This window comes from Hakea prostrata, chromosome 7 (genome assembly GCF_041222555.1).
Source record: "Hakea prostrata isolate BN-2017 chromosome 7, UWA_Hpros_2, whole genome shotgun sequence".
In the NCBI taxonomy this organism is placed as follows: domain Eukaryota; kingdom Viridiplantae; phylum Streptophyta; class Magnoliopsida; order Proteales; family Proteaceae; genus Hakea; species Hakea prostrata.
In genome coordinates, this window is record NC_142606.1 from 41109668 (window position 1) to 41181756 (window position 72089).

At 38.6% G+C, this 72089-nt stretch overlaps 2 protein-coding genes across 2 annotated transcripts; both read left to right on the forward strand.

Moving 5' to 3' along the window:
* The first annotated feature begins 3256 nt into the window (after nucleotides 1-3256).
* On the forward strand, nucleotides 3257-6518 carry LOC149011167 (F-box protein CPR1-like). Its single transcript, XM_089164155.1, has 2 exons — nucleotides 3257-4599; nucleotides 5986-6518. Exons 1-2 carry the CDS (start codon nucleotides 3392-3394, stop codon nucleotides 6272-6274), a joined length of 1497 nt encoding a protein of 498 aa, XP_089020281.1. The 5' UTR covers nucleotides 3257-3391; the 3' UTR covers nucleotides 6275-6518.
* Nucleotides 6519-9775: 3257 nt separating this feature from the next.
* LOC149011168 (F-box protein CPR1-like) lies at nucleotides 9776-25516 on the forward strand. Its single transcript, XM_089162575.1, has 3 exons — nucleotides 9776-9898; nucleotides 23471-24151; nucleotides 24183-25516. The coding sequence occupies exons 1-3, from the start codon at nucleotides 9776-9778 to the stop codon at nucleotides 24624-24626; spliced, it is 1248 nt and encodes a 415-aa protein (XP_089018701.1). The 3' UTR covers nucleotides 24627-25516.
* Nucleotides 25517-72089: the final 46573 nt, after the last annotated feature.

Consider the following 72089-nt stretch of genomic DNA (forward strand, 5'->3'; position numbering starts at 1 on the left):
TTGAATTTAATTTGTAGCTCTACTAGAGATGGAGGACTGAACCTAAAAAAAACACCACTTTTAACCTGGCTCTTTTGGCTCGGAAGGCATGGGAACTCCTCAATCCAAGGGACTCCTTATGGGGTCAATTCATGAAACATAAGTATTTCAAGCATTGTACATTTTTAGAAGCTCTGGCTTCCCCAGTGACCTCGTGGTGATGGAAGTCTTTGATTAAAGCAAGGGATCTCTTACATCAGCGCCTCTTCCTTCAAATAGGGGATGGACATCTAGCGAGCCCTTGGAACCTTAGTTGGGTTCCTAACCACCCCTAAGACTTGGGATGTTATCCGGCAATTAACTTACTTGCCTCTCAAAGTTTCTGATTTCATTAATTCTAAGATAGCATCATGGGTGCGGGAAAATGTGTTTGATTGGTGGCCTCCTGAAGTGGCGACAAAGATCCTCAGTATTCCCCTTCCACTGACTCAAACAACGGATCATCAAAGTAATTTTAAAGATACGATCATTCAAGTAAAATATAGATGTTGGATATTTTCAAGAATTCTCATATCTAAAGATATATGATCCTTCAATTTAACTAATTCATATCAGTATTTTTTTTATATTTTTTATTCTTTTTTCTGGGTTATGCTTCAAAACATGTAAAGCTGAAACGAGAAAAAACTGTCTAGTTGATTTCTTCCCTGGAATTAACCACCTCTATGCTAAATGAAAAGAAAATTTTTGCACAGTTTTTTTATCCAGATTTTTGTTTTTTGAGAACACATTTATTGTTTTTACAGCAATGGGAGTAAAAAAAAAAAAAAAAAAGTAAATATATATTAAAAAAGAGAGACAAGAGACATGAATTTTTTTTTTTTTTTTAAACTGAGTTATTTGTATACATTGTGCATTATAATTCCTTTAATGACCTTGCATAAGTAAACATTTTCTTCTTCTTCTTTCTTTTTCCCCGAATTTGATTGTGGGAAATAGAAGTCTGAAGAAGCTCAAGTAACCTATTTAATCAAAATTTGTAGTTCTTTTCATTTTGAAAAAAAAATATTGTTTCATCTACTACGTGGCCTTCACCCACCATCTAAATGTTCATTTTATGGCCTTCACATCTTGTGTGTTTCACTTCTTTTAATTATTTATATTTAAATGAATTGATAAGTCAAACATGTAGGTGATTTCTATGGATCATGTCAATCAATGAGCCATTTAAAATAAAATCATATACATATATATATTGTTAGGCCATTAACAAGAACGTGCATACACACCCATAAATGAAGAATATATATATATAGCTATATTTAGTGTATTAAATGAAGTATATATATATATATATATATATATATATATATATATATATATATATATATATATATATATATATATATATATATATATACTTCATTTAATACACTAAATATAGCAAATACAGGTTGAGGCTCTTGTTACACCGGCCCATTTTGTTTATCGCATTATTTCATTTTGGTTGAAGAGCGAGTGTTCTTGTCCATGCTAGAATTGTATAGTCGTGGAATTCTGTTATTGTTGCTTGCCATTTATCTTCAAGAATTTGGACCAAGAATATTAGTGTATATTCTAAAAACTAGGGGTGTTTCTGGGTGACAAGATCATTTGTGGGATTTGGGGGTTGGTATACTAAATTCTGTACTAGGCCTACGATGGGGCTACACTGATGAGGTTAGTGCTTGCGCCAGTAGTTTATAGGATTAATGCTTGTATAGATCGAACTCGAAAGTCTAGTACTACTTGGGATCACTATTGGCTTCTGTAGATTATATTAAGCTTCGGTGGGGCTACATTGACTAGCACTGATAATTCATAGGATTAACAACTAATGTTTGCATAGGTCGAACTCGAAAGTCTAGTACTACTTGGGATCACTATTGGCTTCTGTAGATTATATTAAGCTTCGGTGGGGCTACATTGACTAGCACTGATAATTCATAGGATTAACAACTAATGTTTGCTTAGGTCGAACTCGAAAGTCTAGTACTACTTGGGATCACTATTGGCTTTTGTAGATTATATTAAGCTTTGGTGGAGCTACATTGACTAGCACTGATAATTCATAGGATTAACAACTAATGTTTGCATAGGTCGAACTCGAAAGTCTAGTACTACATTGGGATCACTATTGGCTTCTGTAGATTATATTAAGCTTCGGTGGGGCTACATTGACTAGCACTGATAATTCATAGGATTAACAACTAATGTTTGCATAGGTCAAACTCGAAAGTCTAGTACTACTTGGGATCACTATTGGCTTTTGTAGATTATATTAAGCTTCGGTGGAGCTACATTGACTAGCACTGATAATTCATAGGATTAACAACTAATGTTTGCATAGGTCGAACTCGAAAGTCTAGTACTACTTGGGATCACTATTGGCTTTTGTAGATTATATTAAGCTTCGGTGGAGCTACATTGACTAGCACTGATAATTCATAGGATTAACAACTAATGTTTGCATAGGTCGAACTCGAAAGTCCAAGACTACTTGGGATCACTATTGGCTTCTGTAGATTATATTAAGCTTCGGTGGGGCTACATTGACTAGCACTGATAATTCATAGGATTAACAACTAATGTTTGCATAGGTCGAACTCGAAAGTCTAGTACTACTTGGGATCACTATTGGCTTGTGTAGATTATATTAAGCTTCGGTGGAGCTACATTGACTAGCACTGATAATTCATAGGATTAACAACTAATGTTTGCATAGGTCGAACTCGAAAGTCTAGTACTACTTGGGATCACTATTGGCTTCTGTAGATTATATTAAGCTTCGGTGGGGCTACATTGACTAGCACTGATAATTCATAGGATTAACAACTAATGTTTGCATAGGTCGAACTCGAAAGTCTAGTACTACTTGGGATCACTATTGGCTTCTGTAGATTATATTAAGCTTCGGTGGGGCTACAACTCGAAAGTACTCTTCATGAGATTGATACCAGTTTTTGTAAACTATTTTAGATCTCCAGTGGGGCTGGGGTCAGTACTTGTGCTAGTAGTTTATTAGACTAATACTTGCATAGGTCAAACTCAAAAGTCCTAACATTGCGTTGCGGTGGTGCGTGATCACCACTAATCATCCTCTTTTCAACAAAAAAAAATTAATAAATAAATAAATAAAATAAAAATAAAAATAAGAAAAAAAGCTGATGTAATTGGTTAGCCCAAAAGAAAAAATGCTGTAATTATCAAAGAAAAGGTTCTAGGCATTGATGGATGCAATGTCAGAGAGTCATGGAGAAGCGGGAGACTTGTCTAATAAGCAATTGTTAGAAGGTCATTGTTGCTTGTGTTTTGATTCGTTTCATTTCATTTCTTACTCTCTGAACTCTGAAGGAAGAAAAGAATACCAGCAATGACGGAGCTCGGTAAGAAGAACAGAGGAGAAGATGCAACGGTAACCATCAATCTCACAGAGGACATCATCGTGGACATCCTTTCAAGGCTTCCGGTGAAGTCTCTTCTGAGGTTTAGGTGCGTATGCGAATCTTGGTGTGATCTAATAGACCATCCGGATTTTATTAAGATGCACCTCAACCGATCCATTGCAACAAGTAACAGCCTAAGCTTTGTTTCTATAGACCAACATCATGAACACGATGCCCTGCAAGTCACTTTAGTAGACCTAGATGATTGTGAACAAGGAGGAGAAGCGGCGGTTGGAGTAGAATTTGGTTTTCAGCTACCTCAAGTAGTCTATGATGTGGCTTCTTGTAATGGCTTAATATATATGCTTCTGGACGACGATGGATATCAGAGCCAGAGACCCGCATTCGTTTTTAATCCATCTACAAGAACACACAAAGAGTTGCTCCCTGTGGGTATTGATACTGATTATTGCTGGGAGTGTGTCCACGTTGGATACGGATTTGGTTATGACCCTACCACCGACGATTACAAGGTGATAAGGGTCATTTTGGCCCATGTTAGAAGTGAAACTCATAATTTACCTACTGATGACTACAACCCCTTCCACGTGATGGTGTATTCTCTTAGTAGCGACTCAGAAAGAAGAATCGATGACATTCCCGTATTTGACACTCAAGACATTGTTGGGGTTTTTACAAATTCTGCTTTTCATTGGGTGTCACGGGATAATGTGATTGTTGCTATTGACATTAAAGATGACAAGCTTGGGGAGGTGCCTCTGCCTGATCTTGGAAAAGATGAATTTTACATGACCATCGGGGCTCTAGGAGAAACACTTCAACTCTGTATGCTCTGTAACTTCTCCAAGGTCCGCATTGACTTTTGGGTGATGAAGGATTATGGGGTGAGGGACTCCTGGGAGAAACGCTTCTCGATCCAAGAACCATCCGTGTTAGGGTATCATAAAGTCATACCTGTATGCTATTCAAAGAAGGGTGAAGCTTTAGTGATGACAACTTTTTGTGAGGTGGACTTTCCGAAAGCTCTGGTGCTTTATGATCCCAATAAAGGAAGGGCAAGTCATCTTTGGGATGATAGCGTGTCTAGTTACCTAGTCAAAGTGACAGTTTGCATTGAGAATCTTATATCACTTGATGCGGAAGATTATGAGAAAAAAGAAAGGAAGAAAAAGAGGTAATCCGGCTGAGCAGATTTTAATTTACCTTACCTTACCTGTTAATTGTAATCACTTGTTGAGATCCAGATCTATCACATTTAAGTTAGTCGGACAAGAATAATAGGAATTTAAGTTATTTACGTGAATGCATTTGTTTGATGTGAAATTGTCTTATTATTTATTTGTCAGTACGAAGTACTTGAGATCGTTCCTTTAATCAGACTGCTAGAAGGGCTTTTGGAAATTGTATTGTTTTCCTTGGTTTTCAAATACTCTTTAGCCTTAGCTGAATTCTGTAATTTGTTTCCCCTCATTATTTATTTGATCATCCTTAACCGTTAATAAATGTTGCTACTTGCAATTGTAGCGTTATGAGAGATTTTGGGATTTGGGAATGGAGTAATAGATGGACCTTTTCCTCTGGTGTTAACTAGTGAGGATGTTTAGTTAGATCATCATTACAAGCACCGCTGGAGAATTTATTTGTGATTGGTTCATATATACTGAAAACAATTTGTTCAAGATGTCTATATCCCACTAGTGTGAAAAGAAATTAGGATATTTGGATTAGCATTCTTGGTGAGTAGATTTGGACCTATCTTCTGGAAGTTCATGTTTGATGATTTTGTTTTGACATGGTTATATTGCACTTCTTTGTTGTGATGATATAGGTTAAACATGCTGTTGATATGAAATCTCTGTTTTCTAAGAATTCTTGTGGTATCTATTTTGGAGTACATTTATATTTTGACGAACATGTGCATGTAATAGAATATCAAAGAATTGCAAAGGGTAAAAAAATGACTTAGGAAATGGTGAGTGAGGAGATATAACTTGTAATTCTTTTTTCTTTTTTTAATCTTTTTTGGATTCATAACCAAACTCTGAAGATGAAGAAAAGGAATGTGAACCAATGTGATTGACCCTTTCAAGTAGGGCTTTTGATATTGGATGAGTATACACTCAATACCTTACTAGAAGTCCAGAAAATGAGTTTCTTTGAAGCCTGGGAAATACTAGGACTAGTGATGCATTCCAAAGTCTCGCTCAAAGTTCATGAGGTAGCTCTCCTATTCTTGGGGTCCCACATTCTAGATCATGCCTATCTATACAAGAGTGTGTTTATGCCTTGCTCTTTTGCATGCTACAATTAAAGACCTTGACCTAATAGAATCTAAATTACTCATGATTTCTCTCTTTAATAACCATTGATTGATCTGCTTTATTTTATCGCACTGCAACTTTTTTTTCATATCATAAAGATTTACCATGCTTGTTATATTTTCCTTGCTCCTCTTTTTTTTTTTTTTTTTTTTTTGAGGGGATGGTTTGGGAGGAGGTGTTAAAGTTCTAAATGGCGAGGCTCTTGTAAGCTCACCTCTTCGATGTAATGTCTCTTTCAGATTAGAGAGACACGAGAAGGAGGGTGGGAAGGCTGACTTGTTTGACCTAAGTAGGAAGACACTAATCGCAGACCCGGATCTTGAAACTTCAAAGTACGCCACTTGTTGCGACCCGACTATCTTGGGAATGGGGGTACCAAGATGGTTTCCTCCAAAGGCTATCCTTGAGTTGGAGGTTGCTAGAAAGGAAGAAGATGAAGTGGATGAGGTCAGCAAAGGATTCCAGGATGTGGCCAAAAATGGAGTCCAAGACGAGGCAACCCAAGAGAATAAGGAGACTATTACCTGATCAGAGGAGGTTATTGAGGGAAGGGAGATGCCGCTCACTCGAGACATTCCATATTGTGGGCAGTCTTTTGGAGCACTAGTGGATTGAAGTCTTGTTTCACTTGATACTGAAGTTGGAGCCGAAAAGGAAAAAAAAAGAACAAAGGACAGAGTTAAGTTTACAAAGCAGAATTTTACTTCAAGCTATTGTATTATGTTTTTAATTTTGTTGTCATTTGTATTTGTGTTGCACTTTTGCACTTGTCAATTATAGTTTCATGTAGAAAATTTTGTTTGATAAGTAAAAATAATCATCGCAAACCAACCGGGTTGAACCAAGGTCGGTTCGGTTTATCCCCATTGGGATCAAAACTAGAGGTCAACCAGGAAGTGCCCTAAGCACGAAGGGACTTGATAGTTTTGGAATTAAACGTGTTCCTGTCAAATTCGAGACAGGTAATCGTGCCTAAAAAGGAAATAGCAACTAACTCAAATTGGAGTGTTGGTGCTAATTTTGCCGATAGCCTTGAACCGCCACCTTCGCACCGAATTCCTCAGATCTAGATTGATCTGGCCAGTTTGTTTCCTCTTGCAATCTCTCGTTTACTGGAAAAATGAAACACCGGTTAGAAACGGAGCCGATCATCTTGATCGGTGTCGCGTCTCCGACGATCTAGTTAGGTTTATGAAGATAGTTCTTCAGAGCTCGAAGGAACTTCTGAGGTGTTTCAATGGAGTAAAACTAGGAAAAGAATCCAGTGTTCATGATCTGAGAGACTTACCCTTCTCGAATTCTCCTTCCTCTTTTATATGGATTTTCCTGCTAGTAATACTTTCAATTATGACCGTCAGATCATCGCTTCTTCTTAAATGGTGTTGATCATCTTTTCTTTATAATCTCAAGTTAACCCATAAGTTCTTTCATCTCATTAATTGAATCCGGTTAAGCCTGATTAGACCGGTATAAACCGGAAGTGGATATTTTAGCCACAACACAGGAATCAAAACCCTACAATCGTGCGGCTATGAAGGAGATCTATGTATCTATCCAATGGTCGAAAATAGGAGGTAAAATATATATATATATAAGTAAAAGAATACAGAAAAGAGAAGGTAACTAAATCATTTACCTCCATTGAGTCTTTGAATTAAGCTCTGCTACTGGTCATGGCTCTTTTGTGGTATAATAATTGACTTAACCATCGGAGGTGGCTACCTGACTGCTAAATTGGCCACGTCTAACGTTTGTTTTGTAGGCATCCGATGGTTGGACAATTTTCAGTTGCATCATTTGCGCCACCTATGGGAAAATATTAAGAAAAGCCATTGGGAAATGCTATGTCAGCATTGCCACATTATCCTCCATTATTTTTGATGATAACAAACATAAATTACTAATGTCTACATTAAGTTGTGATTGTCTAGCTCCTTATTAAGATAAGTGGACCAAATCCGACTCATTGGACCAAACTCACCATATGCTCAAGCTCAAGTAATCTTGGACAAGGAACCAAGGTCAAGATCAAAGCACAAGAAGATGGGAAATCAAGTCAAGTTCAAGACTTAGATGAATTAGGGACTTATGACACATTCATATGTAATTACACTTAATTATATGCATATCATGTCATTAGACTGACCTAGGACATATTATGAAAGTGTATGAGGCTTAGAGTTGGCTAGAAATACCAAAAATTCAACCAAGTCCCTATCCAAACATCATTGTGCACTCTATGCTGCAGACAGATGACCGTCTGACCAGACAAACGTCCGTCTGGTCCCAAATTTGCCCAACGGCTACAAAAATTGAGACGGATCTCCATCTGATCAGACGGACATTTGTCTAGACTAAAATTTCACTGAAATTTTCCATCCGTTGGGACGTTGAGCCAAGCAATTGAATGCCTTCTTTATAAGTCCAACCATGCCCATTTAAGAGAACCCACCTTGCCTATTTAGCATTTACTACCTCACAACTCTCAAAGCTCTCAAATTGGTGAACTAGCATTGATCACTTGCCTTCCAACTCCATTCAAATTTGAAGGACATTCCAAAGTTGTTAAGCAAGCTCATTGAAGTCAAGTTTGGAGTTGTTGAAGGCCATTAGAACTTCACTAGTGATACATATCATTTATTGAGCATTCTTCCTCATTGCATCACATTCACACAAGGGGTAAAATGTCACACCCCTTGTTAGGTAATATATTCAAACTATTCAATTGTATTGATTGTTCAATTCTAATCTAGGTTGATTAGAATTGGTAAAGGATGCTCTTGCCCCACTTAAAACAAAAATTGTAAAGGGTGTTCTTGCCCTATTAAACATAGATTATAAAGGATTTGATCTCTACACATTGTATTAAAAGATAATCACTAGTGAATACTCTCTTGAGGCCAAGAGAGGAGTGGACGTAGACTTGCAAAGTTGAATCACTATAAAATATTTGTCTTGTGGATTGATTGCATTTTTTAATTATCATTAGAATCTACAATTTACTTTGTATTTGCAGCTAAACCAAAAAATTGGGCAAGTCCACTAATTGCAACATATCCACCCCCTCTAGGTTGCCTTAACAATTGGTATCAGAACAGGATCTCAAATTGAGATTGAAATCAATCTTTAAAATAATAAAAGATCATGGCATCATCATCCAACCAATACTCTTCAAGATCCAAAGCACTAAACACCTCTAGACCCCCCCCCCCCATATTTTGATAGAGAAGAAAACAGACCTACGGCAGCGTTTCGGAAACACCACAGGCTTTACTAGTCAGCTTATGTAATTCCTCATGCATATGATCCAGGTCATTTTGCAAGGCCTGCTTCTCATAGCCCAATTTTAAGCATGAGGTTGTTTGAGTATTCTTTTCTTGTTGAAGTGTGGCCAGGGAGCTCTCCAACTCTTTCACAGATGTATAGCCTAAATTTTCAGCATCTACTTCCAATTTTTCTTAAAGAAGCTCCTCTCTAGCCTTTCTTGCTGCCTCTCTTTCTCTCACAAACTCATCTCTACGATCCTTATAGCAGGTGCAGTTCTTGCTGAGCTTTTCATCTCTCTCCTCCAGAGAATTCACTTTCTTCTTAAGCCTATCCACCTCTGCAATGGCCCTGCCACGCTCTGCCACTAGAACTTCATCTTGATCTTGGCGTTCCCTCAGCCTCCTAGTAAGATTGGAAACTTCGAAGGCCAGTCATCTACTCCTTCTAATTAGTCCTTCAGTTAGGCTAATAGAGTGATACATGTTCCCGAGGGACAAAAGTAATTAGCCTCTAATGGATAAAGGAAGAAAAATACTCAAACTACATAAAAAGAAGGATCTAGGGTACTTACTGAGCAACTTGAGAAGTCAAGGTGAATTTGTCACAGATTTGATTATCATCTAAGGGCACGCAGTGTTCCATCCATTCTTTAGTCTTTGAGGATTCCCCAAAAAGACTGGCCCCCTCACAGAGTTTCCATTGGGGGATCCAGTAAGATGGAGGGGCACTGTTGGATTGACAAGAGCACTATCTCCTGCTGGAATGACAGGAGCACACTCTCCTCCAGATATGGTAGCTGAAGGAGACACTGTAGACTTTGGTGCCCTTGGTACTTTTGCCAGTGGCGCTGGTGGTGTTTTTGCTATTGTTGTTGTTGTTGTTGCTGTTGTTGGTGCTATTGTTGCTGCTGCTGGTGGTGTTTTTGCTATTGTTGTTGTTGTTGTTGTTTTTGCTGTTGTTGGAGAAGAAACTTCAATAGGTGAAACTTTCACAGAGGTCTTTGAAACCTTGGAAACGGGGGTCCTGGTTGCTGAGCCTGCCCTATGAGTTCTAGTGGTAGAATCCTTCGTGGTCCTTTCCCCAATGGTGATCCCAGGAAGAGACTGCCCTGGAATCATTAGAGGGGAATAACCTTTGGACTCTTCCCTGACTTACTGGCCTTAATCATCTTTTCCTTTCCTCTGATAAGGGGGGGGATGCAGGACATTTACAATTGTCCTCTGCGACCACATCATTACTTGAAGGAATCTCTTGAGGGCGGGTTTCACAAGAAGGATCGACTGGGGTCCTGTCCTCTTCAACTGTGGACCTATCTGCTTCTGCACTCACTTCGTGGGCAATCTCTTCAAGAGTCTTTAACTCGGAGTCTAGGGGGATCTTGGCGACAGTGGGGGAGTCCAATAGGTGGAGTAGATGGTCCGGCGTCGGTGTCCTTGGTTTTCTCACATAACATCCTAGCCGTGGTTTGTGCCTCCCTGTCGCGTTGAAGAAGAGCTTCTTTGTTCAACATGTTGGGAACTACAAAGGGCGGAAAAGCTTTCAATTCAAGGAAAGACAAAATGCACTGATTTCCTAATAAAGTTCAAGGAAGGGAAGAGGGTCAAGGGGCTCACCAGTCATGACTTCCCAGAACAACAAGGAAGCTTCAAAGTCAATCTCTCGGCCATGAACTGGGTCCCCCTTCCCTTAGCAAAAAGTTCATAACAACGCGTTTCTCCCTCATTCAACGAAGGCTTGACATTCAACTTCCTAATGGAGCTTCGGAGATGTAAGGCCAAGCCAGAGAGGGCACATTCTTGAGGAACTTTACAGGCAATATACCTGTCCCTCCACCTCTTGTAACTATTGGGGAGGGTTTCATCCTCCAAGATCATGAACTTGAGAGTGGAGGTACCCCACTTGTTGAAGTTGTACCATCCCACTCTCTTAAGAGCTCTAAGGGAAGAGACATACCTAAAGACGTTCAGGTTGTATTCTATGCCTAATTGCTTGCAGAACCCCATAAAGCCCACTAGATTCCTCCATCCATTTGGAGCAAACATCCCTGGGTTCAGGCCATAATATTCAAGGGCTTGCATAACAAAAGCACAAAGAGGAAATCTCAGGCCCCCCCAACATGGAGTCAAAGTAGAGAGGGGTTCGCTCTCTCTCTCAACAGATTTGCCCTCTCATTGGGATCAGAAAGTCTTACAAGAAGCTCCTCAAGGATCCTGAAAGTTGTCTTCATCAATTGGACATGATGAGGGCGAAGAAGACTGAGATAATAAAGAGGCCCTGACTTGGAACCAAAGGTATAGTGTTTGATGGTTGAAGCACTTTGGGATAGTACCTCATAGGCCATTTCCTCTTCGGCAAAGCTACCCGATGCAGTGTCTTCACGCTACGACACTTCTGGCTCACAAGCAGAACCAGTGGCCATACCAAGCGAAGGAGAGGGGGAAAGGAGCCTACCTTCACCACCAAGGGGATCTCCTCTGACCTTTACCTCCTTCCTGGGGTTTGAAGAATTTTTGGTGCTAGGCTTCATAAATGTAGTGGTCTTCCTTGCAATTTGATCCCTCCATGGAAGCTCCCAGGTTCTTTGTATTCCTGAAAGTTCACCTTTGGGCTCTTGCTGCCTTAAGTTTCAATCAGGAGGTTGTCATAAATTTTGCCCCTCAGTCGGGTTCCCTTCTCATCATGGAGAACATCCTCTTATTGGAGAACACCTCCTTTCCACTCTTCAGGTCTACCATCTTGTTTCTTCTCGATCATAAGGGTTCGGGTTCCTTGGAGCCGCCAAATGCCTACCCATCATTCTAAGTAGAGTCTGTATCTCGACAAATTGAACATGCATCTGCTATTGACTTTGATTCATTTGTTCTTGAATGACTGGGATCATCTGGATCTCTCCATTCTAATCGGTTAAGCGTCCTCCCCCGTTCACTTCTTCTTCTTCATGTGTACAATCTCTCGGGACACATCCCCACCTATCAAAATAGGATTTCCACCTAAACGAGGTGGGCAAATGTGATTCTAATCCTCTGAAGTGTCGATTTAGTATCTGTCATGGCTTTATGAACCATTTCCCATAGACGGCACCAAATGATGGGTCCTAAAATTGATTTACCCTTGGATTCCTACAAAATAATATCAGACGTGGGTCAACTCGGCGGTCAGGAAGCCACCTCCGAAGGCTAAGTTAGTAAGAGCACCACCACGGAGCTCTAGCGAGCTGTAGAGCTTAATTGAAAGATGAGAATGGAGGGAAATGACTCAATTACATTCTCTTTGTGTTATGCTTCGATTTATGTAGGGTTTACCTCTCCATTCCAATCATTGGATCAACTCACAAGTCTTGTTTATAGTTGTTCGATCATAGGGTTCCCCCCCCCCTCAATTTGGGTTAGTTGCGGTTTTCATATGGGGCACTATTGCATATCCCAAGCTTGGCGGGATTACGTTTCTTTCTATAACAGTCGAGTTCCTTCATGCTCAAGGCACCAATGGGTTAACCTCTGGAACCGGTTCCGGTTGGTTATTATTTACTTATCAAAAGCATTTTTCGTTGAGCTTCACGCTATAAAAAGCCAAGCCCTACTCCCCTCTAGATATGCTGAAAATTATTCAAGCTCTTCTTCCTTGGTAGAATCCCCTCAGTTGGCTCTTTAAGGAGCTGGCTACTTTTAATTTAATTTTATTGTTCAAATAAGCCTCTCTTTTTTCCTTGCAAATTTTTGCTCAATTTGTCTCTTTTCAAGTAGATAGAAATCTTTTTATGCATTGTAATTTTATTTTTTTTAATGAATAAAATAGAGTTGTTATTTTATCATTCTCATCTCCATCTATCTTTCTTGTGAAACTTCCTTCTCTAAATATTCCATTTCTTGTGACAATGGTTGAAGTAGTTAGATCAGGTTAAATGAGAAGAAAAAAAATTCTATGCAAAAGCAATTCACATCTCGCATCAATTGGAGGATGTGTGCGCTTGCAATATTCATATTTATTTAACAACAACTGATTAAGAACGTTTGTATTTGATGCCCAATCTAGTCAAATCTACTTGACCTAGGTAAGCCAACTCGGTCTAAAGCACACGAAGTAGTGTAAATTTGATAGAATTTGACATTCTGTGCCTGCGGTTTATTTTATATGTTAAAATCTGAAGTTTCTATTCAAAAAAATAATAAAAAGAATTCTTTTACATTTGACCCATTTAAAATGGGCTAAAATTCTAGTTGACTCACTTATGTAGGATAAATTATAAATGACCCACAACTTAACGGTTGGGGTTAGTGTCTAGTTAAATTCGACCAAAATACTCTCTAATGAAGTGTACAAAGAGAAAATTACTAAAGTACTCTCGTTGACTAAATACCCCTTCATATTGGTGGGTGAAGGAATTACTTCTTCGCCCATCTCCTTTCTACACCTTGCCTACTAGAAATCACCCACCAATCCCACCTTGGCGCCTATAAAAAAGGGTTTTGTTGCCTGTTCTTTGGATCTCATTTTCGAAGGTTATCACATTATCACCGAAGTTAAGCACCAACAAAACCAAAAACATCAAATTTCTACAATTTCTGTAGAAATCTACTAAGTAGTTGCTCAAGCATGGGGGTCACTTTCGTCTCAAAACAAGCTAGATCAAGCTCATGGTGACCAACTTCATAAAAGAGGAATCTCACACCATGAAGAAAAAGCATAAACCCCCTTTTTGTCAAGCCCCAGAAATCCGTTGCCATTGATAAAGAGGTGATGGATCCCTAGACAAATCTACAAAGTTTGCATGAAAACATTGAAGAAACGTAAGATTATTATTATCGTCAATCAAATACACAAAGAAGAAAGAAAAATTCAATTTTGGGAATCCAAAATATGAGCACGGCCGTGGGTGGTTTTCGGCAGAGTGGGCTGGTGGTGATTTCCGGCAAGCAAGGTCCCCTTCACCCACCTACATGAAGGGATATTTAGTTAAACAAGGGCATTTTAGTAATTTTCTCTCTTTAAAATTCGTTAAAGGTTATTTGCTCATTTAACATTAAGATTTTAATTCAGCATTAACCCCAACCATTAAGTTGTGAATCATTTGTAATTTGTCCTACATAAGTGAGCCAATCAGAATTTTAGCCCATTAATTTTAAGTGGGTCAAACGTTTTAAAAAAAAAATTAATAGTAAAAATAATCTAAGGGTCTCTTTTTGACATGAACTTTGTCTTATCTTTATACTTAGTAAAACATCGGAGTTCAGATCAGCTCCCCCAACAATTTTGACCACAAAATAAAAGGTGGGGCCCACGTGGGTCCCGCTAAATTCTCATTTGTTATTTTCTAAAGTTAGTGAACGCCACACTTGCAAGTGCACGCGACTTTATATGGGAGAAAGAGAAGAGATTGTTCATATGAGAAAAGATGACAAGAGGACAAGAATTCACTAAACATCAACATTATACAACATAACTTTGAATGCAATTTTCTTTTAAACTTCAAAATTATTAATTGATTTCTAGAAGAATAGATGAAGGATGATCTTGGTAGGGATGTCATGGGTCAACCAAGATATCATTATGAAGTTTGATCAGAGTAATATATTTGTTTGTAAATCTTTTGCACCATGTTTTGCTATTTCAGGGAATCAATGAGGTTGGGTGTATTTTAGAGTACCTATGTTTATTGTTTGATCTAAATAACCATATGATCGTTATTTTATTAACATAATTTTGAATTGTTGTTTTTTTGACATAATTTTGAACCTTCTAAAAGCCTCCTCTTCTTTTAGCTATTGTTGCCAATGTTGAGTACTACATTTTTAAAATCATCAATCTTGAGTTGGAGATCACTTGTTCATCGATAGATATTCACTTCTTTGTTTTATACAAAATCAAGAGTGGTCATTTTTAAACTTGGAAAAATTGGACGCTATACAAATTCCCAATTGATTACTTTTGTATCCAAATGAGAAGGCATGTTTGCAAATCATCAACTGAAATTAGAAACAATAAAAGCTTTTTAAGTGTACAAGCAATGTGCATTTATTGTATCAAACAATCAATTCCTAATCGAAAAATAATAGAAAGGAGAATTTGCCTTGAGAAACAAGAATTTCAATTGTGTGCTTTAATAACAAATTTTGAGAGACTTCAATTGGCTTGCTCATTTATGAAGGATTCTAGCTTTCCTTCCTCATTCAATTCTCCATAGTGAATTGAAACTTTTTATGAGCTAACTAAATTGAATGACTGTAATCTTATTGTTTCCTTGACACTTCTTTTTTCTTAAATACAAATTTGTGTATCTAGTTTAAAATGGCTCTCTAATATAAGGAAAATAATTTAGTAAATGTTATAAAATAAAGAAGATATTGAATACAAAGAAGAAAGACAAGATGAGTTCAATCAGAACTGATTCATTCAGTTGAGTGCATTACATATTTATAGTAGAAGGAGCATCTACTCTGATATGGAAATACAATATATGATTCTTGCACACAATAAGATATTCTTGATATGGAAAGATAGATTGCCGCCCAAGATAAAAGGTGTATAGAATGGAAATATTGACTGCCAACATTGCGTGTTGAGATCACTGTAATCTTCAATTAAGATGGGAATGTGAATCACCAAGATTGTATGCTGAGGTGATTGAGATCTTCAATTGGAAGTATTGTCTATTGGGGGATGATAGATATCCACAATCAATATTATTTATAACACTCCCCCTTGGATGTCTATCAATAGATAATGTACCTCGTTAAAATCTTACTAAGAAAAAACCCTGTGGGAAAAAATCTTAGTAAAGGAAAAAGAGTATACATATCTAAATAATACATATTAGTAGCTGCCTCATTAAAAACCTTACCAAGAAAACCCAGTGGGACCAAACCTTGGTTAAGGAAAAAAGAGTGCAGCACGTATTTTACTCCCCCTGATGATAACATCATTGAGTGAATACGTACATTCTAATATCATATACCAGCTTCTCAAGATTTGAAGTATACAACTTCTCAATACATAAATCTGTCAAATTATCACTTGAACGAGTTTGTTGAACATCGATTTCACCATTTCATTGAAGACCATGAATGAAGAAGAATTTCGGTGAAATATGTATCGTTCTATCTCCTTTGATGTATCTTCGCTTCAATTAAGTTATGCATGCAGCATAATCTTCATGTAATATTGTTCAAACCTCTTCTTCTAATAGAAGACTGCATGCTTCATGTAACATTGTCTTTTCAAGATTTTCATTTCAACTTTCTTCAAATAATCTACTGCTTTTGGAAACTCTTCAAGAGTTTCGATGATATTTAAATCATCATCATATACACTTACTAAAATTAGATCCATACCCTTAATAAAGGCACAGTAATAAATTACATCATTTTTATACTTTTCATTTAGTAAATATTCACTAAGGAGATTATATCATATATGTCATAATCATCTCTGAAGCCTTATTGAACAAACTTTCTAGGAATTTTTATGTGCTTCAGGCATTTTGAATCCTTCAGGGATTTTCATATATATTTCACACTCGAGTGAGCCATAGGCTATAATAATATCCATTAGACGCATGTCAAAATTTTCATATCTTTGCCAGTTAATAAGATATCCCAAGGTGATTGCATCCACCACAAGAGAACATGTTTCCATATAATCAATGCCAGGCATCTGCAAAAATTCTTGTGCCATAATTCATGCTTTATATATCACGATTTCATTCATTTTCTCATTTCATTTTTCGCAGAAAACTCAATTGTACCCCACTGGCTTTATACCTTCAGATGTTGGACTATAGGTCCAAAAACTTTATTTTTCAAGCGAATTCAATTCTACTTGAATTGCGTCTCTACATTTTGGCCAATCATTTCTTGATTTATATTCATCAACAAATTTATATTCAAGATATTCGTCTTGTTGCATTATTTCAACAAAAACATTATATGCAAAAATTGTTGTCGACAACTTTATATTTTCGGTTCCATTTTTTTTTCCTGCAATGACATAACTAATCGAGATATCTTCATTATTTTCAGTACCTTGAACCTCTTCTGGGGTTTCATAGAAAGTTATGTCTTCAGGATTTTCATAATGAATTGTCTCCATTTTATGACCATCTTGATCATTCGCTCATTTCTTTTTCTAGGATTTTATCCTTGGAATCGATTGATCTTACACGTTTTAAACGTGGTTTAATTTCATTTGCACTGATAGATTGTCCTGCTGGGACATCAATTCTAATTAGAGCATTTACAGCTGGAATATGAGATTTAGTAACTCTTAGCAGTCAACAAATCGGCGGTTGATTTATAATATTTATTGCATTATCCTTTGAACTTCAAGTTCACGATTGCTCGATCGAGGATTTAATGAGATAATGATAATGCATAAAATCAATATCTTTTTCCAACTGTTTATTCTCTCCCCCTCATGTTGGAAAAACTAATTCATCAAAATAATACTCAGCAAGTATTGCATTAAACAAATCTCATATCCTTAGCAATATATTGAATTATATAAGGAGATTTTTATCCAACATATATTCCCAACTTTATTTTGGGACTCATCTTTGTGCGCTGTAGTGGAGCAATTGGAACGTAAGCCGCACATCCAAAAATTTTAAGATGAGAAATATTTGGCTTCTGACCATAAGCCAATTGTAATAGGGAGAATTTATGACAATCTTTTGGCCTGATGCGTACAAATGATGTTTTGTTCTCATAACCAATGGTTTAGCTATTAATTGGAGACATTTAATAAATGATTTTGCTAAACCATTTTGGATATAAACATAAATAACAGGCTATTCAACTGTGATCTCAGTTGTTATACAATAATCATAAAGCCTGAGATGTAAATTCACCAGCATTATCAAGACAAACTGTATTTATTTTATAATCCATAAATTATGCTATTTTCTCATTATTTGAGCAAACAATCTCGCAAACACCAAATTGCGAGTTCATAATGAACATACATGTGACCACTTTATAGATGCATCTACTAAAATCATATATTATCTAAATGGTCCACATGATGGGTGAATGGGCCCATATATTTCACCCTCTATACGCTTTAAAAACGTAGAATGTTCAATCTCAACTTTAGCTGGTGAATATTTAATAATAAATTTTTCTTGAGAACAAGCAATACAAGAAAATTCACTTAATTGAAGAATCTTCTGGTTCTTCAATAGATGACAATTGAGTTTTCAATAGTTTTTCGCATCATACTTGATCCGGGATTGTTCAACCAGTCATGTCAAATAATAAAATTATTGAAATCAATGTTCATTTGATTTACCCAAGCATGTGTTTCAACCATGCGATATTCGTGTAGTACAAATTTGGAAAAATATCTAATACTTTTGTATAGATATTTACTTATACCATTATTTTTAGTCTCAATCTGATAATCATTTTGGCAAATAGCTTTGAAACTTAATAAGTTTCTTTGAGACTTACTACAAAATAATGAATTATTCATAACCAATTTTATCTCCCAGATAATAATAGATTAGCTCTTTCGGAGCTTTCAATCAATGTTATACTAACAATTCTTGTATGAACATTGGCTTCCGTGTCATCAAATAAAATAAATGACTAAATCTTCAACTATTATCTTCAAAGGAGTTTGCAGCATCTAGATGTGTAGTATCTATGAAGCCATTAGAATCATCATTTTTTTTATAGGCAAAAATTGCTTAAGTATCATGATTTTGGAAAATCCAATTTATCTCCACAATATTTTTATTTCTTTAATTAAGGCTTGACAAAGCTTAATTAAATATTGTGGAGTACGACAGATACATGTCTAATGGCTTTCATACCACATCGGTAACAAATATTATCTTTACTCCTCGAATTGTTATATTGAGAATCCTTATTATTCTCTTATTTATTTCCATAATAATGACGGTAATTATTCCGTCTTTTATCTCATCCTCTTCCACAGTCATGACCATAATTTTAATTTTGCCTTCTTTCAGGCATATCATGAATTGTTGCATTCACTTCAGGGAATGGAACCAAACCAATAAGACGAGTTTCATGACTTTTCATTAATAGTCCATTATTTTACTCAGCCACAAATAGGCATGATATCATTCAGAGTATTTCTTAAAACTCCTTTTACAATATTACTATTGTAACAACAAATCTGAAACTTGAAAATTTGTTGGGATATTTTCATGAATAATATTTTCTCTTTATAATTTCAAAAGAGAATTAAATTCAAAAATTACAGAACTGTATTTATTTACAGTTTCAAATCTTGCAGTTTCAAATCTTGCAACTTCATAACATCTGCAGAACTGTATTCATTTACAGTTTCAAATCTTGCAACTTTAAGTGCATCTACAGAACTGTACTTATTTACAATTTCAAATCTTGCAACTTCATGTGCATTTGTAGAACTGTATTCATTTACAGTTTCAAATCTTGCAACTTCAGGTGCATTTAACAATATTTGTGGTGCAAAGCTAGCAACCACTATATACAATAAATAAAAACACAATCGTTAAAGCAACATAATATCTTATTATTTGATTGATTCTTAGATTCAATAAAATACATACCTTTTTATCATGATGCACTTACATTTCAAGATGGACAAGGTAAACTCTGTTTACAAAAACGTGTGAGGAGGTCGATCATTATTTTCACTTTGGAATAGAAAACATAATGATACATAGTTTGTTGTTTTTCTTCTCAAAACGCAATACTTAACGGATTCGTTCTTCGAGTGGAATCGTGCTGATAACGTATTATAAAATAAAGAAGATATTGAATACAAAGAAGAAAGACAAGATGAGTTCAATCAGAACTGATTCATTCAGTTGAGTGCATTACATATTTATAGTAGAAGGAGCATCTACACTGATATGGAAATACAATATATGATTCTTGCACACAATAAGATATTCTTGATATGGAAAGATAGATTGCCGCCCAAGATAGAAGGTGCATAGAATGGAAATATTGACTGCCAACATTGCGTGTTGAGATCACTGTAATCTTCAATTAAGATGGGAATGTGAATCACCAAAATTGTATGCTGAGGTGGTTGAGATCTTCAATTGGAAGTATTGTCTATTGGGGGATGATGGATATCCACAATCAATATTATTTATAACAGTAAAAAGCTTTTGAGCTCAATGAACGAAATTAAAAGTTCAATGATAAGAAAAATATCCAGCATATGGTAGTGAGACATAAACATGTAAGAAACACTAGCTGCAATTGGTAGAGAAAAAAAGATTTAAAATCTTGATAAACATGGTGGTGATAAGAAAAATATCTAACATGGCAAAGTTTCATTTGTCACATACTTAAATAGTAGGTTGCAGCAGTGCTAACAAATTTGGCATGTAATAATTCTTTTAGTATTTCTATACTTCTAAAGAGGCATGATAAGATTGATATCCAGGCCCTCTCAATCAAACCAAAAGAAGGAATCAAAAGATAATGCACCTCTATTTCTTGGAAGGTTTCATTAGTAATAGACTCATCACAATGACCAAAACAAATTTTGTTTCTAATGGCTACCATATTAACACAAATTTTATATGATGAATTAAAATTTGGGTGGTGAGTTTGTTCAGTGTAAAATAATGTATTTTTTTTTTGGAAGCTGAGGTTCATCCAGGCAAGCTTGCGTGTACATTGATTACATCCTCAGGGGGGGATCGAACCCATGACCTCTCCACTGAGAAATATGGATCTCTACCACTCTATCAATCCTGCATTGGCTGCATGTGTGGCTTCATGGAAATCCATTGCAGGAGAAAAACCTGCTATTATTGGACATCTAAAACATTGATTCACTTTCAATGACTTTCCATAAACAAGAATATATCTAAATATCAACAGCAAAAACCTAACTTGTAGAGGGTCTTCCATTAAGGATCTTCACGGCATCATCTTCTTATCTAAACAAAACACAAACATTACCCACCTGCCCATCAAACATTGAGTGGTAGTAGACATTATTGCAATTCAACTGTCCTCATCTTCAGCAAATAATCTACCTTGATGTGTTTGGAAGTAAAATTGTATAGAAGATTAAACCCCATCAACATTGATTCCTCCTGGTCAATGGTCCTAAAAAGAGAAATTTAGATCTGCATTAAAAAAAAAAAAAAAAAAAAAAAAAGTTTCGATATCATAAGCCAGAATGTATGTAAATCTAGGGCTGCGGATGGGCCAGGCTTTTGTAATCCCAAGCCCAGCCCTATATGTTCTAATTTGAGCCCATTCCTGCCCTAACCCTAGTTCAAGGCCAATGATTACTGTCCCTAACCCTAAGCCCTACAGGGCCAAGTCCAGCCCATTCCCACCCTAATTGGCCCTGGCCTTGATTGACTCTAATTGGCCCTAATTGACCCTATCCTTGGCCCTGATTGACCCTGACCCTGGCCCTATTTGGCCCTGTCCCTAACCCTAGCCCTGATTGGCCCTGACCTTGGCCCTATTTGGCCCTATCTTGGCCCTAACCCTGATTAGCCTTGTCTCTGACCCTGATTGACCTTATCTTGGCCCTAACCTTAATTGGTCCTATACTTGGACCTAAAATATCAATGTAAATTCATAAAAAAAATAAAAATAAAGATACATAAAAGTATCACAAGTAATTAAAATAAAAATAAAATTCATAGAAATATAAGATGATTCAAGCTCCTACAAAATGATAAAAAAGTCTAAGTTGATAGTGTTGTTTTAAACATGAATAAATTCATAATCTATAATTATATATTGGGCTATGAAAGTCTCCCATTGCTTTGGTGATGGAAATTGAAAACTCTTCCATTACTTTGGTGATGGAAATTGAAAACCTATCCCATTGATATCCTTATTCAACAAAAAAATCCATATTCAAAACTTTGTTAACAAGTAAATCAACGATAATTTAGTATTAATATTTTTTCGTAGTTAAAGAAAATGATATTTTAGTTACAAACATGGCTATCTGTCCTTAATAAGCTTTTTTCCCCTGAAATACCAAATTGGAGGCAAAAGAAAGATGTCAATATTCATGATGAGAAGTTGGGGTGTTGATTTGTTAGATATTAATTCTCTATATACTAGCTTTTATTATTTATAATATATTATCTCGCTTAGTCAAAAAAAAAAATCAATGATTTTTTGAAACATAAAAAGTAATATGAAAATTTACCTCAAAACACAATTACTTGGAGTGGAGTCGTACACAATTACTTAGACAGAGTTGTACCTAAAACACAATTACTTCGAGCGGAATAGTGCACAATTACTTCGATAGAGTTGTGCTCAAAATACAATTACTTCGAGAGGAATCGTACTAATAACATATTATAAAATAAGGAAAATATATTAGAAACAAAGAAAAAAAACTAGAACAAGATCAATCAAACTGTTCATTGAGTTGAGTGTATTATATATTTATAGTAGAAGTAGCATCTTCTCTGATATGAAAATATCAGAGTCTACAAAGGAATACAATATATGATTTTTAAATACAATAAAATGTTTTTGATATGGAAAGATAGATTGTGACCCAAGATAGAAGGTTGTTGAAAATATGATGTCAAGGGCCACCGTATAAGACAAAATAGAATAACAAGTATTGTATATGAAACTTATCTCTTTCAAATGACATTAATAGTCTTCTTGTCGAAAACACTGTTGTGCACATCCATCAATTGATACTCGAACAAAGTTGGCGGAGTTGAGATGTGTCGGTGGTGTCCGACACTTTCTTTAAGGTATTCAAACGCCCTGAATAGAACACACGAATTCTAAGTACATTTTCACCCCCAAGATCAATCAACCCCTCCATCGTAGATGGTGCATTCCGTAATGATGAATTCAGAGATCCGAAAACTATATTCACCAATCCATTATCACACCGTTTTTAAAAACAATTTTAAACAAATGTCTTTATTTATTTTTCTTCGAATAAACAACCCCTTTCACCTTTATGTAAGAAGGTAAAAGACACCATTCAGGGTTGTTTCCAAGAAACACATCCCTTCCCTTAAGGCTTGTTTTGTTAGCTACCAAACTAGCCTGTCAAGAGAAACACCTGTTGGCAATTTAGGTGTCTATTAGGAAAAGATAAGGCTGATTAATCAAAACGAGATTTTTGAATTTTTAAATAAATAAAATTACAACAAAGGTGCATAGAATGGAAATATTTACTGTAAATATTGTTTATTGAGATGACTGTGATCTTTAATTAAAATAGAAATATGAATCACCAAGATTGCATGCTGAGGTAGTTGAAATATGATTAAAAATATTATTTGTTTGGGGTAATTGACATCCACAATCAATATTAATTAAAAAGAAAAAATCTAACTTTTAACTGTTTTTATTTATCTCTATTCTATTCGTATACAAGTATCAGGTTGGTATCAAAATCGAATCCGGATCATCACCCCGTCAGTCTGTGCTCGGTTGTTCCCTATATTTATGGTGGTAAAGCGGTGAAAGAGCATAGAGTGCTACCCAACGGATATATGATCCGACTCATCCAAATTTTGGCGGATATCTTCTCGGTTCAGCCAAAATCGAGAAATCTGCGAAGTTGAATAAGAAGAAGATAAGAGAGGAAAATGCAACGGTAACCAGCAGTTTCACAGAGGACATCATCTTGGAGCTGCTTTCATGGCTTCCGGTAAAGTCTCTTCTGAGGTTTAGGTGCGTATGCAAATCTTGGTGTGCTCTAATAGACCATCCACATTTTGTTAAGATGCATCTCACCCGATCCATTGCAACATGTAACAATCTAAGCATCGTCTCTGTGGGAGATGCCAAAGCAGAAGGAGGAGGTTACAGGAAGGATTTCGTGAAAGTCACTTCAGTAGGCCTAGATGATTTTGAACAAAGAGGAGAAGCGGCGGTAGGAGTAGAATTTGATTATCCGATAAGGAATTATTTGTGTGGGTTTGGAAGCTATCTACTGACTACTTCTTGTAATGGCCTGGTATATATGTTTCACGACTACGACCCCGGCGACACCACGAAACCCACATTCCTTTTTAATCCATCTACAAGAACACACAAGGAGTTGCCTTGTCCGGAAATAGATTTTCCCAGCGAAATTGACGATGCCTATCAGACTGGTTTCGGATTAGGTTACGACCCTACCACCGACGATTACATGGTGATGAGGGTTTTTATTATAGATAGCTGTGCATGATGATGAGTACGACGGCTTCCACTTGATGGTGTATTCTCTTAGTAGCAACACATGGAGAATAATTGAGGGCATTGCCCACTTTTACATCCAAAACCCAGTTGGGGTTTTTACAAATTCTGCTTTTCATTGGGAGTCTATGGATCCCATTATTGTTGCTGTTGACATTAGAGATGATCAGCTTCGGGAGGTACCTCTGCCTAATCTTGTGGAAGATAAATTCTACATTACCATCGGGGTTCTAGGAGAAAAAAACCAGCTTTGCATGCTCTGTCACTTTTCCAAGGTACGTGTTGAGTTTTGGGTGATGAAAGATTATGGGGTGAGGGACTCCTGGGAGAAACAGTTCATAATCGAACAGCCATTGGTGTTAGGGAATTTTATAAATTACATCATGCCTATGTGCTATTCAAAGAAGGGTGAAGTTCTACTCTGGATTGGTGACCATAATGAATGAAGGGGTTTCAGGAGATCTGGTGCTTTATGATGCCCATAAAGGAAGGGCAAGTCATCTTAGGTCTCGTGACCAGATGGAGGCAGTATGCATTGCAAGTCTCATATCACTTGATACGAAAGGTGGAGCTGATAAGGAAAGAAAAAAAAGGGAAGAAACAGAGGTAATCTGGTAGAGCAGATTTACAATTCAAGTTAATATATCATGTCTGGAATTGTTTTTACATCATTGAATTATGTTTTAACACTCTTGGTTCTTGTAATCATCTAAAGTCGTAATGAAATCAATCAAAATTCAAGTTTTTGGCATTCCAAATAAAGGAAAAGTATGTTGAAGAAATGTACTTTAGTTTTAAGCTTAATGGATCTTCATTCTTCACATGACACTATTGCATTTGGTTGATCTGAATGGACTTATTTTTAATTTACCTGTTAATTGTAATGACTTGAGATATATCCATGTGAATCACAATTAAGTTAGTTGGATAAGAGTAATTGGAATTTAATTTATTTAGAAAAGAGTTGAGCAGTGAGACTGCGAAAAGGCCTTTTGGAAATTTGTCTTGTTTACCTTGGTACACTATATGTTACCACCAAGAAGCTGCACTTACAAGAATTGTTTGGAAAGAATTACTGCTATTACCCATAAATTTTTAGATTACAAACATACCCGTAACATTTCAGTTTTATCTGTTTAGTGATGATATCTTCACCTAAAATTCTTCATAAGTCAGAAATACTTTTCCTTCTTCAACAGATCTGTTTGGTTTATCTCTTTCTTTTTGTTTTACGCCTCAATAGTGGCACAAAATCTGCCCTCACTTCACTTGATACTAAAAATGGAGCTGACAAGGAAAAGAAAAAAAGGAAGAAACATAGGTAATTTTGATAGAGCAGATTTACACTTCAAGCTGCTATATCATGTTTACAATTTTTTTGTGTGGTTAGTTTTGTGTTTACACTCTTGCACTAATCAATTATAGTTTCATCTAAAAAAATTCTATGAATTATATTATTCCTTTCTTGGGATCAACCAAGCTTTGGAACTGTCTACAGAAAAAGTATTGGAAGACATGAAAAATAGTTTGAGCCTAATATATTTTCATTTTTCTCACAATACTAATGCATTTGGGTGATGTGAAAGTGTCTTATCATTTATTTGTAAGTTAGAAGTACTTGAGATCATTCCTTCAATTAGACTGCTAAAAGGGCTTTTGGATATTGTCTTGTTTTCCTTGGTTTTCAAATATTCTTTAGCCTGTTCTGAATTCTGTTAATTTGTTTTTCCTCATTATTTATTTGCTCATCCTTCACTGTTAATCAATGTTGCTGCTTGAAATGGTAGCCTTATCAGAGATTTTGGAATTTGGGAATAAAGTAATAGATGGACATCTTTCTCTATTGTTGATAACATTTAAACTTAGAGTTGTTCACTTGTTTGACTCTTGGCATAACCAGTAAGGATGTTTAGGTAGATTATCATCACAAGCACTATCGGAGGAATTTCTATGGTTAGTACATATATATTGAAAAGAATTTATTCAACATGTTTATATCCCACCAAGTGTGATAAGAAATTTGGATATTTGGATTGGTCGTCTTGGTGAGTAGATTTGAACCTATATTCTGGAAGTTACATAAGGTTTGATGATTTTGTTTTGATATAATTATGTCAAGCCCTAAACTCAGTAGCTTTACAATGGCAAAACATTAACAGAAACATAGTAATAGTATTAGATTTTGTTAATTGCTGAACTGAAGAACTCAATACCCAGAACACAATCTGCAGTAGGTATTCCTACGGCTACCCGAGAGCAACAGCTCCCACCCTTAATTCCCTTGATACCAATCGGTGATCCTACTTTTGTTCCCCAATACGGTGATCCTAACCTACTTCTGTTCCCCAATACTAATAGTATTTAGTTTCCTAAATTATTCCCTTAACAGAACAACCCCCCCCCCCTTCCCACATCCTTTCTTATTTGGAAGTCTCTGTCTCAAATCCAATTCCAACAGTTTCACCTTGTCCTCAAGGTGAAAATCTAGAAATTGGTAGTTTATCTCATCATAATCCTCCCAAGTGTTTTTCACATGAAGGAAGCCCTTTCCACTTAATCAGTACTTCCAACTGATGTAGAATTGAAGACATATTTAAGAAAGAAGAAGCCTATTGGGTCAGGCCCATCAAAAACCTAAAGCTATTACCTGAATCAGCCCATGACTTTCATGGGCTAGGACTATTTTAGTGAGTTAAAGTTAGCCCACATATGTTGAACTTCATAGTCTAGATCATAGTCTAGACCTAAGCCCAAGTCTAGTTTTTGAAAAGTCAATAAAAGAGGTTGTGGCTTAAAAATAAAAGAACTCATTGTCAAAGGAGTTTTCCTTTTTAAGAGTTAGATAGTAGTTGAGTTATTAATAGATAGGTGGTGTTAGCTAGTGGTTGGATGTTACCATTAATGTTTACGTCTCTTTAGAATGCTATATAAAGAGACTTATGTAAGAGGTGAAGAGACAACTCATCAGTTGAAATCAAATTGCTTTGTTAGCATTCCTTCCCTATGAAAAATCCTTGTGTTTGATCAAGGTATGTTGGTGGTCAATCCAATTGATCCACCTTGCGGTCGGTGTGAAGCCCGGGTGTTACATTTTTATTCTCAACTCCCTTATATTGTCCTTTCAATTTCTTCATTATAGTTCTGCCCCTGTTTTGAAGATCTATTTAGCCCGTATTGTTATATTATTATCTTTATAATACCACTCTAGTTTCAACCCTTCTTTCATATCTAAATTCTGTTTCATCTTAAGTCTATCAAATCTAAACTTGATTCCCTATGAAAGGTTCTATTTGGCTACTGTTTTAAACAATCAAATGTAGTACTACATTATTTGGTATCAAAGCCATGATAGGGAGTGAAACTTCTGGATTGGAGACTGACCTTATGGCAGCAATGATGGGGATGTTACAACAATTGAGCAACTAAATTATTGCAAGCCACAAGCAAGTGGAAGAGAGGTTCTTAGCAATGGAGGCTAGAGTTGTTGCCTCTACTCATGCTCCACGCCCTCCACTTGGTGAAGAATCCCAGCCAACTCACTTTTTAGCCAACTTTCCTACCCGGATGAATACAAGGAGAGGGCCTCAAAGAATTCTAGTTGTGCTACCAACCCTCAAAGAGCATATAAGGAGTTATTTCACTGGAGAACAACCTTCATTTAATAAGCATGTTGGTGACTCTCAAAACGTAAAGTTTGAACACCAGGAGTTCATTCACACCAGCAATAATACAAGGCTGGTATTGGCTCTTGTTACGAGAGAAGTTACCCCTCAACCTAAGGTGACATTCCCTCCACTTATCAAAGAGTTACTTTTTTATTTTCTTGAGGTGGTTCCTGATGAATTGCCTAATGAGCTACTTCTTATGTGTGATATTCTGCATGCCATTGATTTGGTATTGGGTTCAATGTTACCAAACCTACTGGCCTATCACCTCAGCCTAGCCTAGCAAAATGAATTCAAATGATAGGTGGACTGCTCATGGCGTAAGTGTGTGGATATTCGAGCAGTCAATAAAATTATAGTCAAGTATAGGTTTCCTATACCGCGGCTTGATGCCATGTTAGAAATGATGTCCGGGGCTAAGATCTTTTCTAAATTGGGCCTCAGAAGTAGTTATCATCAGATTTCTATTAGGCTTAGAGATGAATGGAAGACTGTCTTCAAAACCAAGGATGGGCTATTTAAATGGGAAGTCATGCTTTTTGGTCTAACGAATGCACCTAGCACCTTCATAAGGGTTATGACACAGGAGGTTGAAGTTGATCCAAAGAAGATAAAAAGCATCATTGACTGGCCTAACCCAAGGACAATCATTGAAGTTCGCAATTTCCATCGACTTGCATCGTCTTACAAGAGAGTCATTCGGAACTTCAGTGCAGTCATGACACCTATTACCGAATGTTTAAAGCAAGGCAAGAGCTAGTTCAAATGGAAGAATTGTTCACGACATGATAACACTTGGATTCATGCTGAAAATCTCTTGAAACTCGATCTCGATTGGTACGAGCATTACATATCATTCATCCATTCGTCGGAGATGAATGTTTTCAAGCCTGGGAGAGTTGATGCAGAATTGAAGACATATTTAAGAAAGAAGAAGCCCATTGGGTCAGGCCCATCAAACACCTAAAGCTATCACCTGAATCAGCCCATGGCTTTCATGGGCTAGGACTATTTTAGTGGGTTAAAGTTAGCCCACATATGTTGAACTTCATAGTCTAGACCTAAGCTCAAGTCTAGTTTTTGAAAAGTCAATAAAAGGGGCTGTGGTTTGAAAATAAAAGAACTAATTGTCAAAGGAGTTTTCCTTTGTTAAGAGTTAGGTAGTGTTAGCTAATGGTTGGATTTTACCATTAATGTTTGTCTCTTTAGAATGATATTTAAAGAGACTTATGTAAGAGGTGAAGAAACAACTCATCAATTGAAATCAAATTGTTTTGTTAGCATTCCTTTCCTATGGAACATCCTTGTGTTTGATCAAGGTATGTTGGTGTTCGATCTAATTGATCCACCTTTCGATGTAAAGCCTGGGTGTTACATTTTTATTCTCAACTCCCTCATATTGTCCTTTCAATTTCTTCATTATAGTTCTGCCCCTGTTTTGAAAATCTATTTAGCCCATATTGTTATGCTATGATCTTTATAATACCACTCTAGTTTTAGCCCTTCTTTTACATCTAAATTCTGTTTCATCTTAAGTCTATCAAATCTGAACTTGATTCCCTGTGAAATGTCCTATTTGGCTACTGTTTTGATCAATCAAATACAATACTACATTACCAACACTGTTTGAGCTGAGAAGCGAATGGCCACCAAGTCCTCTAAAGTGAGCTGCAATTCGCCATTTGCCGCCAAGCATGAGGGAAGTGGTTGGGGGTTGATATGCTGTCCAACCACTGACTTCAACAAAGAAACATGGAACATCGGTTGGACTTCTGAATCAGCAGGCAAACGAAGACAATAAGCAATTGGTCCTACTTGCTCAATGATTGGGTGAGGCCCATGGAAGCAATGGCTTAGCTTTTCATTGGGTAGCTTGCCAAGTTTCTGGAAACGATGAGGTTGGAGCTTGAGGAAGACGTCTTCCCCCACTTGATAACTCACCTTTTAGCAGTTTGGATCGGACGAAGCACGCATATGATCCTGGGCCACTTGAAGGTTTGACTCGAGGTCATCCAACACGTGATTCCATTTTCTTAAGTGCTTTCGGAATACCTCGTTCATAAGTGACTAGAATGTGATTGGGGCATTCGAGAGCCCAAATGGCATTACTAGGATCTCATAGTGCCCATTATGAGTGTGGAATGTCGTCTTCTCCCCATCCCCCTCTGCCATGCAAAGTAAACTAACTTCAAATCAAGTTTGGTGAGTACTGTGGCTCCACCTAACTCATCCAACAACTCATTGATCACTGGAATTGGGAACTTGTTGGGAATGGTAGTTTATTTAAGGTGCAATAGTTGACACAAAACCTCCATCTTCCATCCTTCTTTCGTACAAGCAAAACCAGGCTCGAATAGGTACTCACACTGGGCCGTATCAAATCTCGCAATTAACATTTCCTATACCAACCTCCCAACTTCATCCTTTTGAGAATGTGGGTAGTGGTATGGCCGTATATTTGGTGGTCTACTGCCCTCCACCAGTCTAATGTTATGGTCATGGGATTTCTTAGGTGGCAACCTGACGGACTCCACAAACAGGTGTGTGAACTCATCTAGCAATCCCACTACAGCTGGATCTTCTTGAGCCCCGCTAACTTCCAAGTCTGTGAGTTGCAGTTGCAGCCAGTACCCCTCTCCTTCTTCCTGAATATTCTTCCACCATCCCCTCATGGTCGTCTCCATCTGCAGTGGGGTGGGATCCTGCAAAATTTTACAGTCTCCTCTTGCCATTCGAAACACATGGTCTGGAGGCGCAAGTTACTTCTTACCTCGCCTAAGGTTGATAACCAGTGAACCCCGAGGATTATGTCAATGCTGCCCAGATCGAATGGGATTAAGTCCTTTGCAAAAGGCACCCCGCCAATGGTGATTTTCACATTCCAGCACACCCCTAGCCCCTACTGCTTTCTCCATTTCCTAGAGTGACCTATAATGTTTTCTCAAGTACTTCCAGCCCTAGAGGTTCCATCAACTCCATGGCCACGAAATTATGAGTAGCACCAAAATCGACTAGGATCATCACTTCGTAGCCACTAATCTATCCTTGCAATTTCAGGGTTTTCAGTGAGTTGTTTCCCGCCTAGAAGTGCTAGAGAGTTCCACCTCAGTCATAGGTGCAATTTCCACACCCCGGCCTCACTATCAATCTCCGTATTCATCACTGCCAATCCTGCCTCTTCTTCGTGCAGCAGAAGCAACGACAGTTGCTTAAAGGGGCATCGATGGCCCCTGGTTTACGGTCCGTCACCCCGGAACACACCCTTATGTCCATCTTCTCCTGTATCTCCTCCTGAGACAGCCATGAGACCTGGTGGGGTTCCCAGTTGCGGCGGTAGTTGCAACTCAATTTTGAGAGGAAGAAACGATGGTTCTACTGTTTTCTGGTTTGATCGAGCCGCTGCAACAATAGGACCTCTCTGTTTTGTGTTGGTTCCTAGGTCAGACTGTGGCCCGGCTGCATTAGTTGAGCCCAGATCAGCATATCATTGTGAAGGGCTTTGGGTTTGGTTTAATTGGGTGGCCTGGGGCCCAAGGTATTTTCTTTTGGTGTTTATTTACCTAATTTTGTGCCACCACAACTTGGCCTGATCCATTTTTTTGGCCTAGCATTTTAGGCCCAAATAGTTTAACCTCTGCCCTAATCTCCTCATTTAACCCTGCAAGGAATGCACCTTCGAGCCACCCTTCTTCTATGGCACCTGCAGCCGCTGTGAGTGCCTAAGTTTTTGTGATATTTTGCTATGGTGCCAACCTACTGAAGAGTGATAAGTGCCTCCTGGGGCGTCTTCAGTTGCACCAACCCAAATCTTTGAACCATGGCGTCGTTCAAATCTGTCCACGACACCAACGGCTGCTGCAACTCTCTAAATCTCATCAATCCTAGCACTGGACCTTCAAAGAATAATGTTGTGGCTCATAGTTTCTCCCCTTCACCCAATTCATGCATCTCAAAATCTTTCTGGTTCCCTGCAATCCACCCCACATCATCATCTCCAACAAACGTTGGCATCTCAAGTTGCCGTGGCTGGAATTCCTGTTGCACCTATGTCTCTCCCACTTTTTCCTCATGGCTGGGAGTACGCTTCACCTATGTGATTCCCAGAGTCTTAGGAGTCACCTCCACGGCCTTGCTGTTTTGCAATAGGGCCTTCAATTCCTCCTGAAATTCCTCATTAGCCTATTCTCCCCTTTCAGCCTGTAGTGCTAATGCCCCTATCTGACCCTGAATCTCTTTTATGTTAGCCTCTAAGTCTTCTACCCTGCTTTCTATTTGGCTCTTTGCCATTGCCCTAGGATTGTACTGCCATGATGCCAGTTTGTTAAGCCCCAAACTCAGTAGTTTAACACTGGCAAAACAATAACAAAGATATCGTAATAGTAGTAGATTTTATTAACTGTTGAACTGAAGAACTCAATACACAGAACACAATCTGCAGTAGGTATTCTTATGGCTGCTTGAGAGCTACAACTCCCACCCTTAATTCCCTTAATAACAATAGGTGATCCTAACCTACTTCCATTCCCCAATACTAATAGTAAATAGTGTCCTAAATTATTCCCTTAACAGAATCCCCCCCATATCCATTCCTATTTGGCAGTCTCTGTCACAAATCGAATTTCTTTCTTAACTGCTACACTTCAGATCCTGAAGCCCTCTTTCTATGCTTGCAAGTATACACTAGCAGTACAAGGGGCCTATCAAATTATATTTCAGTTCTTTGTTGTGCACGATATGGGTTACACATGCTGATGATATGAAATTTATGTTTTCAAGAGTTCTTGCGATATCTATTTCTGGAGTACATTTATATTTTGATGAACATGTGCATGCAATAGAAAATCAAAGAATTGTTGAGGGTAATAAAATGATTTAGGAAATGGTGAGTGAGGAGATAATGCCCTATTTTCCTTCTTCTTTTTTTTTTTTTTTTTTTTTTTTTGGTGGGATGGCTAAAGAAATTCATAATCAAACTTTGAAGAGGAAGAAAAGGAATGTGAACCAACGTGATTATCACCCTTTCCGGTAGGGGTTTAGATATTGGATGAGGAAACACCCAAGACCTTACTAGAAGTCCAGGAATCCTGGGAAATACTATGATTGGTGATGAATTCCAGAGCCTTGCTTATTTCATGAAGTAGCTGCCTTATTCTTGGGTCCCACATTCTAGATCATACCTATCTATACAACAGTGTGTTTATGCCTCACAATTTTGCTTGCTACAGTCAAAGACCTTGACCTAATAGAATCTAAATTACTCAAGAATTCTCTCTTTAATCACCATTGATTGATCTGCTTTATTTTATCACATTGCCTCCTTATTTTTCATGTCATAAAGATTTACCATGCTTGTAATATTTTCCTTGATCTTTTTTCTTTTGGGGCGGGGGTTGCCCTGGGGGGTGTTTAAAGGTCTAACTTGCTATGCACATGTAAGCTCACCTCTTTGATGTAATGTCTCTTTTAGATTAGAGAAATGTGGGAAGGAGGTCATGAGGGCTGACTTGTTGGACCCAAGCAAGAAGAAACCAAGGGCAAACCCCAGGGAGGGCACATCTCAGATGGATCAGGAAGAAGGGCATACTGCCGAGTCTCTAGCCTTGCCAAATTTTTGTTCCCAGTGGAACTTGGACCGAGAAATCATCAGTCATCAATGATCCTTTTGTGTCTCAAGTATGGGCCACACTTGCCCAGCTCCCCATTGATCGTAAGGCTATGGCCAAGCTTGATGACAAGAAGTTTACAGATTCTGCTTTCTGGTGTCCCTAACCTTTGTATATTGCCTTCTTGTATTTTTGATTCCCGACCATACTGACTTGTTCTTATTTCCTGTGTAGTGCCGTGGCCGGGGGGTTCCCTTTCTTTGTGGAGGCAATCAACCGTGCCTCCTGTTTTTCCACGGAGGCCTCCACCTACCTGAATAGAATCACTGAGCAGCAGACTAAGATTGAGAGACTTCATGACTCTGTGAAGAAGCTCAAGGTTGAGGTGGATGGCCTCAAGAAGGAGAAGGATGCTAGTGTCCAAATGGAGAATCGGATCCAAAAGGAAAGGAATGAAGCGCAGTTAGAGGCCCAGAAGGCCAAAGGGGAAATTGCCCATTTTCGGGATGAAGCTGCCAGGGCCTGGGAGGAAGTTGCCACAGCTCGGGAGGAGGCCTCTAAATATGCGAAGGAATGGGCCAACCCCAAGAGGGAACTATGTCTACAGTTGGCTTGGGAGGACTATCAAGAAGGCCAGGGCTCGGGCCGTGGCTGAGTATCTAGAGAGTCTTGAGTTCGGGAAACTGGCAACCAGCTACGATGTCAGAGCCTTCAAGCTGGGTCTAAAGGATTTGTGGATGAAATTTCTCCAGGACAACCCGGATCTTGACACTTCAAAGTACACCACTTGCTACAACCTGGCCATCTATGACGAGTTGGGGATGGAGAGACCAAGCTGGCTTCCTCCAAAGCTTATCCCTGAGGTGGAGGCTATTGGCGAGGAGAAGGGTAAGGAAGAAGAAGAAGTGGATGAGGTCGGCGAAGGATCCCAGGATGTGGCCAACAATGGAGTTCAGGACGAGGCAACCTGAGCCAAGGAGACTGATGCCTAAACAGAGGAGGTTATTGAGGAAAGGGAGAGGCTGCTTACTCAAGACAATTAGATACTGTGGGCAGCTTCTGGAACAATGGTGCATTAGAGTCTTGTTTCACATGATAGTAAAGTTGGAGCTGACAAGAAAAAAAGGAACTGAGAACAGAGGTAATTTGACAGAGCAAAATTACACTTCAAGCTAATATATCATGTTTTTTATTTTCTTGTCGTTAGTATTTGTGTTTGCACTCTTGCACTTATCAATTAAGGTGCATTAGAGTCTTGTTTTTGAAATTTAAAAGTAACCGCAAGCGCACGGTATCGTGTAGCTAACGGGTCGATCTCAAGGAGATATGCCACTTATAATTCAACTTCTTAATAGTAATGCCAGAGTGGAATGATTCAATTTTTGTTAACTAATTAACTAAACTAAACGATCCTAATCTATACGTCTAATGCAATCGAATTGAAACGAAAAATAAATTAAACACAATCAATGCATAAATAAAAGACAGGAAAAAAAATGCGAACAATAAAAATAAAAAGGAAAAAAAAGTAAAACTAGTTAGTATGTTAAAGCAGTCAGTAAAATTTAGTTCATAGCTAAAATGCAGATGCAACACCACCCGTCACCAGAAGCAGAGGCACGACTGTAGGCTTGCTCCGGTTATGTGGTCCGAGATTATGAATGAATAGGCAAAAAGTAAATAACAGAAAGTAAATAACAAAGCAATAAACGAAGCAATAAAAGGAAAATGAAACCTTAACCAAAGAGAGGCACGACTGTAGGCATCTCTGATCAAGGATCCAGGGGAAGGGAGAACAATAAGTAATGCTGAAAGTAAATCCTAAATTAAAAATATGGAGGTGTAAATAGAAGCGGGAATGGAGGGAAGAGAGGAGATTAATAAAGAAGGTTACTTACTTGCGAATTGAACAAATGATTCGAATCTCAACCAACCCTAACAACCAGATCTAGATCCAACCAGATCTAGATCTAGAATGATCTAAATCTGCAATTGCTAGACCCAGAGAAAAACGAATCTAAAAAAATTGAAACTTGAAGCTTGAACTTGAATTGCATTACATAAAAAGATTAAACCTAAACATTGAATCTAGAAATTTAAATCTCACTGATGCAAGCAAAGAAAACTAGAGAAAACCTAAATAAACTGAAGAGAGAAGAAAGAATGCTTCTACTAGGTTCTAAGACACGTTCTCCTTTGATGGAGTATGCTCTCCTTTTATAGAGTTTGAATGAGATATGAAGGATGGTTGAATTTGAATAAAACTCAGGGTTTCTATCTGACTCAGCCAATTAGGGTTTTGACATACTAATCACGTCGACTTAGAGAGATCAGATGCAAAATTTCACCGTTGGATTTGAGTTTTAAGTAGTCGTGAAGCTCTCCTCCAAAAATCAGTACGATCGGACATCGGATGCCATTCGATGAAGGGTTTGATCGAAACTGGACAGAGGCAATCAAAAACGGGATTTTTCCTCTTTTTCCTCTTTTTCTTTCTTTAATTAAATCCAAGATAGGAAGTAAGATATTGAGGTATGCAAGGACTCTTTTCCATTTGGACTCTCTCAATAATATCTCTGTAGATTTGATTTAAAATCTCAGTCGTAGATCAAATTTGCCTTCTTTATCTCTTCAATATTTCGGAGTAGGCCCATAATCACACATCTCTAGCCCATCATGCTCCAGATCAGGCCCATTTTCTCATTTGAGAATTTGAATGGACTTCTTGACGTGTAAAATAGCATGATTCAAGCCCAAAACTCCAAATATTTGCTTAAATCTTGAAAAGTCCTAAAATCTGCATAAACAATATAAAACCCAAGGTAACTCCACTCTAAGTGTATAAAATGCATGCTTTATGCCCTAAGATTTCACACATAAATGTGCTCATCAGCACTCTTGCACTTACCAATTAAGGTTTCATGTAGAAAATTCTGTGAATTATTATTCCTTTCTTTCAACCATCTAAAGTTGTAATGCAATCAATCAAATTTCAGACTGTTAAAGCAAATTAATGTAGCTTGAAGACCTGAAAAATAGTTTGAGCTTAACATATTTTCTTTTTTCCTTATAGTACTAATGCATTTAAGTGATGTTGAAGCGGCTTATTATTTAGTTGTCAAATCTAATCACCTGAGATCCTTCCAGTATAAGAGTTATGCAGTGAGCCCTGCGTTTGCATCCATTATTTTTTACCCTTTAATTAGATTGCTAAATGGACTTTGGAAACTGTCTTGTTTATCTTGTTTCCAATAAATAGTCTGTTGAATTATATTCATTTCTTTCTCCTCATTTATTATTTATTAATTTTTTAATTTTTTAATTTATGCATCCTTCATTGTTAATAATATTCCAGTATCTACTTAATCTTTGTCCAAATGTGACTTCTCGATAATAAGTGAAGGAAGCAGAGCAGATTACCTAGTTTTGCTGAATGCATTTTACCTAGTTTCAGGATGCATTATTCCATTACAGGGATGCTAAATAGTTTTCTCAACTTGCAAAACTAATTTTTCAAGAGTTAATTGGAAGGCAAGGATTCATGTAGTCGACCTCATTGAGTTGGGAAAAAAACTTCGATCTTGTCTTTTTTTTTTTTTTTATTCATCAAAAACTTTCACGCCCATATTGATTCGACAGGTTTTCATCGATTCATCTAACCATCATTGAACATATATAAGATTCACACTTTGACAAGATTATCAAAAGATTTTGAGTTTTTCCCTTTTGGATACTCTGACAAATGCAATATAAAAAAAATGTTCACGTACTGTGATATTATGCCCAAAGATACATGAATTTTCAAAAACCCAATTTAATTTGCCTGAGTTGTCTTTTGTACCAATAAATAAATAGAAAGGATCACAGACCTATAGACTATAGTAAGGGCAATTTTCTACACCACAAATTTATAGTCTTGAGGTACAAGCTCACCTAATATGGATGTAAGAAATAGTGGTGGGAAAAAATGGGGGAAAAAAGAAGCCTCAATGATGCATGTAATATATCCAACAGTTACCTACGGCACGATTTGAAATAGAACATCAAAATTAGGTTTGAGTATTGTTATAAGACTAAATAAGTTTTCGAATTTAAAACCTTGCAGCTGTCAAAGTAATTCTAAAGATACGATCATCCAAGTAAAATGCATATGTTAGATGATTTCATAGAATTAACCACTCTTGTTCTACATGAAATGAAAAATCTCATACTATTTTTTATTTATAAAAGTTTAGTTATTTATTCTTTCGATGACACATTTTTTGTTTTGATAGCAATGGGTGTAAAGAGAAATAAAAATATATTTAGAAAGAGAGACAAGAGACATGAATTTTTTGTTTTAATAGGATGAGACATAACTTCACCAATGTGTGTTTCATATTAACCTATTTATTTATATACATTATGCATTATAATTCCTTTAAAGACCAAGCATAAGCAAACACTTTTTTGGGCTTGATGGAGCTCAAATAACCTATTATTTAATCAAGATTTGTAATTTTTTGGCTTTTGAGAAAGTTCTGTTTCACCTACTGGATGGGGTTCACCCACAATCTAAAGATGTGCATTTGTCATTTTTATAGGCTTTTCTATTGTCACTCTCGTCTTGGTGTTTCTGTCACATCCCCCCAGCCGGTACCCTATCTGGATTACCCGGGGAAGTGATCCACAGCCCAAAAGATCAAGTTTAGGAACGATCATATCCATTTAGCACAATAACATAATCAAAAGCATGAACAAATCATTGTATTCTAATAAGTTAATAATAAAATTCAAGAAAAGATCTCAGAATGATCACTAAGAATATCAGAGTGCGAATTAACAAGATACCAAATCAAAAGACAACTATAGAGTATAGCGGAAATATACTCCACAAACATATGCGGAAGGCAGATCGAAATCTAAGTAAAGCTCTAATCTAATACAAGTAAAGTAAAAGATAAGTCTAGAAGAAACAAGAGAAATCTAATCCACATCTTCAGTCGACTCTTCTTCATCTTCTTCATCTTGCACTTCCTCATACGTACCGTCATAGTATTCCAAACCCAGTAGAGAAGTCTAACAAAAGATATGGTACAAAAGGAGTGAGTTTCGAAAGAAACCCAGTAAGGCAGTTAAATCCATAATAACATAAATGGCAGGATTTCGAACAAACATAAATGCAATATGGTATGAGACAAACAATGAATGTATGAATCTAACTCTATGTATGCTGGTCTCTATTGGCAGACATGCTTTAAGTCATAGCACCGTACTTCTTTGGGTAGGTCAATCACACAACGCCTTTTGGTAGTGGGTCCGGCATCCCTCGGGACATTCCATGGCTGGGGGTTAAGTCACCACTCTCTCACATCACCATTGGTCTAAGTACTGGCGCATGTCAGGGTAAAGCCTAGCCAAATGCAAGTCTTCTACTTAGTTACATCAAGTCAGATCCAGATACGTCCATTCCTCGCCCCTGGCGATCCTTTCCGGTATCCTTCACACTAGAGTCCTCATAGTCCCTGACTACGGACTCATCAACCCTATTGGTTATCCACATATGGTAAATGGGAAGCTCTCACGTCCCCTCACAGGTTGGTTACCGGTCTTAAGCGCCCGTGAGCCCAAGTCTATCCATATGCAACCCTACCAATAAATGGCACCCACAATGTGATTCCTGTCCTCTCACGGGTTGGTTACCGGTCTTGAGTGCCCATGAATCCCCATTGCTACCACGGGTCGTTCGGTCTCAATACCCTTCCGAATCGGGTCTGATATAACGGGGTATTCCTAGCCAAACACTGCTAGACAGCCCTAGGTATGAAAATCAATAATTCAGGAAGGTGTCAATGGGCATCTTCGGAGAACATCCCATACTATTCCCTTCGATGTCCAAGGACAGAAGTGTCAAAAGGACACCTCTCCTTCCCGAACCATACTTAATCAATCACAATCACAAATGAATCATATCATACACATTTACAGTATATAGAAAATATACCATAATAAGTTTCATCTCATATACAGTTGACAAATAAAGACTTTCATAAACTAAAGGAAGCAAGTAAATAATGCTACTGTAATTGAAGTAAATACAGCAGTAATATATTCATAAAAGAATCTAATTATGGTAACAAATCCAAAAGATTCTAATATAGAAACTAAAATCACACAATCTATGCTATTATAGAAGTAACCATCCTTACCTTATATAACTTGAAGAGAATCTCCAAGGATCAAGGAGAATCTTCCCAAACTTGGCAAGAAGGTCCTAAACAAGTATGTATATCATATTAGGAAAGAAACCTACAAGGAAAGATATCAAAACATCCAAAACAGACCAAACATGAGGTTACTATCCTCATTGGTCGATTGACTTGGTCTACTGCCTCAGTCGACCAATGAGTCGACCAAAAGAGACAGTGGCCTTCAAAATCAGAGTTTTTAGAATATAGAACCGAATTTGGTGGCTCAAAAGGGTACCAAACAAGGGGGAAACTACTATGACAGTATCCTAGTATATAGAGGACTTCAAAACACTAGTCAAATTAAGTCTTCAAGTTACAAATTAGAAACAAAAGTTACCATAATTAGATCAATCATGGTTCTTGAAGAATTCATAGTAAAAATCATGGACAAGAACGATAGGATGATGGATCATAGGTTGTGATAAAGAAATCATGAAAAGCATGCATAGATCTTCAAGAAAAATATATCTAAGACTGAAGAACATGAATCTAAATAAGGAAACAAAACTTACCATAAATGTATCAGTCATGGTTCTTGGAGAAAGCATGGTATGATCAAGAAGAAAGAACTAGAGATTGATAGGTTACAACTCTTGTAAAGAAAACATAGCGATTGACTACTAATATGATCAATAAAACAGATCTAAGAAGAGCAGAATTTGAATCAAAAGATGAACAAAGACAAGATCATGATTTAGATCATGATTCCTTCAAAAGCTTGCATTGATCATGATTAAGATCATTGCATTAGCCATAAATCCTTAGGAATATCATGAGGGACGAGTAGAGAGATGTTTGCAACAGAGAATGCAGCATCTTCTCTACTGTCTCAGCCCAAAAAGGAAAGAAAAACAGAGATGGAGAAGAAGAAGAGAGTGTAGACATACCTTTGATGCAAGAGGAAGAAGATTACTTGAGTTCTTGCGAGAGATCAACCAAGGATGCAAGGAAATTGATTAGAATGGAGTTCTAACTCGTTCCAGAGGCTTAGGAGGCAGAGGAGACGAAGTAATCCCGAGGTTGGACTTAAATAGAGCAAGAAAGACCTAAATCTGGAAAACATATCTCATTGGTCGATTGGATTGGTCTACTGGCTCCAGTCGACCAATCAGTCGACCAATGGAGACAGCAAGGTACATAATGCACTGTTTTGGTCATAACTTCTTCGTTTGAAGTCCGATTGATCCGAAATTCGAAAGGGAACTTCACACAAACATAATAAGACTATATAGCATGAATTGGGCATCATCCATGGTCCAAAAATCAGTACTTTATAATTTGGAACATGAGTTTCTAAATTGGAAACAACATGGTTTTCATAGCAAACTCACCATGGATTCAAGGGAAGAATTAGCGAGAACAAGGCTTCACTCAAATGGAATATCAAGAACATATCAGAGGCAAGAATAACTAAATAGAAAATCAAAAGAATACTAATCCTAGAATGAGAGGAATCAAAAATAGAAACTTACTAGAATGCCATTATCAATGGTCAACATAGAAGGCTAAAATGGCTAGAAAGAAAGGGGAATTGATTCAAGGAGATGAAATACATTGGAACAGCAGCAAAGGCTAAGATCAAGCATGATAAACATTAATTAGAATAGAAGCTACAGTAGAATGGTCATGCTGTCCAAAATTCAATCAAAATCAATGAAGAATTGAGGAGATTCACCATGTGGTTTCAAGGAATGCATAGAGTGATTGGGGGTTCAGTCTGAGACATAAGAAGATTAGAGAATAGGTAGTTACAGTAGTGTAACACCTTCTCCACAATCAAAACATCAAGATAGAATAGTAAGAAGAAGAAAAGAGAGAATAAGGAGATAGAACATTGAAATCAAGGTCCAACTTCAAGGTGTAACATTAAACTAACCTTTCTTCACCCGAAACAGATAGGGTGTCCTAACAAGGTTTGGGCTGGATTTCACATTCTCCCCCCCCCCCCCCTTAAAATAATTTCGTCCTCAAAATTGGGAGAGTACCTGGCTTCCAAGGAGATGGAGATACATTGCTTTTATCTTGACTCTCTTCTCTCAATGTCATCGGAAACAAATAACAATAAGTCTTTTGTAAGAAAACAAGGAATAAATCTAACATGCTTTGAAATCAAATCGAAAGTATGATCATGGCACGATGAAGATTTCACAAGGATCATGGCGAAGAAGAATATTAAGATCATAAAACCCTAAGAATGAAAGGATATTTGTAGAAGAGATGGTTGCAAGGATCAATATGTTGCAAGGATGCGGCATCTTCTTCATAATCTCAATCTCAAAGAATAAATCATAACAAGAGTAGATCAATACAACACAAGAGAGATTACAATCTTTGATTGAATAATAGGAGATGAAAAGCTTGAAGTCTTGAAACAATTAGAAAGAATAACAAATCATGAAGATCACACTTGATTTCCCTTCGAAATCATCATGTGGAGAATTTACAAGGTTATAGAGTGTATGGAGATCCAATCTAGAACAGCAAGGATAGAAGGATCAATCATGGGAATGATTTAAGGTCATCCTCCTATCAAAGGGAATGTAAGGCACAAGAAGAAATCGTGGAGAGAATAGATCAGCTTTGGGGTAAACTTCTACAAACGAAACTAGGCAATTCGTACAACAGAGAATAAATCGAACAATGCATATGGTATGCATATGGTATGTATGCATTTGGTACAATAGCAAGGTTAGGGTTAGGTGGGATCTCACAGTTTCACTTTTTAAAATTTTTCCTGGTCATTTCAATGCTTCGTGTCATTTTTTTTGTGCCAAAGGATCATGTAAATTAAGAGCCCTTCACTAGAAAAATATTGAGATGACTACGCATGCATCCTCTTCTTTATGGCCTAACAATGATGTCATGTAATGGATGTGCTTGTCATATTAATGGAGGTAGCTTTTTATGTATAAATAGTAAGACCAAGGAGATGTTAGATTTGAGCCTTCATCATTCCACATCTTTTCCCATCCGCTGGGCCTATGGCCCCCAGTCCTTGTGACGGGGTTGGTGATGGATGACAAAAGAAAAACAATGATGTTCGTGCCTTAAAGTAGTTTTGTATTTGTTTTTACAGAATATAGTTGTTTTTTGTATTAGTACTGCATTGATTATCATCTATACTAATATGGATCGAGAAGTACGAATATGTGTTAGTTCATATTAATCAAGAATTCAGATATAAATCATTTTGTAAGCTAATACTCCTATTTCATTAAGGGTGAAAGTTTGGCCTTTGTTGCCAAATATACTCTGGACTAGTAAGCCTAAATTATGGACCAGGGATAGCATTCTAATCTGGAGCACAAGTCAAGGTCAAAATATTCTGACCTTAAGTTATGACTAGGATTGGATCGGATTGTGTGTTTGACCTAGCTTAACCTTACCACCTTGTAGGAAAATCTTTAGTTAGAAGGTTATGGAGGACTAGTCAAAGACCATCATGGGAGATTGCTGATTTGTTTTTATCAATAGGATGTGGAGAGAAAACAGCTCTAGAAGCAGAGGCACTCGTCCTTGAAAAAGCTCAATGCTGGGTTCAAAATCTTGGACTCTCAAATTTGATTGTTGAAGGAGATAACTTTGAAGTGACCATATTAATTCAGCAGCATCATACGGAGCCACCTTGGAAGATCAGGTCGGTTATAAACGATAGCTTTGCTGGGAATTAGTTCTCAGAATAATTCAATCTCAATGTATGCAAGGATTTTCAAATCTCTATAAATAGGAGTCATATATGTGACGGATGTTGTTCAAGGGATTGCTTCATGGGGTACATTCATTGCCGACACACGGCGATAAATCGAGGTGTCGCTGGGGGCGACATGAAACCCCCCAGCCAAAAGTTCGATATATCGCGATAAATTCTCAAAATATCGAACAAATTTAAAATTCAAAATTTGAAAATTTTGCATTAATTACTCTCTCTCATTATTAAAATATCTCTGCGACCTGCGATCTCTTCTACTTCTTTCCTTTCTCTCATTTAAAAATATTAAAATATCTCTGCGACCTGGGAATCTGCAATCTTTTTTATTTCTTTCCTTTCTCTTTCTCTGCAGAACCGAAGTCGCCGGAAACCATGGCAGACGAACCTCTCATCCCTGCGATCTTTGATGACTGATCTCTCTCTCTCTCTTGGTCTCTCCCACTGCAGATCTCTCTCTTGACACCCTCACGAGTCAAGACTCTCTCCCACTCTCTTTTCTCTGATCTCTCTCGGTCTCTCCAACAGTCCCACTGCAGATTTCATCTTTCTACACCGCTCTTGGTCCCTCCCACTGCAGATTTCATCATCAATTTTGTTTGATTTTTTTCTCAAAAAGTAGACCAAAATGTCACCTGTATCGCCTGTGTCGCCGAGCACCGACACGGCAACACCCGGCGACATTTCAGTCCGTGGGTACATCATGCTACTCAAGCACATGCCCAAATACATCAAGTTTGGTGTAATGAAAGGAAACTGATGGATTTATACATTCCAAAACCAAAGAAAACTTGGCAGCTGGACGTAGCTTCTGATCAACTTCATCTCAGTCAGGCTGAAGACTATGGAGATTATTGCATTCCTGAATCAAGAAGTGCAACAATGGATGACCAAGCTAGCAATTCAAGCAGCATATACTAATAATATATGACGGGTGAGGCTACGAATAAGTGACTTATGTATTTGTGATATGGACCAAATTGTTTGATTGCTTCTTGTTGTAGTGAAAATATGCTTGGAGCTCCTTGGTTCATTTCTGGACCTGATCTGGTTCCTGAAGACAAAACAATGGTGAAAGTGGGCTATCTTTAAGGACGGGAAGCCACCTCCGATGATAAAGTCAGTTTAGGTAAGAAAACCATAGTCTCCCCCTTGAGGAATAAATGCTTAAGGAGATGAAGAAGATAATGTTCTTTAGGAGTTAATTCGGGGGAATAATGGCTGGAGTATTCAAGTCTTACCGTTGTTCATGCATAGTGATGGTATATATAACTGGTCCATACCTAAACTGATAGTGGATGCTTCACAACCCTACGATCAGCATGACTTGGATGAATGGTGGAGATGGCTTCTTGGAGAGGCTTGCACAACAAGCTAAACTATGTGATCTTCACGACAACTAGAAATCTTGTTGGTGAATCAAGTGGTCAGCATCAAGTTGACCTTCATGGGACATCAATCCCCAGTTGGGGAGACAAAACATGGGTGTATAGTACTCGAGGCTGGCTTTGGACAAATGGGAAGCTTCCTTGCTAGCAATGAGCATTTAATGATTCTTAGCGCATTCAATGCTAAATTAAATGTTGTGATTGACGTTTGAATAAAAATACGTTGAATCTCTTATTGACACTACTTTTGCCGAGAAGTCACATGATGACAGTTGAATGTCACTGTGATGCTTGCTTCTCAGCTTCTCAGCTGACATCTCTTTCGAGAAGTATCATATTTGAGAAGTATCACATGAACCATCTTGGACCAGATTTGAGCCCTTGGTTTGGTACGAATGGTCTGCTCTGGTTCAGTGGCTTGAACTGTAATGACTATAACATTATCCCCCTAGTCTTTATGGCAAATCTTGTCATGAAAATTACCTCTTTGAGACTTAAAGCTTGGAGCACAAGGGCTAGCCGGGAAGTGCAAGCACCTTGCTAAGAAGTTGCAAGATTTTGATAAGCACGCGCCTGAAGATATTAAGTGCTTTGACAGTTATGTCATTTAATCACGTAGCCTGCAATGATGCGCACAACGCTCAATGCATCTACTTTATTACCACGTGCCTTGACTAATGTGACATTTTAGAAATCGAAACGTTGAGGCTTGAGGACCCTTGATTGAAAAGAATCTGGGATGTTGATCTCAGCTCCAAAGCAACTATAAATGGGATCTCCTCAAGCATCCTCAGCATTTTCTTCTTCTTGCCTTTGCGAACTCTGCAACTTTTTGCTTGAATCAAGTGTGTTTCTAGAGCTTTTAACTTCTTTCTTTTTGTATGTTTTTTCTTCCAACCAATAGTATGGGTAGGAAATTAGTGAGGAAGTATGTTTTGCATAAGAAGCCTAGAGCTAGGGTCCCTCCTGAACCATGGAAGGATGCAAGGATCAGTGGAGACCCCTACGAAGGTAGGTTTCCCTCTTCTTCCTCTTCTCCTAATACGGCCACTGGTTCCGCCAATGAGCCACAAGTGTCCCAGCGTGAAGACGCTGCTCCTGGTAATCCTACTGAGGGAGATATAACTCCTGAAGCATTGCTCAAAAGTCCTCCAGACATCAATCATCCTTCTTTTGAAGCCAAGTCTGGGCCCCTGTTCTTCCCTAGCCTTCTTCGTACCATGTCCAGTTGATGAAGACAACTTTTAGGATTCCTGACAAGTTTGCAGTGAGACTCCCTAGTCCCTGCGAAATAGCTTTTCTACTAAGAGAGGGAGAAATCCCTCTTTATTTTGATTCCATGCTAGGGGGTATGAGGGTTCCCTTCTGTGTGTTCATTATGCAGACCCTCTATTATTACAGCCTGAACCCAGGAATGCTAGCACAAAATGGCTGGAGGTGCATGGTGGGTTTCATGGGGTATTGCAAATGTTTAGGGATTGACTATAACCTCAATGTCTTGTCTTTATGTGGGTCTTCTCCCTGAGGGCCATAGAAAGAGAGGGATGGTACAATTTCAAACGTGGTACCTCTACCCTCAAGCTCCAGGTCTTAGAGGATGATATCCTTCCTACCAGTCACAAAAGGTGGAGGGACAGTTACATTGCCTATCACGTTCCCTAGGAATTCACTCTCTTTGATTGGCCTACCTTGTCCAAAAGCACCATAAGGAGGATGAACGTCAAACCTCCCCTAAATCAGAAGGAAAAGGGCTTCTATGAGAGCTTTTCATTAAGGAAGGGGGGGGGGGGTCCCAATCCATAGTAGGGAGATGGACTTCAAAACTCCTCTACTCCTTTGGGAAGTCATGGTTGGTGAGCCCCATATCTTTCTTCTTTTTTTCCTTCTCTCTTTTATTTTTATTTTTATTTTTATTTAAGTCATTATGTTCTTCTTTGTTTTGAATTGTTTGACTAAAGAGTTCTCTCCTATCCTTTGCAGATCCCAAAATGTCTCTCAACAGGGATGAACTCCTCCAGTGCTACAGGGATGCACAAGTAGCTGCAAGGAGAGAGTGTGAGAAGACTAGATATACGAGAGCTGGTTCATCTGTCCCAGCCTCTAGACTTCCAGCCCTGTCACCAGGATTCCCCCAGATTCTGAGTTGAAGACCCTTGATGATATTGCCCGAGAAGCAGAGGAGGCTGACAAGACTGTAGCTGAAAAGGACAATGCTCCAACTAATACTTCTCGAGAAGTTGACTCTTAGGAGACTTCTCGGGGTGAGAACATGGTGGCCAGAAAAAGTCACAAGCGACCTGGGTCACCTTCCATCAACAAAGGGAAGGAGAAGGTGACAAAGACAAGCGTATTTGGTAAAGGTTCCAAAGGTACTACTTTAGTGGCCCCAGGGAAGTCACTTCCCGGAGTCATTATTGGGGAAAGACCTCCAAGGTACCTTTGGCATTTTCTCTTCCTTTATTTATCAAAGGCTGATTATTTTTGTATGGCAGGAGTATGTACAACTCTGTCAACCTGGTGGAGGGGCTGATGAGGAGGAGAGTAAATTCTTGGCTTCTGAGCTTCTCCACACTCACCAAGGACTAGGGGGACTAATTGACCACGTATTCCCTCTTGAAGGCTGATTATGAGAAAGCTTGCAAAGAGGTGGAGAAACTCAAGAAGGACATGGAGTCCTTAGTGGAGAGAAACAAAAAAGCTCAGCCCAAACTGCACTTACTATAAGAATGGCAGAGAGGAAGCTGAAAGGAAAGAGAGTGAGGCGTGAAGACCAGGGAAGCCCTCGTCCAAAAAAAACTGAAGGTGGAAGTTGAGATGCTTAAGCTATCCACCTAGGTGAAGGAGCAAGAAAAATCCTTGGTTGCACTTCAAAGGGAGAGGGATACTTTGTCAGCTCTTTGCATAAGGCTGGATTATGAGAAGCATGCCTTGAGGATGAGCTGAACAAGATGAATGATGAGGAGATGAGGCTAAATGAGAAAGCTGCCACCTATAGGGAAGAGGCTATAGAGGACTTCAGGCACTCTGCAAAATTCAAAAATGAAGTGCTGAAGGCGGCCATGCCAGGCTTTGAAATGGGTCTAAATGAGGCCTTCAAGCTTATAGCTGAGAGGTTTCCTAAGGCCACTTTTCTGAAAGTCTGTGAGGGGGCTCTGTTTGATGCCAATACCTGTAAAAGGTTGGGTATCCCAGTGTTTAGCTAGTTGTTGCCCTCACAAGAAGTACCTGCTATCACACCCCGCTCGCCAGGCCCGGTTAACCACCTGACAACCCGCGGATGTGAACCGTCACAGGATCCATGGTTTTAGTCTATCAATAATAATAAATACAAATACAGATAATCAAGAGCAAGAATAGTGCAATAAATAATAAACAGGTTACAGGAGTCCAAATACTCCGATAAATATCCAAGAAATAATCAAAGGAAAGAATCAAGAATCAAGAATCAAATGTAATATCGAGATCAGCGGAAGCAAAATAAATAACTAAATAATCTTCATCTTCAGGAGGCTTCATGCTCTGCAAGTTCATGTATCACTGTCTGTGCCACATCAGCTTCAACGAGAAGGCTCTTTCATACGAATCATCTCCAACTTCCGACGTTGTGCAACCATCTGTACAGTTTATATAATACATACAATGAAAGGAATGAGTTCCAACGAACTCAGTAAGGAACAAGCAATTCTCATATATATGTCAATACAATCCACGAATGCACAGATGAAATGATATGGATGGTATGCAGAAATATGAATGCTACTAAGATCTAACTATGCAAGTCTCTAATGGCTAACATGCTTTAAGATATACACCAGCCCTCCTCTGGGTAAGTCTCATCACTCTGATCCGGCAAGGACTGGTTACCTCTCTAGGGATCCTGGGCAAAGGGGTAAGTCCACACCTGGCTCTCAAACCATGGCAGGGGGTTAAGTCAACACTCTCTCACCACAACCATTGGCAATGAGTACTGGCGCATGTCGGGGTTTCTAATCCAATGCAAGGTCATAATGGTAACATACTATATGAAGTCCAGATACTTCCCCTATGGCACCAACCAACTCGGTTCAGTATCCTTCGCAACCTAGGAGTGTGAATCCTCACGGACTGGCTACCTCTGTTGGACTCCACTCCTTAACCCTATGGTCATCCACATATTATTGGGGCGGATGCTCTCATGACTCCTTGCGACACCCGGTCCGCTCCTTGGACGTCCATGAGCCCAACCCTAACATATGCAACCCTACCATTACATGACCAACAGTGGACCACTGAGTCTCCGCACGGACTGGTTACCGCTATAGGATGAAACATAGTCACGTCACCATTGTCACGGGTCACCCGGCTTCAATTCCCCTGCCGAAAGGGTAATAGCATGTGGGGTACCTAGCCATGCAATTCTAGACTCCCTAAGTATGTCATCAAGTAATCATGATAGTGCTGGAGACATCAGCAGGCATGTGTCCCATTCCACAGCCTTCTGATATCCCAAGCCAAGATATCACAATGGAATACCCCTTCCATCACAATCACACTACAATCACTCTTTATCATACCATGAACAGTTGTGCAATATCATGAAAGATGAAGTACATCAAGGAATACCACAAACAGCGAGTATACAATAAGATTCACGTGCTTTATACAATTACAGCAAGATACATGATCAAAGAATAGTAAATAGAACAGCTGAATCATCATGTATATGTAATTGCATATAAATAAGAATGCATGTCCTTACCTGTAATTTAGTAGAAGTCCTCTAACTTGCAATCCAAAAACTATTATAAGACTTTTATTTGAAACAGAGAACACCTAGGCATATGGTTACAAGTATGTATAAGAGTCAAGAGTCAAAACAATTCAAAAATCAAACCTAACAGACACTGGAAACCGGCCGGTCGCTTGAGCCGGTCGCTTAGGTTGAGCGACCGCCACTAGTGACCGCCCCAAAAACAGAGAGTTACAGATCCGAAACTTAGGCTTCTGATCTCCGTTTTCAATCCGGATTTCGAGTGATCATGGCCAAAGTCTCGAATCTAACACTCCAAGAGACACTAGGTTAAAAGAAACCTAACAATTATCACAAATGGATTACCCAGAAACTTTCCCCTTGACTAGATCCATACATTAACAAATGCAGGGATTCGTTTCTGGACAGGATCTCATCAAGAACATTGGAAAGGGAGTACAACAAATCAATTGGGTAACCACTAACAAAAAGGAGATGGGTTCATATCAATTAGAGGTTAAAAAGAAGCGAATTGCAGATGGAGATTCATTACCTTAATCAGAATCACCAAGAATAGAAGAGAAAAGGTTTCATATCATTAACAGCACTTCAGACCTGAATCCCGTACGTTTCCACAGCCGCCTAATCGCCCAAAATAGCAATCCCGAACATAATAATGCGTTAATAGGGCGAGGGATGCTATTTATAACGAACAGGGGGCAAAATAGGGCAACACCCCGAAAACAGAACCGGGCGGTCGCTTAAGGCGGTCGCTTGGTTTAATCAACCGCCACTAGCAACCGCCCCCATGTATATTGCTATACAAGGGTGCTTTGCTCATGGGGTTGAAGACCAAGTACAACCTAACCCAAATGAAGACATGGGGGAGATCATAGTCCGAAAAATCAATCATAATAGGTTTGTAACAAAGAGGTTAGGGTTTCATCAAAACATATGGCTCATGAAAAGGTTATGATCACGGAAAGAGAGGGAAAGATTGTTATCAAGAAAATAACAAGAAATCATAGGAAATCTAGTTTATGTTAACAGAAACATTACCCATGAGGTTTCCCGCACATGGAAGGTTACAAGAGGTTTCCAGAAAGATCATTCAAGGGTTAGGGTTAAGGTTTCAAGAATCTATTAGCTAGGGTTAAGATCATGATGATGATCATAGATCTCAAAGAATAGAATGAGATCATGGAATAGATGGTTGCAAGGATGCATCATCTTTTTCCTGATCTCAATCAAGAACAAGAACGAAGAAAGAATAATTAGAAATCCTAATTAGGTTAAACATGGATCATGAAGGAAATATAGTGATCAAGTTTAGGTTAACACAAATATCACCCAAGGGAAAGAGAAACAACGAATCAAGATTCACCCATGGGAAAGAGAAACAAGGAATGCACAATCTGAAAAAGTGTTGGGAAGTTTCCAACAAATAAAAGAACAATAGGGTTTTAGATATGGTTACATCTCATGAGAGTTGGTTACCTCCCATGAGAGTTACCCATAATTAATCCTCACAAAAACAACCCAAGATAGATAAAGGAACATCTCATTAGTATTTCAAAATAAAGGATGGAATTAGGAAGGGTCTACTAATGAGAGAAAATAAGGTTCTCAATTAAAGTGAAGGGAAAGAAATTCAAATAATACAATTAGGGATTACTAACAAGAATCCGTGTATCCCACGAAAAGACTAGGGAGAATAAAGATTCACCCTTAGGGCAAAGAATTTACAATCAAGAAAGATTTTGGGGAGAGTCCAATGAATTAATAGAAAATAAAAGGGTTGCCAATTGTTCCAAGGAAAAACAAGGATCAACTCCTCAATCATGAGGACACAAGGGAAGGTCATGGTAATAATATGAGACCTTCCCCACAATAATAAAGATAGGTAGGAAATTAGGGAAAGTATCATTAAGAGCTTTGGTGGAATCAAATTCAAGGATCATCGCCATATGGCTTCAAGATCATAGAGTGAATTGGGGGATTCACTCTAGGGTTAAAAGAATTAAAGAAGAGGTCATTACAATAGTGTAATACCCTTCTCATGATCAGAAAATCAGAAGTAGAGAAGAAAGAATGAATTAAAGAAGAAGCGAATTGAATACCAACCTCATAAAAGAGAAACCGATGAAGAAAATCAGAACAGATGCTTGAGGATCTTTCTTGGCTTCGAAGGAGAGGTTCTAGGGCTTATCCCACGTTCTCCAAGACTTAGAAACAGAGTGAGAGTGAAACACTTAGAGTTCCCCCTTTTTAATAGCACAAAGAGTTCAAGAGTTACTAGGGTTTCACCAAACTGACCAAACTGACCCTGTTGGTTGATTGATTGCAAAAGAGGAAGTTCAAAGGTTGATCCCACACTATCAAGAGGTTTAGAAACATAATGGGAATAGTTTACCACGAAATTAAAGGAAAATAAAGCTTTTGAAAATCTTCAAAACAGATATTTACCAAAATGCCACTGCTCGGACAGCTTATTCAAAAATAGGGATTTAATGGGCTAAACTTCAATATTTTTGGATGGGCTTCTTTCAACACATCATACTACTTACCTAGTATGGAGGGAAGTCTTCAAACCAGGTCCAACTAAGTTCTTCTTCACAAATAAATAGTTCAACACCAAATCAAATAAGGTTTCCATAAGGAAACACCATCACCAATATCCATGGGTTTTGGGTCAAACACCATATCTTCTACTGAGATGGCCCACAAAGACATCTTCCTAAGATTTTCAAAGATAGTAAAACGGAAATCACGGTCAAATTTCGAAGTCAACATTAAACAAACCCTACTTCACCCAAAACATATCGGGTCTTCGGGCTAGATTTGGGCTGGGTGTTACACCTGCTCCTCCACCTCCTAAAGTTTTTGCTCCTCCACCAACTGATGAAGCTACGTCTCTTCCAAATCAAGCTCCTCCTATCTCATATGTCATTCCAGATCCAGGGACTCCTTATCCAGAGGCCAACAAAGACCCTCCTTCTCCTGAAGAAGACTATGCTACTCCCAAAGAAGGCCATGTTCCTCCTAAGGAAGTGATTGATCAAGTTCCTCTTCTACAAGTCAACCCTAATGGCTCCACCATAGTTACAATTGAAGATGATGTTGTTGATGCTTCTAAGTGATGAACCAATTTTTTTTTTTTTTTGTTTTGCACATACTATCCCTTGTAATTGCTTTTCTTTTGTACATTGGATCAATCAATAATGATAAATACTTTGATTTACCACTTCTTGGGCCATACTTCACAATTTTGCACTTCTAATGATTTTACATTGCTTTGCTTACAAGATCTTGCTAAGTATGGGCTCTCGAGAGCATTAGGATGATAATACATATTTCAACAAAATTTCTAGGAAAATTCTGCTAACTGTTGGTTCTCAAGAGAAGTTCTCAAAACCTGTACTTTCCTTATGTGGTATGCATCAATGATAAAAGAAATTACCAAGAAAATGGCTAAGTATAGGCTCTCGGGATCGGGGAACATGCCCTTCTTTTGGGAGCAAACACAAAAAAGGCAAACACTTAGCTATTCGTACAAGTTGATAACTCTTACTTGTCTAATGACGTGTCTCATTCACTGGTAGAACTTTCTTAGGTGCACAACATTCCACGCATGAACTAGTTCTCTATTAGTTTCCAAGACCTTGAGCTTGTAAGTTTTAGGTAGGAGTTCACACACCACAAGGTAGGGGCCTTCCCATCTAGGAGATAGTTTACTTCTCCCTCTTGGAGCAGAGACATCAAGTTGTCGAAGGACCAAATCTCCTTGCCGAAAAGTCTAACTTCGTACTCTAGAGTTGTAGTATTTGGCCACCTTCTTCTGATAAGCCACATTTCGGTAGAAAGCAACTTCTCAGACTTCATCAATGAACTCCAAGTCTGCCTGAAGTCCTTCTTCATTTGCTGCTTTGTCAAAGTGTGTTGATCTCAGTGATCCTACTAACACTTCTACAGGGACTAACGCCTTAGTACCATAGGACAATTTGAAGGGAGTTTCCCTTGTTGGCGTTCTTAATGAAGTCCTATAGGCCCAAAGGACATGAGGTAGTTTCTCTACCCATTTTTTGTGACTTTCCTCCAAACGCCTTTGATGCCATCCAGTAAGGTACAATTGGTAAGCTCCACTTGGCCATTGCATTGGGAGTACGCCACTGCAGCCCTTCTAAAATCAATATGATAAGTCTAGAAAAACTCCTTGAAGGCTGGATTATCAAACTGAGTCCTATTGTCTGTCAGCAACATTTTGGGCAAGCCAAATCTGTAGATGATTTTGTTGAGGGTGAACTTTTCCATCTGCTTTTCTGTTATGGTTGCAACAGCTTCAACTTCTACCCATTTGGTGAAATAGTTAATGGCAACTACCAAGAATTTTCTTCCCCTTGATGTAGGTGGAAATGGTCACAAGAGATACATTCTCTACCTGGCAAAAGGTATTGAGCTTAGAATTGACACCAGGGGGAACTGTGGGGCTCTTTGTACTGAAGAGTGAAGTTGGCAAGGTTCGCACTAGCGAACTTAATCTTGGGCATCCTTCACCATTGTTGGCCAAAAGATCCCCTGCCTTAAGAATTTAAAGGCTATTGATCTTCACGACAGCTAGAGATCTTGTTGTTGAATCAAGTGGTCAACATCAAGTTGACCTTTATGTGACATCAATCCCCAGTTGGGGAGACAAAACGTGGGTGTGCAGTACGCTGGCTTTGTATGAATGGGAAGCTTCCCCGCTAGCAATGAGCATTTAATGATTCTCAGTGCATTCAATGCTGAATTAAATGTTGTGATTGACGTTTGAATAAAGATATGTTGAATCTCTTATCGACCCTACTTTTGCCAGGAAGTCACATTATAACAGTTGAGTGTCACTGTGATGCTTGCTTCTCCACTTCTCAGCTGACAACTTTTCCCAGAAGTGCCATATTTGAGAAGTATCACATGAACCATCTTGGACCAGATTTAAGCCCTTGGTTTGGTACGAATGGTTTGCTCCGGTTCAGTGGCTTGAACCATAATAACTATAACACTTCTTTCCAAAACACAAAATTGTCCCAACACAACCATATTGGGGTTCAGCTCCTCTCTAGGAAGAATATCTGCCAGGAAGTGCCCAGTGAGATCTAATTAAGAGTGTCAATACGGTACGGTATCGGTAATTTGGTACGGTACAGTACGGTACGGTACAGTACCGCATTTCAAACAGTCATACTGAAACTGTATCGTACCGAATTTATACGGTACGGTATGAAAACGGTATTTTAAAAAACAGTTCGGTATATGGTACGGTATGATTTCCGTATAAAAAACCCTTTCTTATAATCTTCTAATTTGTAAAACAATAAAGACATTGCCAAAAACTTTGAATATATCAATCTTCCCCAAAGTTGCTAGCACTATTAATTATGACGTTGAAATGTTCACTTTAACTCGACTACTTACCTTCAAGATTTTGACATTGTGGATGATGGATTTGAGATCCAAGACAAAAATGAGTCAAAAGAGGAAATATCTGAAGATACTGCAAATGACAGATCAGCTTCTACTTGGGTAGTTAAGGGACTTGTGAATATTCAAATCCACATACCAAGATCACAGAGTTAATTCAACCACTCAGCAGGTCAAGCTCTTGAATCTATGATTGATTATAGTAATCCAGCTAATACAGGGGAATGAACCTAAATCACAGAAATTAGATGCAGACCATGAAACCAAAGAATATCATTGAATCCTTTCAAAAAAAAAATAATAATAAAGTAACAAGGAAACAGAACTCCAAAACTTGTGATTCAGATTTCTACCCCATTGATTCTTCCATAGGATAAATCTACAAGTGCATTTGAGATCCTTCAGAGAATGGCATATGGAATTGATGAACTAAAATCAGATAAGCTGATGGGCAAATGGCAAGACAGATTGCTTTTCAACGCATTGGTTCAGCAATCAACCATCAAAGGGAAAACGAAGGCGCTAGCTCAAGTACTGCAGCTTGTAAGCATTATAGCAGTAAAATTGATGACCGCTGCAGGCAGGAAAGAGAGGATCTCAACTAGGATTTCACATGTAAGAAAACGATGAGTGATGGTGGTTGTAATTTTAGCTTTTTCAGTGTAAGAAATTGAATTTTAGGATTCTACAGATTCAACTCAAAGTAAGACTAATACAAGTTTCGAAAGATATTGCGACAAGGATTTTGGGACTTAGGGTTTAAACTTTAAAATAAAATTACAAAATTAACCTTAAATATAGTACAAAAACGGTATTCGGTAATTCGATACGGTATACAGTATGTACCAACGGTATACTATCTGAAATCGAAACCGTACTGTACCAAATTCTAGAAAACAGTTTCGGTATATGCCATACCGAATTTGAAATGGTGCAGTACGGTGCGGTTTTAAGCAGCGCGGTTCAGTACGGTTAAATGGTTTTGGTACGGTATTGACACCCTTAGATCTAATAAGTTGTCGTGTGTAACATCCTCGTCTAAAGGCTAGAATAAAATCCCAACTTTTTGCCCTATTCAAACTCATAAGACCCATGTGAACCTGACTACCTCCTGTGAAACCCAATTTGAATTCCAATGCTTTCTTTCTTTGAAAATGCTTCCTTCCTCTTGGTTGCAATGACCGTAACAGATGAGATTTCCATAGAAAAATGAGTTCTTCCTCATTGCAGGGCTTCATCTTCCTCATTACCATTCAGATTTTGAAATCAAGATGAATGAGAATGAGAATGAGAAAAATATAAGAAAATTTTCCTTCAAGAATAGGGAAAGAAGATAAAACAACATAGCAACAGAGATCTGGAATGTTAGCTTGCAAAAGAAAAAGGATGACTAAGCATAAAAAAAATATTTTCATGAAATATTTACTCCTCTATTGAATGGGATCTATTATAGAAGTTCTAATTTACAAGTTTAGCAGATAGACGGATGAAATTAATGAAACCTAGTTCAGGGAAATTGGGAATGACAACATCATTTTGCCAGGGAGGAAAGAGTTTTAGAGAGATAAGAAATCAAATTGAAGAGACAGAGAGAGGAGGGAGAAGGCTTAGCATATTTTTTATAGCTAAGAAATAGGAAATGCTGTAAGAATTTGGTGATGACTCTCTGCACAAGTCGAAAGGCTTGCAGGAGGAAGAAGAAGAAGACTTTCAAGGAAGCAAGCTTTTTGTTCTCCCTCTCTCTCTCTCTTCGTGTGTAGAAACGAGAGCAGGCTTAAGAGGGAAAATAAGTTTCAGCCTTGCTGTCTTGTAGGCTTCCCAACGGTCAACGAGGAAGATGAGGTGAGAAAAAGACGAGAGAAAGGACAAAAGAGGAAGACAAAACCCAAATCAGGTTTGGATTCAACTTGCATCTTGTGTTTCACTTAGGGCAAAAAATAAGAATTTAGTCTCAGCCTTTGGATTGGTATTGTCCATGTGGTGCCTTCTTAGAGTTCACGGGGTACTCTCTAGGAGATATTCTCCCTGGAGAGGAGCCAAACCCACCATATTATTGTCCTATTTTTATTTTATTTTTCAAAAATACCCTTTGGAGTCTTTCACTTGATACTAAAGATGGAGCTGACGGAAAGGCAAAAAAAAGAAGAGAGCAAAGAACAGAGGTAATTTTACGTAGTAGAATTACACTTCAAGCTGCTATATCATGTTTTTAATTTTCTTGTTGTTAGTATTTGTGTTTGCACTCTTGCATTTATCAATTTTATCAATTATAGTTTCATCTTGAAAATTCTATGAATTATTATTCATTTATTTCAACCATCTAAAGTCGTAATGCAATCAATCAAGATTTCGACTGTTAAAGCAAATGTAGCTTGAGAACCTGATAAATAGTTTGTGCTTAATCGTTGTGAATAAATCACCCAGACTCCGGTTTATACCAGTCCGACCGGATTCAACTAATGATACAAATCAATTAATGGGTCCGCCCAAGGGCTAAACAAGGGTTTGATCGTGGCCATCTGATCTATACCATCCATCCGACGGTCATTAACAATAGGAAAACCTATAAATAGGGTTGAAACACTCACGCGAGGTAAGACATTCAAATTTTCACTGAAGCTCACATTCTTCCTGCCTATTTTCCATTAAAGCTCTTTAGAAGCTCTCAGAGAGCTTTGAAACCCTAATTCTCGATAATCACTGACTTAATCATCAGAGACGGAACGCCAATCCAGCTGATAGGCTCCATTTCTAACAATTTCTGTTCATCTTGCAGGGAGTGTGAATTCGAACCAGATCGATCAGATCTAATAGTTTGGAGTTAGATTTTCGGTTCACATGCCTCATTAAAATTTGCACCAACATGTGTCGTTGTCTGGTGGGAAATCTTTCAGAAAAAAAGCTATGGCTCAATCACCTGAGCAAGGGGAGATGATGCTGGTGAATGAGATGACGGAGACTAGCCAAAAATAATTGAGGAGAGTCAATCCAAAAAGAAAAACGAAGGAAATAGCAACATTACCGCAAGCTCTGACAATACTTACTCGGCAGAAACAAAAAGTGACACAGGATCATTCACCTCGTCTCCTTGAAGTTCGAAGCAAACAGGAAAAACAACTTACGGAAGCGCATGCTAAAACTTCACAACTTGGATTTGATCCAAATCAAATTTTGCTTAGATAGAAAATATGAAATGCCAGATTCTAGATACACAGAATCTGGCGAGATCATACATTAAGCAAAACGGAATTCCAAGAGCAACAAGGATTCCAATTTCACCTGATGTTAGAGCTCCTCTTTCCCGAGTTGAGGCGGCCTTTGACCAAAATCCTCAGAAGCGAGAGTTGAGACAAAGTCAGAGAACGCCAAATCTCAGAGAAGGCCATGGAGAAAGTGCATATCCAAACTATGATCCACTCGAACCTGTAGATCAGGTTTTCAACCGAAAAGATGAACCGAGTCAAAGTAGGAAGAGTAGAATTCCTAGAAGCCGCAAAGACCGAAAGGAAAGAGAACAGTCAGTAAACAGCCATTCTGAAGTTTAGGGATCTAAAATCAGCTAAAGATTTTGTATCCTGAATGATCAGATCCAACGATTGACGAACAAAGAAAATGGAGAAAATGTGGAAGAAACCATAGATCGAAATTCATTTTCAAGAGAAATAATGATGGCACCATTAACGCACAATTTTAAACTAGCAGTGTTCACAATGTACGATGGAAGTGTAGATCCATTGGAGCATCTCACTCAATTTAATTCCGTCATGATGCTCGCGGGAAATTCCGATGCTCTAAAGTGTCGATCATTTCCTTCATCTCTGAAACGTCCCGCAACAACTTGGTTCTTCAGTCTACAACCAAATTTAGTTGGAAATTTTAGAGATTTGACCAAAAAAAATTCTGTCAAGATTTCAAAGTAGTATGAAAAGCAATAAAACAGTAGATAATCTGGCAGCAATTCTTCAAAAGCCAGGTGAGTCAGTACGTAATTTCATTAAGAGGTATAATCATGAATCAATTCAAATCAAGAATCTCAATGAGGCAGTAGCCTATGATGCGATGTTCAGAGGACTGACTGATGATCATCTACTGGAATTCCTAATAATGAACAAGCCAACAAATATTGCAGAATTGACGTCACGATGTGACCAATATGCAAATATGAAAGATATTTTATAGGCAAGAAAGGAAACTGACGATGACGGTAGCAGAAGAAAAGAAAGCGGAACATTGTGGTCTGACCAAAAAGATCGAAAAAGCAACAGGAATTATCCAAGGAGTGATCGTCAATTTAGAAGGGGTATTCCACGACCAATTCCAGAGCATTATACACCTCTGAACTCTAGAAGGTCAAAAATCTTGATGTAGATCTAGAACCAAAGATTTGTAAAATGGCCTGCGCCAATGATTGCAAAAGCAGAAGAGCGGAATCCAAACTAGTTTTGCAAATTCCACATAGACCATGGTCATGATACAAATGATTATAGAGTCCTAAAAAATGAAATAAAGTGACTGATCAGTCAAGGATGATTAGATCGATATGTCCAAAGAAGAAATGGGAGACAACAGAGGAATGGCGAACAGCCAAGGAGGTGGAACGACAGAGGACTAGACAAGGAAAGATTTTCAACCTAACTCTGCAGCTGAAAATTTTGGAGATCAGGAAAATCAAAGAGCCTAGCGAAAGCAATCTCCGTTCATGACTATATTGGGAAGCCTAGATCTGAATTCAGTTTCAAGGTCGAGAGCTCACGCCAGGTTTGTCCATTCTGTTGAATCTCATGTTGTCCCAAAAAGAATAAAAAAAATGAACGAGATAATTTTCATAGAAGAATAAATGGTTGGGATCCAAGAGCCACATGATGATGCTATTGTGGTCATTATTGAGTTGGCAAACCGAGACGTTCATAGAGTCCTGATTGACACAGGATCTTCAGTAGACATCATGTCTTATGAAGCTTTCTTGTGCTTAAAGTTAGATTCTGTGAAAGTGAAGCTATGTGGGACCAGGTTATTTGGATTTTCTAGAGAATCAACTCCCGTAGAAGGAACTGTTGAATTAACATTGACATTGGGATCTCATCCACAAACAGTAACCACAGTAACTAAATTCCTACTAATCAGGAATCTATCAACGTACAACGTAATTCTAGGAAGGCCAACCTTGAATTCAATCGGTGCTGTCGTCTCGACGAGGCACTTAAGGATGAAATTTCCAATAGAGTTAGGAGTTGGAGAATGTCGGTCTGATCAGAAACTTTCCAGACAATGTTATACGACAGTTTTGAGGGACTCAAAGTCTCAAGGTAAATCTTTAGCCTTAACTATTGAAATCATGGACAATAGAGATGAGGAAAAAAATCCAAAGAGGAGATCCAGTGGAAACATTGGACACGATTTCCTTAAATCTCAAAAATCCTGAGAAAGGAACCATGATAGGAGCTGATCAGACAGAATAGGATAAGGAATTGTTGAAAGGATTCCTTCAAAAGAATGTAGATGTATTCGCCTGGTCCGCCCAGGATATGCCAGGACTGAGCAGGAAGGTTGCAGAACATTGTCTTTGGATTAACAATACTGTCAAACCAGTGAAGCAAAAGAGACAAAACTTCTCGTCAGAAAAGCAAGAAGCAATTAAATATGAAGTTGAAAAGCTCAAGAAATAAGAATTCATAGAGCATATCAAATGTCCAAAATGGCTAGCAAATGTGGTTATAGTAAAGAAGCATAATGGTAAATGGAGAATGTGTGTAGATTATACTAATCTAAACAAGGCCTATGCAAAAGATTTCTATCCATTGCCACGGATTGAGCAATTGATTGATTGATGCCACCTTAGGTCAGCAAATGTTAAGCTTTATGGATGCATATTCTGGTTGCAACCATAACTTATGAAAAAAGAGGATCATCCCCATATGACATTCATGACCAACCAAGAAAGCTACTTCTATAAGGTCATGCCCTTCAATTTGAAAAATGCTAGAGCAACATATCAAAGGGCGATGAACAAGTTATTTACTGATCAAATTAGTCGTAACATGGAAGTATATGTGGATGATCTCTTGGTGAAAAGTAAAATTAAGACTGATCACCTCTTTGATCTGGAAGAATGCTTTAATGTTATGAGGAGGAATGGGATGAGACATAATCCCAAAAAGTACGCATTTGGGGTCTCGTCAAGGAAGTTCTTAGGGTGCATGGTCACCCAAAGAGGTATTGAGGCAAACTTGAAAAAGATAAAAGCTCTCTTAGACATGGAACATCCAAGCAACATGAAGGAAATTCAAAATCTGATAGGCCTTGAGTAGATTTATATCTTGATCTGGAGATAAATGAGCACCTTTCTTCAAGGCACTAAAGAGCTTGAATGCACTGAATGAGTTCAGATGGACAAAAGATTGCCAAACTTCCTTTGAAGAAATAAAAAGTTGATTGACCAGCCCACCAGTTCTGTCTCGGCCAATTCCAGGGGAGGCTCTGCAAATATATTTATCTTCTTCAAAAGCAGCTATAAGTGCAGTATTAATTTGGGAAGAAGGTACAATTAAAATCCAATTTATTTTGTAAGTCATACAGCGCTAGATGCAGAGACTAGATACCCAGAATTTGAAAAGCAGGCCTTAGCCTTGATAGTGGCAGCCAGGAAACTTAGACCTTACTTTCAATCTCATTCTATTATTGTCTTAACTAATTGGCCATTGAAGAAAATTCTCCATAAGCCAGCCCTTGCTAGAAGGATGGTATCCTGGGCGGTAGATTTGACAAAACATGATATTGATTTGACAAAACATGATATTCTCCATAAGAAGGTCCTAGCAGACTTTGTTGCTAAGAGTGTCTCGCCACCTATGGATTGAGGAAGTCCTAGTGAAATCCCTGGTAGATGGATTCTCCATGTTGACAGCTCGAGTCACTCTTAGGGGTCTGGAGTAGGTTTAATCCTTCAAAGCCCAGTTGGCTTTGTTATCAAAGTGCACTTCGCTTCGAGTTTCGTGCTTCTAACAACAAAGCAGAATATGAAGGTCTGATTGTAGGACATTGTCTGCCTAAATCTTTATGTGTACAAGACATTGAAGTTAAAAGTGACTCTAAGTTAGTGGTCAGTCAAGTGACAAGGGTATATGAGGCGAAGGATGCTATAATGATTAGCTATCTCAAAAAGGTGCTTGAATGCAAAACATGGTTCTTACGATTCCTGATAGTAAGAATACCAAGAAGTCAAAACATGATGGCAGACTCCTTGGCAAAGTTGGCCTCAACAAAGTTTGCCTCTTTACCACAAGAAGTATACATTGAAGAACTAAGTACTCCAGCATACTTAGAATCGGATATAATGGAGATTGATAGAGAGACATCTTAGATGGATCCCACAGTGGAATATCTTAAAGATGACATTCTACCTACTGATAAGGAAAAGGCTAGAACCCTAAAGAGGAGATCAGCAAAGTTTATTCTAAAATATGGATTGTTGTATAAAAGAACAATTTCTGGACCACTCCTAAAGTGTTTGGGACCAACTGATGTGCAGTATGCATTGGTAGAGGTCCACGAAGGAATTTGTGGGGGTCATCTAGGAGGGAGAGCTTTGGCTTACAAAGTTCACGCAAGGATTTTATTGGCCACGGATGCAATAAGAGGCGATAGACTATGTAAAGAAATGTCATCAGTGCAAGATCCACGCCCCAATACAAAAGCAACCTGCTGATCAGCTTACTTCAATTTTGAATCCTATACCCTTCGCTATGTGGGGAATGGATATTCTTGGTCCATTTCCTGCTGCATTTGGATGAAGGAAGTATGTAGTGGCAGCAATTGACTACTTTACAAAGTGGGTGGAGGCAGAAACTTTGGCAACAACTACCACAAGCCAAATGGAAAAATTCTTCAGGATCAAAATCATATTCAGAATTGGTTTACTAAAGTTTTACTAACAGATCATGGCACGCAATTTGACAATGAAAGATTCAAGGAATATTGTGCTCATTATCATATTGAATACAAGAATTCCTCCGTCGCCTATCCTCAATGCAATGGACAAATCGGAATAACAAATATAACTCTTCTACAAGGAATTAAGAGGAGGCTAGATGAGGCGAACAATTTGTGGGTGGATGAGTTGCCATACGTACTTTAGGCGTACCGGACCACTGTTAGAATTCCAACATGGGAAACATCTTTCAAGCTAGCTTATGGTTCTGAAGCTTTAGCTCTCGTGGAGGTAATGGCTGGATCTTAGAGATCAAAAGAATTCAACCCAGTAGCAAACGAAGAAGGTCTGAGGGCAAATCTGGAATTCTTGGAGGAAATTAGAGAACGTGCATTATATCGGAATATAGAATACCAAAGAAGGACAACAGCATATTATAACGTGCGGATCAAGCCTAAGTTCTTCAGAGTTGGTGATTTGGTTTTGAGAAAGAAATCAGTATCAGATCCTAGAAATTGTGGAAAGCTGTCTGCAAATTGGGAAGGACCCTACGTGGTAATTAAAGTCATCAGTTTAAACACTTATTGGCTAAAGGATTTACATGGGAGTTGTTTAAGGTTACCATGGAATGTAATCAATCTTAAAAAATTATTATTAGTAGTAAATGCAAAAGTCTTCTTGTTTCTAAAGGCCCATCCTCGTCAACCATTATTTCTAAAGGCTTCTCTCGGCCACATAAAAGACTCCTCATCAGCCATTCTTAACATAGGCAGAGGACCATAAGACTTTCCTTAAGTCAGGCTTTCCATAAGCCAAGCTTTCTGAAGCTGATCAAGGACTTTCCGTAAGTCAGGCTTTCCATAAGCCAAGCTTTCTGAAGCTGATCAAGGACTTTCCGTAAGTCAGGCTTTCCATAAGCCAAGCTTTCTGAACTTGATCAAGGACTTTCTGTAAGTCAGGCTTTCCATAAGCTAAGCTTTCCAAAGCTGATCAAGGACATTCCGTAAGCCAGGCTTTGCTAATCGAAGTCTTTCCGTAAGTCAGGCTTTCAGTAAGCCAAACTTTCCGAAGCTAATCAAGGACTTTCCGTAAGTCAGGCCTTTCCGTAAGCCAAACTTTCGTTGGTAATACATCAAAAGTAATTCAATTCAATTAATTGATGGGGGAAAGATTCCTTACCTGGATTCGCTTTCCCTTACTTGAAGTATTCGCAGCGGAAGTCTAGATCCACGTTCTCGTTCCACCACCAAAGATTTACCGGCGAGATTCCACAATCACAGGGAAAGGGAATAATATCCACAACCCAAATGCCGTGGATTAATGGAATGAAGATCAAATACTAGGAAAGAAGAATTTCTAAGCCTGCAATTCTAAGAGAGAGGGAGAGAGAGATGGAGCCGCCGTTTCTCAGAGATTCGCTCGTACGAATGAATCACTCAGTTACTTACTCACTAATGCGGTGGTTACCAAAATATATAACCCTATTTTGTAACCGCCCTAATAGTGAGTTTCCAATATTGCCCTTGGGCATTTAATTTATTAATCAAATTAATAAATTCCAACAGCTCCCACTTGCACAAGGGCAAGTGTTAATCTTTCAATGTGTCCCGACACACTTGTATATCCCGTATATACACATTCAATCTCTCTCGCTATGTATCCCGTATACATAGACCTATTGTGTCCTGACACACATGTATATCCTAGATATACATATTCATTGATCTCTTCACTATGTATCCCGATATACATAGACCACCCGTGTCCCGGACACTAATATCCACAAGTCATACTGGCAAAATGGGTTGTGCGACCGGTGATATATACCCGCACGCGTGAGCCCCAAACTAGAAACCTTCCCAGAAGGCCAGAATGGCACATCACTCATAGAAACAAATCAAATAAGCATTAGTATAACACAGTGTCCTAGGTTTATTCAAACTCACCAGACTAAAGGTATCTCGATCCCTCTTAGAGATCACCTTCTTGTCCTTAAAATGTTCACTACTGTAACACATACAGTTGGCACCAAAGAAACACTTTTTAGGGTGCAGTTGAATCAAACCTTTCCTTTCGCCCGCACCATCACTACACTTAGGATTGACTCCTTTCCCAGTAGTGCCCCTTTAGGTCGAATCAATCATGACCATAGGTAACACCCCAAAGTAGCCACATCAACCCTTCGTTTCATGATGTCGTCGAAAGTCACTAAGAACACTAATGGACCATAAGGTCCAGGACTCACACAATGAGAGGAGCAAGGATCCATCCTCTTATTTCCAATGATCGCTAAGCACACATAGTATGATATATGTGCTATGGTGGAGCATTCTATATACAATAGAACGTATGTCCATCTCAACACCATACAGGTCTTAGTCTAGTCGCAACCTCTTGCGCCTAACCCGAGTTTCTTTATTGTCGCCACCCTAGCGCCACATAAAGTACTCGCACTTGGCTCCTATAGGCAACATGAATAGTGGGAATATTCATGTCGATTCTCTTCACAATAGAGAAACTCATCTTGATTCCAAATCAAGGCGACATCATGATTATGAATTGACCTACACAAAGTCATTCACAATCTGTCTCATCTCTACTCGCCTCCAAGGCGCCAGAGGCGAATGCTCGTGTGAGTGAGCCATTCTCTTGCCCATTGACATATCTTGTTTTATGCTAGCAAAAACACAATCACACAGAAAGTGAATAAAAAAAATGCTGGAATGAACTCATATTATTCATTAATAAGAAAGTCTCAGTACAAAAACAAGTCACAATCTACGCAAGCCCAAGGATTTTACATGAGAAATAAAAACATCCTTGGCTATGGGTTTGGTAAGAGGGTCAGCTACCATCAAACTAGTAGATATGTGCTTAAGTACAACTTTCTTCCTTGATGTAATGTCTCTAACAAAGTGGTATCTCAACTGTATATGTTTGGTCTTCCCATGATACTTGGGGTCCTTGACATAGCTAAGAGCTGCCGTACTATCACAGTAGACAAGGGCAGCCTCTTTGGATGTCATCACAATCTCAGTATGTCGAAGGAATCTCCTCAACCAAACAGCCTCTTGAACCGCAGCTGAGCATGCCACATACTCTGCTTCCATGGTCGAGAGGGATATACAAGCCTGCTTCTTGCTACACCACGAAATGGCCCCGCCATTCAGCAAGAAAGCATATCCAGAGGTTGATTTGCGCTCATCAATGTCTCCAGCCCAGTCGGCATCACTATAGCCAACTAACCGCAAATCCGATCCTTGGTAACACAACATGTAGTTACTCGTTCCTCTGAGATATCTCAATATCCTCTTGACTGCTTTCTAGTGCTCTATGCCTGGGTTTGATTGGTACCGACTAACCAAACCCACTGCATAACAAATATCCGGCCTAGTACACATCATAGCGTACATAAGGCTACCCACTGCACTGAAATATGGAACTCTTTCCATCTTGGTTTTCTCCTCTGGAATCTTAGGACCCATATCAAGGCTCAAATGCAAACCCTTCTCCACTGGAGTATCAATTGGTTTGCAGTTGTGCATCTGGTATCTCGTCAAGACATTGTCAATATAGGTCTCTTGAGATAAACCCAGTAATCTCTTTTGCCTATTTCTGACAATCTTGACACCAAGCACATAGCTTGCTTCACCCATGTCCTTCATATCAAATACGGAGGACAACCATTTCTTAATGGTTTCCAATAGCTCCTTGCTATTGCTAGCCATAAGTATGTCATCTATGTACAGTGTCAGAATGACATAATTATTATCAGATCTCTTGGTGTAAACACAGTGGTCTTCCTCAAGCATGGAAAAACCATTTTCCATCATAGCTTGGTGGAAGCGCACTTTCCACTGTCTAGATGCTTGCTTTAAGCCATATATGGACTTCTTAAGCTTGCATACTTTGCGCTCAAGTCCATGTGCTTCAAAGCCTTGAGGTTGATCCATATAGATCTCTTCCTCAAGTTCTCCATTGAGAAAAACAGTTTTTACATACATCTGATAAAGCTCCAAGTCCAACTGAGCAACAATGGCTAGTATGAGGCGAATTGAGGCAAACCTAACCACAGGGGAAAAAGTTTCCTCATAATCAACGCCCTCTCGTTGGGTGTAGCCCTTAGCCACTAAACGAGCCTTGAATCTCTCAATAGATCCATCCGCCTTTCTTTTGATCTTGAGAACCCACTTGTTCCCAATTGCCTTTCGGCCTGGCGGCAAGTCAACCAAGTCCCAGACATGATTAACTTTCATCGACTCCAACTCTTCCATTATTGCTTTTAACCATTCCTTTGAGCTTAACCCCGCAAGAGCTTCCTGCACGCTCTTTGGTTCATGCTCATCGACTGAAATCATCTCACAGTCGATCTCTTCAGGAGTTACCAAGTAGGCTTCATCCTCTATGTCGAAACGTCGACGAGGAACTAGCCCGCGCCCACTACGGCGCAAGTGCATGTCAGATTGCTCACCGTCTAAGGTAGCTATCACATCTGCACTCCCACTCCCACTAGGATCTTCCGGATGAACCCCAGTGTTCATTATCCGGAATCCGAATCCCCTGGAGTGACAAGACCACTATCTTGTATCTCAAAGAATTCCAATGATTCTTTGTTAACTCCTGAAAGAGATGGAAAATCATTCTCCAAGAATGTTGCATCCCTAGACTCAAGTTCCGTTCTCCTCTCACTCTCATCTAGTCCAATGAAGACATGGCCCTTTGAGGGTTCAGAATATCTCACAAAGATACACTTTCTTCCTCTGGGTCCAAGCTTTCCATATTGGTGAGAAGTAGAGTGAACATATGCTGCACATCCCCATGAGCGCAAGTAACTCAAATGGTGTGGAAGGAACCGATTTGGTTGGAACTCTGTTGAGGATATAGGCCACAATCAAAAAAGCATCTCCCCAATAAGAGATGGGTAGATTTGCCTGCGCCATCATGGATCTCACCATGTCTAGCAAGGTTCTATTCCTCCTCTCAAAGAACCCCATTTTGCTGTGGAGTCCTTGGAATAGTAAGTTGTCTAGATATCCCCTTTTCATCACATAACCCTTTGAACATATCGGAGAGATACTCTCTTCCTCTATCCGTTCTAAGAGTTTTAATCCTTTTATCTAACTGATTCTCAACCAAGCTCATGAATTTCTTAAAACATTCCAGAGCTTCTGACTTATGAGAAATTAGATAAATGTGACCATACCTTGTATAGTCATCTATGAATGTGATGAAATATGACTGTCCTTTTCTAGTATGCACATTCATGGGTCCACACACATCCGAATGGATAAGTTCTAAAGGAAGAGAGGCTCTCAAAGCCTTTTTAAATGGTTTTCTAGTTGCTTTTCCTGCTAGACATGACTCACAGGTTGGCAAATCAGATAGTGAACCTTGGCCTAAGAGACCTTCTCTTGCCAACCTGTTCATCCTATCTAAGCCAATATGTCCTAGTCTAGCATGCCACAAATTAGAATCAATACACACAGTATTTTGGCAAACAAAAGCATTACTAGAATTAAATGAATAATCAATTGTATCCAATACAATGAAACCATTATCAAGAAAACCATAACCATAAACTGTATCACCCAGATACAAAACCAAAGAATTGTTTTCAAATACAACTCTAAAACCATGTCTTAAAAGATAAATAACAGAAACAAGATTTCGCCGAATGTCTGGAGCATACAACACATCATGGAGTAACAGCGTCTGGCCACCTCGCAAAACTAATTTGCATGTGCCTATGCCATGAACCTCCACGCTTGAGATGTTCCCCATCGTTATTCTTTTGCTTCCTCTTGGAATACGACGGTATTCCACGAAGCTCGAGCGTTCCCTTGTTATGTGTTCTATCGCACCTGAATCAACAATCCACAAAGGATTTAGTTCAGCAAGCATAGTAGAACTTGTTACATAACAAGATGAGGTATAACACACAGTACATACCTCTTGCTCAGTGCAATCAAGAGCAAAATGACCAGGCTTTCGGCACTTGAAGCAAATCAAAGCTGATTTCTTCTTGCCAGCACTAGTCCCCCTTGAACGCTTGGGCCCACTCTTGTTTTTGTTCCCACCCTGGTTACTTTGCTTGGACCGCTGAGGTTGAGCTTTCTCTCTCTTGCGCTTGAAGCCTGCACTCTTACTAGTGCTAGCTTCAGCAGCAAATACATCAGTTTGAGGGGTATCGGCCAACATCCGATCCTCATCAAGCTCAAGGTGCTTGGCAGCTTGATCGAAAGTCTTGACCTCATCAGCATGAGTCAAGAAGATCTTCATATGCTCCCAAGTCTTAGGCAATGACCTGATGACTGCGGAGACCTGCTCCTCATCGCCTTCTTGGCGCCCACATGCGCTCAACTCACTAATCATGTTAGACATAATGGTTATATGCTGCCTCATGGTGTGACCCTGGCGCATCTTATAACCGTCAAAAGTGAGTCCGAGCTGGTGGCCTCTTGTGGTGGAAGTCCCTCCATACTGGAATTTCACAGCCTCCCACAAAGACTTTGTAGTCCTATGCTTCTCATAACGAAGCATTAGGTCATCCCTCATGGAGCTCAGGATTGTAATCCTGGCTACCCGGTCTTTCCTCTTCCAAGCATTGTACATATCAACGTCCCTGCGATGCTGTGCAGTGGTACCTTCCTCAGGTGGGTTCATGGTCTGGTTTATGGTCTCCAGCATATCCTGATCTTCCAGGAGATATAGCACCTTTCGGTGCCAGAGGTCATAATTCCTCTCATTCAGCTTATCTCCTTTAGTGAGGTCAGCAACAATGCTCTTGGTAGCAGCCATTTTTCTAGAGATATTACATACAAGAATGAGTTCAATAAATCTTGCATAAAACACAACTCATGCAACAAAAAATCACACTAGCATAGTCAACCTATGGGATAAGCACTTAAACCAAAAGAGATGCTAAAAAACATTCAATCAAATTCTCATGCAAACCCACATAGACTTATACACTAGCTTCATTCTGTGCAAGAAACATGATTGATAGACCCATAAATAAAAAATAGTTTTATTAAAATAAAACATTCAATCATGTTCAAGCTATGAGGTGGTTCACACGTAACACTTCTACCTCATTAGCTCCCACTAGGCCCCATTAGGCCCTTAATGCTCAAACATCACATAGATTGTGAGCCATAGATGTCCAATAAATAGAAACACATTCAAAATTGGACAAAAAACTCAGACGGATTCTGAGACGGATCACCGTCTGACAATCCGTCTGAGACAGATTCTAAGACGGCTCTCCGTCTGGAGTCCATCAGCCCAGACGGACAGTCCTTCTGGCATTCTGTGACCAGACGGATTCTGAGACGGCGCACCGTCTGAGAGTCCGTCTGGCTTCTGTGACCAGACAGATTCTGAGATGGCGCACCATCTGAGAGTCCGTTTGGCTTCTGTGACCAAACGGATTCTGAGATGGCTCACCTTCTCAGCATCCGTCTGGTACACAGACGTCAATTCCCCATTTAACGATTTTTTTTTTCTTTGAACGAAATTTTTTTCAAAAAACGGAAAAACACGTTTTTTTCTTTACAAAAATTCATCCAAAAACACATGAAAAAAATCCAACAAAAATTATCATCATGGATTATCAATTCATGCAAATCTTCAGTAGGAAAATTCACAGGGATCCTTCCACTCGAATCCGAATCAAAATTAAAGGTTTCCAAAAACCCTATCAATTCTCCCATGGGTTTCGTATTAAACCCTTGATCCTCCCATTGGATCCATACAATAAAATTAAACAATGGGGAGGAACAATAAACGTGGGAACCAATGGCTCTGATGCCAATGTTGGTAATACATCAAAAGTAATTCAATTCAATTAATTGATGGGGGAAAGATTCCTTACTTGGATTCGCTTTCCCTTACTTGAAGTATTCGCAGTGGAAGTCTAGATCCACGTTCTCGTTCCACCACCAAAGATTTACCAGAGAGATTCCACAATCACAGGGAAAGGGAATAATATCCACAACCCAAATGCCGTGGATTAATGGAATGAAGATCAAATACTAGGAAAGAAGAATTTCTAAGCCTGCAATTCTAAGAGAGAGGGAGAGAGAGATGGAGCCGCCGTTTCTCAGAGATTCGCTCGTACGAATGAATCACTCAGTTACTTACTCACTAATGCGGTGGTTACCAAAATATATAACCCTATTTTGTAACCGCCCTAATAGTGAGTTTCCAATATTGCCCTTGGGCATTTAATTTATTAATCAAATTAATAAATTCCAACACTTTCCGAAGCTGATCAGAGACTTTCCGTAAGTTAGGTTACATAAAGGTTTCTGATTAACCACTAAGGCTTCTCTCAACTGCATAAAAGGCTTTTCTTGGCCATTAAAGCTCTCGTCAACTATTTTGAAAAGGACTCTTGATCAGCCGTTAAAATTGTGGTCAGCCGTTTTCTCAAAAGACCTCATCAGCTATTCACTTCTAAGAGCATCACATCAGCAAGTTTTTGGTTAAAATTCCTGATCAGCTACCTATTAAATAAAGGATCATGTAGTAGTGCAAATTCTTTAAAATCAGCATCAACAGTATGCAACTAAATAAAGGACAACATGGGGTTAAAAGTTGTCCTTAAAAGGAGGAGGGGAAAAAAAAAACTACTGATCAAAGGAACAAAAGTTGAAGGTGATCAAGGGCAAAATAAAATTTTGAAGATCAAAAATGTTTTTAGAGAGATATTTCTCTCTTTAAGAAGGATGACTAGTATCTTCTTTTTCGGCAAAGTTTTTTCTGTCAGGACCATTGCTATTGTCGGAACCAGAAGTTTCTTCCTCCGTGGAATCCTCATCCTCAGTTTCTTCCAAAGAACTATCATCCTCAAGATGTTTAAGGCTTCAAAGGTCAAAAGAATTTCCTAGTTGGAAGAAAGCGAGAAGGAATCACGTTAAAATCCAGTTTAGGATGAATCTTAAGGACTTCACCCCAAACCTCATCACAACTGACCTTTAACATGTTCCTGTAGAATCCCATAAAGGCTAGATTATCTTTTGACTGTTCGATGGCTTCAGTAACAACCTTGAAGGCGGTAGTAATCATTATGCAAGTCCTTCTTTTCAGATTCAAATTGATTTCTTTCCTTCTCAAAACCTTCCACCATAGCTGCCTTTTCCTGAGAGACCTCATTCAAGTTGACTTTCAAGTTATCTTTTTTAGTTTCCAATTCTGATTTCT

What these genes read in the sequence shown, in the direction of transcription:
- LOC149011168 (XM_089162575.1), top strand. Translation starts at nt 9,776, where the DNA reads ATGACAGGAGCACACTCTCCTCCAGATATGGTAGCTGAAGGAGACACT. An exon ending in TTGTTGTTGTTGTTGTTGCT is followed by an intron (nt 9,899 to 23,470) that starts GTTGTTGGTGCT and finishes GAAAGAGCATAG; the next exon opens with AGTGCTACCCAACGGATATA. An exon ending in ACATGGTGATGAGGGTTTTT is followed by an intron (nt 24,152 to 24,182) that starts ATTATAGATAGC and finishes GATGATGAGTAC; the next exon opens with GACGGCTTCCACTTGATGGT.
- LOC149011167 (XM_089164155.1), top strand. Translation starts at nt 3,392, where the DNA reads ATGACGGAGCTCGGTAAGAAGAACAGAGGAGAAGATGCAACGGTAACC. An exon ending in AAAGAAAGGAAGAAAAAGAG is followed by an intron (nt 4,600 to 5,985) that starts GTAATCCGGCTG and finishes TGTCTCTTTCAG; the next exon opens with ATTAGAGAGACACGAGAAGG.